Source organism: Rhopalosiphum maidis, chromosome 1 (genome assembly GCF_003676215.2).
Source record: "Rhopalosiphum maidis isolate BTI-1 chromosome 1, ASM367621v3, whole genome shotgun sequence".
Lineage (NCBI taxonomy): Eukaryota > Metazoa > Arthropoda > Insecta > Hemiptera > Aphididae > Rhopalosiphum > Rhopalosiphum maidis.
In genome coordinates, this window is record NC_040877.1 from 68,151,998 (window position 1) to 68,212,945 (window position 60,948).

A 60,948-nucleotide genomic window follows, 5' to 3' on the forward strand; every position below is an offset into this window, starting at 1 on the left:
GGAAAAACAAAGATCAATATTTTTCAGATATTGGTATTTTGATAAGATGTGTTAAAGATGATTTAACAACTGTTGTAAGTTTTTTTATATACTTTTGTCTAATATATTTTAAGTGTATAGTTAAAAACTATTTTTCCTTTTAAAATAAATAATTATAGACAAATAATTTACATTATTTGACAAATGGTACTGCAAAATTAATGATCCCAATTAAGAAGAGAGTATTTTATGCACCCATAATTTTAATAATGAAGTGTCTAACTAACAGTTCTGATGAATTTATATTTAGACACATTATTAAAGGACATGAAGATGATTTGTATTTCATCAGGTAAGTTTGTCAATATATATATTTAAGATGTTAACATTTTTTTTTTCTTGAAAAATAAAACATAAAAACCTTTTTTCTAAGATCTGTAATGGAAATGATGCGTTCCTTGCATGAAAGTAACATACATTGTCAAGAAGATGCTAAGGAATATGTTGGTATCCTGTTCAGACCTAGATTTTATGAATTACCCGAATGGAAAACTAACAAAGAAGTTTGCGATCATATGCTCAGGTTTGAGATTTTATTGTCGTAAATGTTGTAATCAAATGCTATAATTTTCAAATTATTCCAGGAATTATGTTTTGATCCATTTGAATACTGATTTTGATAAATTCAAACTTTTAGTTTTTATGTTGCAAAAGTTATTTTCAGTGGCACAAAATAAATGTTTAATTGAAGGTGCTGATGGAATCATGATGCAGGAATTAATGCTTGGTGGTCATCTTTATCTAAAAGTAATGAAGATAAATCCATTAAACAGTAGAATTATAAAATCAATATTTTTTTCAGATTCTCAAAGAAAAGTTGCAATTGTGGTTGAATTTGGTCAAAATCAACTTGCTTAAAATTGACCAAGGTGGTCAACCATCTATTGGTGATATGATGACTGCATTAAGAAGATGTGATTTAATTGAGCACTCATTGACAAATTTTTTTGCTACTGGTAATCTCAATAGTCAATCTGGCTTAGGAATGCAGCAAGATAAAGGTACTTTATTTAAAATTTAAATTTATCTAATTATTAATTCATGGTTTATATAATTGGTCATAGTTATTAGTGACACATGTGTCATATGCAGTCCATAAAAAAAAAAAATATATACATACATTCTTACTTTTATTTAATTGAAGCCTGAGGATTAATGGTTAATAAAAGTTTCATTAAGGCAGATGACCAAATATTTGTCTTATAAAAATATTTTTAACATCTCTTAAACAACTTTTGAATGCTTTTGATTGAATTAAATTATTGTTGCTATTTTTCTTATAATTGTCTTTCAAAAAATTTGTTAGCTCTTTGTAATCTTATACCATGTTCTTCCATAAACATTTATTAATTGTTAGAGTTAGTGGTGTTAGTGCATTTATTTGTGTACTTTATTAGGTACTTACTATGATTGGCAGTTAGGTGAATATTATCACAACTTCAGCATACTGAGGATCTCTATTCATCTAAATAAATAGTAGTTTCTGCTTCTAGTTTTTTAATAACTTTTAGTAATAATGTTGCTTGATCTCTCTTAATATTAATTATCAAATAATTACAATCCAGAATACCATAACTACACCAATAACACATACTAAAAATCACAGTCCTTGAACTCAAATTATCAATAGTTGTTTCATCAATAGTGATTCACCCATATTAACCATTATAAAAATTTGAATACTGAACACATACAGATGTATACATAGAAGTTGAAACTACAGTTATTAAAAAATTTTATTTCTTTAACAAAGGACTTACAATTTTGGTTGAAAACATAAGTCGAATGCGTTATATGGCTCATTTCCGCGCAGTCCATCGTGGTGCTATTTTTGAGTCTATGAGAACAACTGAACCTCGAAGGTTGCTACCAGATGCTTGGGGTTTTATATGTCCAGTTCATACTCCTGATGGAACTCCTTGTGGACTTCTTAATCATTTAACAAAATCATGTATAGTAAGCAATAACCATAAAATTAAAATTTATTAATTCATATTTTTAAACTAAATATATTTATTTAGGTCACTAAATCAGTTAGTAGAAAAGTACTGCGTGACATTCCAAAGGTATTAATATCCCTTGGTATGTGTGAAGCATCATACAAACCTCAGGATGTCAATATTGGATTTGTATATAATGTAATTCTTGATGGTCGCATAGTTGGATATGTACCTGAAACATTGACAGCACTTTTTATCAAAAAGCTCCGTACCTTGAAAGTGAAAGGAAAACAAGTAAATACCATTTATATTATAACATATACTGATGTTACTTATATAATGATTGCGCTAAATTTCTTGTTCAAATTCTGTAACCTAGAATAAAATGCTCAACACTAAATATTATTAGTTAATTTAGAAAATATAAATTATAACTAAAATGTTTAGATACCAGAGACTACTGAAATTGTATGGCTTCAAAAGAAAGAAGAAAATATTTTGGGTCAATTTCCAGGTCTTTTTTTGTTTACTGGAAATGCAAGAATGATGAGACCCGTTTTTAATTTAGACTTAGAACAAATAGAGCTGATAGGAACTTTTGAACAAGTTTACTTAGATATAAGTATTTCAGAAGATGAAATCAGACCTAATGTATGTATAGCTCATACAAATTAAAAATTTAATATTTTATTTAATATACCATGTATTATTTTCATAATGTAGATAACATCATATAGAGAAGTTACAAAAACAGATTTTCTTAGTCATTTAGCATGTTTAATTCCTTTACCGGACTACAACCAAAGTCCTCGTAATATGTATCAGTGTCAAGTAATTATAATTATGTATTTTGAAATAAATTATAATAAATAATGGTTATATTAATATTTATTTTTATTTACACATACTTAAATGTAGATGGGGAAACAAACAATGGGAACTGCTTGTCATAATTGGCATTTACAGTCAGAAACAAAATTGTATAGGATACAAACACCAGCATCACCATTGTTCAGACCTGTTCATTATGATGCGTTATCAATGGATGATTTTGCAATGGGTACAAATGCTATTATAGCTGTAATTTCATACACGGTAAAATACAATTATTTATTAGTATTTATAGTTCAACTATGGAAAATTTAACAATGTTTAAATTGTTTTTAGGGTTATGATATGGAAGATGCTATGATTATAAATAAAATGGCATTGGATCGAGGTTTTGCTCATGGTTCTATATTTAAAACAGAATTAATTGAAACCAAAGTATATTAATATTTTTTATGTTTTTTATTAAATCTAAATTAACTGAACTATTTTTCTTAGCCACATACTTATTTCATGCGTGATCCATTTAAAGAAGATCTTTCTAATTATTTGGGCTTAGATGGTCTTCCACATATCGGTTTAAAACTATCTAAAGGAACACCATATTATAGGTAACTAAAATATAATTTGTTTAAATTATTTTATCCAACTAAAATATATTTTGTTGAAGTTATTTTGATGAACAAATTCAAGGATTTATAATAGCTAAGTATTTAAGTAATGAAGAAGTTATTGTTGATTCAGTTCGTCAATGTGGGGATTTTACAACTGGCCGAAAAATACCTAATAAAGCTACAATCACTGTGAGAGTTCAAGTATGTTAATATGATAAATATATATTAAATTCTATAGTATATTGTTTTTTGTTACACTATACTTTTATTATCAGAGAAATCCAACAGTTGGAGATAAATTTGCTAGTCGTGCGGGACAAAAGGGATATTTAGTAAAGGCTGGCCTTCCGAGGACTTGCCATTTACAGAAAGTGGAATGGTTCCTGATATTGTTTTCAATCCTCATGGTTTTCCTTCAAGAATGACTATCGGTGAATACTTTTCTATACTATTGACTTTGAACTTTTCTATAAAATAATTTAAATGTTTATTTTTAGCCATGATGATAGAATGTATGGCAGGAAAATCTGCAGCAGTGCATGGTGTAGTGCATGATGCTACACCTTTTAAGTATAGTGAAGAAGATACTGCAATTGATTTTTTTGGAAAACTCTTAGAAGCAGGTAAAATATCTATGTTTTATTCAGAATATTATATATTTAGTCTTTACTTGCAGAGGGGGCTTGTGTACTATTTACCTACCTACCAAAAACAAAAATTGAAAATATTAAATACTACTTACAGTAATATCTATAGTACTATGAATATTATGTTTTAAAATTTTAAGAAATTAGGAATATGAATATATTATATTTGAATTGGGTTATTACTTATAAGAAAAAAAAGCTATGCAACCTTCGTTGGGTATAGTGACGCTGAGTAGGTGGTTGGTAATTCACACAATTGCAGTATACTCAGTGATGTATTGGAAGGTATACGTCGTATACCCGGATCCCTTTTTTTGAATTTATGCGTATACCTTTAAGAAAATTAGTCTTTTATGGGTATATGCACACCTCCAATTTATCATCAGTTATATAACCAAACAAAAGTTGAAAATAATAATAATGTGCAAATTAATACAATAATATTTTATTATAACATTAAGTACTGTATATTATCTAAAGTTGTTTATTATTTTATTAATATAGTCCATTATTTTACTGTACAATTTTTTTTAAGTTAAATAATAAAAATTTGTATTCTTTATGATATTTATGAATTGAATTAATTAAAAAAATAAAAATATATTTGATACTGAGATACTTGGTACATATAAACAATGGCGTATATAGGAATCAATTTTGGGCTGGAGCCAAGGGGTGATGAATCCCCCCTATATACGCTACTGCATATACATATACACATGAAAGGTAAGTGTTTGTAATAAAGTAATAAAAGATTATTACTAAGTATAATGATTTTTTGAGCGGAGCGAGAAAATTTTTTAAGGTAGGTATAATAAGGTATATTCAACTACTTTTAGGTGCGCATACCCTTAAATTTATTTACCAATACACCACTGAATATACTACAGTGCAGTTTTAAAGTTGAAACATGTCATTACATAAAAGCTGTCTTTAATGCAATTTATGTGCACAATTGTTTCCATGCACATAACTAATTACATTTTTATCAGTAGTTTATTTTAGACATCTTCATCATATGCATACTTTATTATTTATATATATTGTCATTCTATTTTAATTTATCGTAGTGACATAGTATTTTTATAAATTAAGAATAATTAAAAGTTTTACTTATAAATTGAATATGTAAGTTTACTTTTTAACTTTAATAAAATAAAAGGTAAACAATATTTGTTTAGTATAATATATATATGTAACCATTAAATTAAATTATTTTTGAATGCATACAACTTTGTTAAAAGCTTATGAGCTACCACTACACTTAAATGTAAATTAACATTAACAGGACACCACATCCCCGTGTATTTTATCTTGATCTTACAAACATTTATGCCAAATTTTCATTGAGTAGAACCAATTTTATTTGTTAAGCCTAAATATAAGAGTGAAATGACCAAATTAGGTTCAAATTAGAAGGTAAGAGCATTATTAGTGTTTTCTCTTTGAATTATTATGATACTTTATTTTTAAGTTAATTTTGAGCATTTTTAAATACTAATATTTTACATATTTATAACGCGCTTAAAAATTAAAATACTGTAAAAATCCGACGAAAGAACACCTATAGTTTTTTTATCATTAAGTTTGATAATAGATAATTTTATTCTAATATTTTAACTAAATATACAAAATTAGTTCTATTGAAAGAAAATTTGCTATGTTGTACGTTTGTAAGATGGAGACAACACATGTGCATATGGTGTCGTCTTAAGTTATTGATGATATGTTTAATTATTTTAATGATTTTGAATTGAATAACATTTATTACTATAAATTCTTAGGTGGATACAATTATTTTGGAACAGAACAAATGTATAGTGGTGTAGATGGCCGAGCAATGAAGGCATCTATATTTTTTGGTGTTGTACATTATCAGCGATTGAGGCATATGGTGTCAGATAAGTGGCAGGTAATTATTTCAATAGCCATTGTATTATTAAAAGCAAAATTGAAAATAATCTACTAATTTTGTGTCAGGTACGAAGTACTGGCCCAGTTGATGCTGTTACAAAGCAACCTGTTAAAGGCCGTAAAAGAGGTGGTGGTGGTCGTGTTGGTGAAATGGAAAGAGATGCACTAATATCACATGGAACTCCATTTTTAATGCAAGATCGATTCATGGATTGTTCAGATAAATCAACGGTTAGTATTTATAGTTATAAAATGTATCAATACAAGCTTCAGAGATGCTCTTGATAATCATATCTTACCTTATAATAAATCAATTTTCTCTAATTTTAAAAATTATCGAGTAAAATGGTTTAATGTGATACAAATATTTGTGTTTAGTGTGTTGTATATTTGTAAGACAGATACAATACTTGGAGGAGTGGAGTCTTCTAATTATTAATTTTAACACAAACTTTTAAGTCATAATTCATTATAATTTTTAAGCATTACGTGTTAAAACATTTTAAACTTTGAATACTTAAATAATTGGCTTTTATCCATTATCTTTTTAAAATATATTGCACTAAATACTTTATTATTAATAAGTAATTATACTCTATTATACATTTTTAGGCTCTGTTATGTTTGAAATGCCATACAATACTATCTTCATTAATTCACTTTAAAGAAGATAGTTATTCAAGTAAAATGACAAAATGTAGAACATGCGACTCTACTCAAGTACAAGAAATTGGAATACCTAATGTGTTTCGATATTTGTGCTCTGAACTTGCAGCAATAAATATTAAATTACAGTTAAATATTGAAGTATAAATACTGTAAAAAAATAAAAATAATTTCAAAATATTGTTTTTTTTTTAACTATATAATAAATATGCTTGCTTATTGCTGGTATTATGCTTGTTTTTTTGATATTTTAAAATTATTTGTCCATATTTTCCTTTTGTACTCCATTTCATTTCTCTAGAAATGGTGAATTATTTATAAACCTTGATTTTAAAAGCAAATATTGTGTGATCGTATGGTCTCTTGTTTCCACAAAAGCATTTACATTAGCTAATAAGGTCTCCAATTATTATCAGTTTCAAAAGGTGAACATCCAACATCAATTGCCTGGCGGCTGGCAGTCAGCTTACAAATATGATTTTAGTTATTATTATTTTTATTAGTGATGACAATTTATTGATGGTGGACACTTTTATTGGCATATAATATCCTTATCTAAGTCCTTAAGACTTAAGTACATAGATATTTTATATAAAGATACTTATATCTATACTTTAATAAGAAATTTTAAGAGTGACGAATGTATATGTATACTGTGTAATGTGTGTTTAAGGCCAAGAATACTAAAAAGACATAGTTATGATTCTAATTGGTTGTAGCGTTATATGTTATCTTGTGATTTTTTTTTTATTAATTCATCCTAAATTATAAGACTTGTGAACAAATAGGTATTAGGCATACCACATAATTTCTATCAGTTTTTTTTCTTATAAGAATTACCTAATATAACTAATATAGTCAGTGGCGCCGAAGTGTTTAAAAAATATTATGACATCGTACATCCAGGGGACCCTCTGGAGCTTGGGCCCTAATTTTTTTTTCAATTTTTAACCGAAAAAATATTTAAATGTATTTTTAGTAAACCTTGGTGGGCCTCCAGCTATAAAATCTACTGACATATGTCATAGATAAATTAGGTGAACGGGGCCACTGAATATAGTGACAAAACTTAAATTAATCAAAAATAATAAAATAAAATTTCAAAAATATTAGTTTTTATTATCAAGGGAGCTTTTGAGACCTGTTACTGGCCATATGCTTATTTATATTTGGTCCTGTGGAGGAAGATGACTGTCGAGCAAATTTCTGATCTAGGCAAGGAAATTGATGGGAACTGTCGACTAAAGAATCACAAAAACACAAATTTGAAAATTTTTATTTTTATGATGAAGACGAAAAAATGGACTAAAGGTGATTTTATACTATCTACATAGAAGTTATATCTAACAAATTGTATTGTGACTATTTATTCCTGTTTGAAACAAACTTTAAATAATACTTCATTACTTCATTGCCTAGTGTTTCTTCATTTAAAACATATTGTTGCAGTCTGCAAAGTATTTACCAAATAAAATAGGTTTTCCTAGTTTCAGACGGTTTTTATGGGTTAATTCTGTGGACCATAGCATAATATAATTCAAATTATTAATTAATGACTATATAAATTTAGTCATATTCAAATAAAACAATTAAAATACTTTTTGGATAATGAACTAAATAGTGGATAAGAGGAGCAAGATAAGAAAGTCTGCTTATAGCATAGTGTAATTACTCTTTGGTTCTGTGCGTATAGTGCAGTGGTTGAATAGGGTCATTCCCCCCCCCCACCATTATTTTGTCAATTTTTGTATATATAAATATATATGTAATATATACAATTTCTTCCATTTGTGAAAATTTCTGCATTTGCTTTGCTTTTAAAAATTAGAGGCGATTTATACATTTGATAAATAAAGATATTTCCTAAGGTACATAATTAATTAATATCTTACTTCAATATATCTTGATATTTCTTTATCTCTGGATAGTAATTAAAATTGAATCATTTATCACAATTATAAGTAAGTAGCACGGATAAGTATCTATATCCATGGTAAGTAGTGAGTACATTTATCATGACAAAATTATATTTTTATATATCTGTGGTCATGACATATATATATAAATATATATATATTATATAATTATCATGATCATAAGAAAAAATTATATTATTAGAGCAAATACTCTATAGTCTAAATCATATATAGAGTATTCTAACCCTTAATCTATTTACTACTATTATATAGTCTATAATCTGGCGAAATTAATGATGTTATCCTCTTGAATACTATACTTATTTTAATACCAATATCATGACTTCACCCCGGTTATATTTTATCTTAAAATGACTTCATCAAGAAATAAGTTTAAATTAATTTTAATATTTGAACAAAAATACGAAATTTGCCATTGTTTTATAATATAAATCTAATCAATATGAAATTATGAAATATCATAAACTTAATAGTTCATGTCCAAGAAAATTAAGGTTTTAGTTTAAATACATTAATTAAAATAAATGATCAGTGAAGGGGGCGCTTATAAATCTGGACTGTATATATTTGGACCGTATAAATGTGCACCATACAATTCTACGGTCCTAAAATGTATTATGTTGGTTCTTGTATTTTACGAAACGTAGAATTTTTGACTTTATGTTGTATCAGAGTATTGCAGGGGCTAAAGTACTTTGTCCCTTGAATGTCAAATGTGTGTTTTATAACGTGCTTTTAGTTTTGACTGCAGAAATAAGTAATAATAGACATTTAGGAATTTCAACACAATTTAAAATATTTTGAACTTATACTTGTATTTATTTTATAGGTTTTTAGCACTATAGTATCAAATAAATAATATTAATGTGTAAGGTAAGTGGTATATAAAAGAGGGGGTATTTTGGGAGTTACAGCCTCCACAAGTTTTTTTATGCCATAGAAATATGTCAAAGTCAACAGTTAAATTAATAAGCGAGCCTTGAAATTAGATGTATTCTAAGCCCTAGATTAATGTTATTAATTATAATAGTAAGTATTATACTATCCATGATTTATCTTTGTTATGCATTGTTATGCAATACACAAGTTCAATATATTATAGAACTAAGCTTAAAAACCAAAAAAGTTATATATTTTATACAATTTTTGCCTTAATCTATACCATCTATATTAAGTTGATTAATGGTAACACCTATTAGTAACAGTAAGTGGTAGGAAAATCATGTTTAGTCATCAAGCACTTAAATTTGAATAAATACATGTATCTGTAAGTTATACTACTAATATGGAAGTATAGACTTTAATACTTTATATACAAAAATAAAATAAGTTCAACTTCATTTTATGTTAACTTTTAAGTTTAAATGTAGGTGCCAATAATTTGACCTAGTTCTTAAAATAATGTTGAAATATAGTTCACACTTAATGCCAGATTCTATTTTAAATACCATTATCAAATATTAGTAAATTTAATTAATACTATTTGTCAATGAATAATAGTATTTTAAGGCCAATGTCATATTTTATCTACTAGTATTTTCAATTAGTTATAAAGCTTTATCAGTATTCTTCAAACCTTGACCTTCAACATAAATTTTACAAGGCATAATTCTAAAACATTTAATATTTCACTATAACACTGTACAACGAATAAATTTAAACAAGAAATAACTTAATTTAAAGTGTACGTGTACAATACATTACTAGGTATAATAAATGGGAACAAATAATAACAAAAAAAATAACAACGTGATTTTACTCATAATTTAATCTATTATAGTATTGTCACAAATACTGACATTACGCGGTAGCTTTTTTCAAATAAGCAATAACATTGTTTCTTTCATCTACTTTCTTAATGCCGGCAAACACCATTTTAGTGCCAGGTATATATTTCTTTGGGTTTTCTAAGTATTCGAATAATGTTTGTTCATTCCATGTGATACCTATAAGGAAAACAAATATGTATAAATTAATCAAAGTTATAAAACGGTTTAACAAAGCCTTATTAATTGTATTATTAACATTCCAAAAAAAGTTCAATTGAACTTTAAGACTTATTTATTAAAGTGACTTTGAATTTTCATTTAACTTCTTTATGAAAGTTCTATTTTACATGGAAAGTAGCAGGGGCATTTCATAAAATATTCAATAGTCTTTAAACAATTATAAATAATTTATTAATGATATCTTATAAGAAATGAAAAAATTGAATGATAAAAATGAAAAAGTTGAAAGTGTACCACAAATAATAAAAAAACCAAAATCAAGTTTTTACAAATAAAAACTATTAGTAATAGTAATAGTAGTATGTAAAAAATACATCAAATAGTTAGAAATTTATTGAAAAAATATTTACCTTTTTGTTTATTGGCATCAGTATAGGAATAACCTGCAGCTTGGCCGGTTTTACGACCGAACAAACCATGCAAGTTAGGTCCAACTTTGTGTTTGCCGCCCGCTTCGACAGTGTGGCATTGAGAGCATTTGGTTTGGAATACCTTGAAATTATATTAATATTTAATCTTGTAATACATTTAAATAAAGTACAAAATATTTACTTTTGCTCCTTTTTCTACGTCACCCATTTCTTTTAGTTATTTGAAAATTTGATAAATCTGCAAAAATTTAAAAAATCAAAACGTGACTCAGAAATAAACCTCAAAAAAAAAAAAAAAATTAAAAAGTAATAAATTTATGCAAATAAAAAAATTTATGGCAAAATAAAATAAATTTTTTTATGAAAAAAAATCATATTAAACTTAAAATATATTCAAAAAAATTGGGATAAGTACTTACGTGATGAGCGGAAAGGCGGGTACGCACGACCTGTCAATACAAAACTGTATGTGAAAAGAACGAGGAATTCGTATTGGTTAGGGAATAGGAACTGACCCAGTCAGTGCCCTACGATTGCCGTTCGCCCTGATTGCCAATAATGTTGTAAGCCAATTGGGTGGGGACGCCGGAAGGTCATGCTTTTTATTATCCATGATTGTAAAATTGATTAGTTTAAAAATTGTTTACTCCATGACATCGACCAAGGTGACATTACCAGATACCGTTTAACCTATCATTCTGTTTATCAATTATTTACATATGAATATATAGGCCTACAATTAATTATCTACCATGACCAGCAGCTAACAGCAATGTTTACTGTTGAATAATATATCTACTGTTCTTATTTTTCAGCTGATTAGAAAATTAGTTAAATTATAAGACATTACTACACTAGTACACTTACTACACCTTAAATTTCTCGAGTTTACGATATTTAACTTTCGACCATTCAAAATTAATTTATTATATATTGCTGAGAAATTAAAATACTACAAAAATTTATAAAAATGATTGGATTGCTGAAAAATGTCAATCCAATATCACGAAGTACTTATTCAAAAATTGTAAGTATTTGCTTTCAATTTAAATTAGAAACTAGTTAGGTTCCTGTTAATTACTATAAATTTATGGTTATACATTAATCTTTAAGAAAAAGATTAATTTGCTATTTCTTATTGCATTTTTACAAATTATGAATGAATGAATGGTTTAATTTCAATATCTTTACAATACATTACATAAATATTAATTTTTGTAGTAGTCTATTAAGCGAATCATCTCTAGAATCATCAAATTAAATTCTATATATCGTCACTTTATACATCTGTGTATAATTGTTGAAATTCTAAAAGCCACGTTATCTTTATATTTAAAACAATTTATTAGAAGCCAAACTATAGAAATTATGTAAAGCTTACAGTTTTATAGAAATATATTTGCTGTATTATCAATTTTTTATTATTACATGACTCATAAGCAAAATACATATTTTTAATTAAAATTAAGAATAATATATGCATAATTTTTTTTAAAAAGTAAGATGAATTAATATGAATTTAAGAATTTAAAACAATCTTGTACCTTATGGTTTATGAACAAAATTAATTTGTAGGTTCTTCTAAAAGGTTTTCTTTTATGCAAGCCACTGATACTCATAATTTATTATTGTGTAATTAAAAAGTAATGTATATTTTTAATTATGTTAATAACTGTATTTTATAATTATATATCTTATATCTATCTATAATTTAGTTATAATGGTTTTTAAATTCTTTAATATAAATTATATAAATTATTTATTTTATATATTTATTAAAATATATTTCCATTAAACTGTTGTTTTAAAGTTAAAACTAAATAGTTTTTATTATCTATATATCTGCTCAAAGTTTAGTTATTAGTAATAAATTATTACTATTATAGTAGTATTACATAATATGTTGCAATGTTTCAGTAAATATTAATTTCTCAAACTAATCAAACAATTTAATGTTTTAAGGAAATAAAAATAATAAATTTAATATTTTTAAAGGTACATTTTTAATTTTTATGTTTCTACATATATATTGACATGATTAACTGTTGAAAATTTGTAAATATCTATGTAGGAAAAACTTAATAATACAAAAATAAACTATGAAGAAACCTAATATAACTTACAGTTGTTTTTCATCAATGAAATGACATTATGTTTGTATTCAAGTAACATAAGTTAATCAAATTTATCTGTGTATTTATTTTTTAGAATAATTGGAGCCGTCCATTAATTTACACTAGAAACTTACATCAATCCCAGTACTATTCATCAAAACAGAGTTCAGCGGTAAGCATATTTTTCCAAAACAATTCCTAATAATAAAATTATTTTAATTTTTTTATTTTATCTTTATTTATTTCTTGAGAAGATAATGGGCCCCATTGAACATGTTTGAGTGGGGGCCCATGAGTTCACAATTTGAAAAATAAATAAATAAATACTTAATATAAAATCAAAAGATTACAATTTGCAATAAACGTTTCTAGCATAATTAAAATTATTTAATAAACATACTTTTTTTTATTTTATTTAAAAATGTTCTATGTCTAGTATTTCTAAGTATTATTTTCCTTTGTCAATTATCATAATATAATAATTATAAAAATATAATTTTTTACAATTTTTTTAATTGATAAAAATCTCTAGGGAACTAATGCATATTCAGTTATTGATCATGAATACGATGCTGTTGTGGTTGGTGCAGGAGGAGCTGGTCTCCGTGCCGCTTTTGGCTTAGTTCAAGAAGGATTTAAAACAGCAGTTATTACTAAACTTTTTCCTACAAGATCTCATACAGTTGCTGCCCAAGGAGGAATTAATGCTGCTTTAGGGAATATGGAAGATGATGATTGGCGCTGGCATATGTATGTAAATTATATTTTTTTTTATCAAATATTTAAATTAATGTAAATAATTTATTATTTATTTTAGTGGTATTTAAAGTTTTGTAAAACACAGACTCTCAATAAATTTTTTTAGATACTGCAGACCCTGTTTACCAAATTTTGTTAAAAATATCTCTTGTTATATGTATAGACCAGAAATACTGATACAGGTGATAGAGTGATCACTTTAGGGCCTGTGCACCATAGCTTAAGAACCACTAATTTATTGTATTTAAGAGCAAAGTATAACCATAACTAATTTTATTGGAAATTAAATTAAATTTTAGCCTTATTCATGTTTAAAAAAATTTGTTGGGTTTTAATACTAACATTTTTAGTAGAATATTCTGTTTTGGATTAAAATATAAAAATCAAAAGTAGATAGAGGTTTCAATAATAAGCATACAGATGTAAAAACATATAACTTTTAACTAGAGCCTAAAGGAATATATTAATTAGGAAAAATATATTAACATGAAATGTATAAATAAGTATTTTAGCCATTAAACAATTTGTAACTAAAATATGTATATGTGATTCTAAATGATTTTATTTATGAAATATATGTTGTTAAAATTAATTTTATTTATATTTTAGGTTTGATACTGTTAAAGGTTCAGATTGGTTAGGAGATCAGGATGCTATACATTATTTAACTAGAGAGGCACCTGCAGCTGTAATTGAGTTAGAAAATTATGGTAAAGCAATTTGAAGTTTGATATTAAATTAAATAATCAATTAGTATTACTAAATTACTTTTATTACTAAACAAATAATTATTATCTAGGATTTTTTTTAAATTTTAAATATATTTAAAAAATTTAAAAACTGTATAGGTATGCCTTTTAGTCGTACCGATGAAGGCAAAATATATCAACGTGCATTTGGTGGTCAGAGCTTACAATTTGGAAAAGGTGGCCAAGCTCATCGTACTTGTTGTGTAGCTGACAGAACAGGTCACTCCCTTTTACATACTTTGTATGGATATTCATTAAAATTTAATTGCAATTATTTCGTCGAATATTTTGCTTTGGATTTAATTATGGATAAAGGACAATGTGTCGGAGTTATTGCCTTATGTTTGGAAGATGGCACTATTCATCGCTTTAGATCAAAGAATACAGTTCGTATTTATTTTTATTTTTTTAAATTATATTTTACTTTACTTATATAATTTTAAATTGTATTCTTAATAAGGTTTTAGCTACTGGTGGTTATGCTAGAGCCTACTTTTCATGTACAGCTGCCCATACTTGTACAGGTGATGGTCAAGCTTTAGCATCAAGAGCTGGCATTCCAATGCAAGATATGGAATTTGTACAATTTCACCCAACTGGTATCTATGGTGCTGGCTGTTTAATGACAGAAGGTTGTCGTGGTGAAGGAGGATATTTAATTAATGGTTTAGGTGAAAGATTTATGGAAAAATATGCACCCAATGCTAAAGAACTCGCATCCAGAGATGTTGTATCTAGGTCAATGACTATTGAAATCATGGAAGGAAGGTTAGATACTTATTTTTTTTAATATATAAAAACAAAAAAAATTCATAGTTAAACACAATTAGATAAAAAACAAGAAATACCCTTAGGTATTTATAAAATATAATTTTATATAATAATTTGTAGTACCCCCAGTGGATGTTGACATTTACATTTTACATAATAAGATTTGAAAGTATGTGCTTATAGTGTTGTATGCAAAGCTGGGCAAGTTAAGTTATTTTTTTCAACTAGTTATATTACTTTAATACAAAAACAAACTAAGTTAAAATAGAAATTGATTTCTGAAATTTACCAAATTTCTAACTTAGTTAGAAGTTAGTTTAGTGAAAATATTAACTTAAGTTACTAGAAGTTAATTTTTTTTTTTAGTTTAAAACATAAATTAGATTTTTCAAATTCATTGTATTACATAAATTAGTTATAATGTAGGTAGGTAATAAACAGTTCAATATTGGAGATGAATGAAAAATTAAATTGAACAACTGATATATATCAAATTTTCAAGTAGGTAGGTACGTTATAACTTTATAAGTAATAACTTTTATTTCTTGGAATATCATAACTCATTAGAATATAGAAATTTTAACAAAATAATGAATATACAAACAGTATAACATAACAGATTTGTCTATACCTACTCTTTATTGACGCAATAAAAAATACAAAACTTCATACATAATTTAAGCAATATACAGCCTATATTTCCTACATTGGCTATAATAATATAGTATATAGTTTTATTATAAAAATAAATATTTTTGTCATAAAATTGAAAATTGAAAATACCTCAATAATAATCATATTAATACATTATTATCTGAAAAAAACTACTAGAATAATTAGTTACTTATTGGTTTTAACGAGTTTGATTAGATTATTTTAAACATTCAATTCAACAAGTTAAGTTACAAAGTTAATATGCATTAAATTTAACTAGTTAAGTTAGAAAGTTATTTAAAAAGTAACTTTAATTTTTTAATTAGCTAGTGCCCAGCTTTGGTTCTATATTTAAAAATAACAATTAAAAGTAATATTATAGTATCATTGGTATTTTAATTACATTAATTCAGTGATTGAGACAACATATTTAGTAATAAAAGTCAAATTGGTGGTAATCAATAATTATTAACTCTGATAGTTGGATTGGCTAAAAAACTATAAATAAGAAAAATTAACTAAGAAAATTATATGCACTGATACTTTTAAAATCCCAATTATTCAAAAACCATTCAGAATAATGAAACAAATATTGATAAAACTTAATTCCTTTTAAAAAATAAAATAAAAATAATAAAAAAGTCCTACAATTTAGAAATATTTATTGTGCTATTTCATTATTTGTTGGGGGAAGACTAGGGTAATTTAATTTTCAATATTATTAATACTGAGAAAAAAGGCTGAATCTAATTGTTAACTAATCAAGAAATTATTGTTTTAGAGGATGTGGTCCAGAAAAAGATCATGTTTATCTTCAACTGTATCATTTGCCGGCTGAACAACTTCATGCTAGATTACCAGGTATTTCAGAAACCGCCATGATATTTGCAGGAGTTGATGTTACTAAAGAGCCTATACCTGTGTTGCCAACTGTTCATTATAACATGGGTGGAATACCAACAAACTACAGAGGACAGGTTAGTAAATAAACACTAAAAATTTAAAGTAGTATTGTTAGCATTACATTACAGTAAATTTACCTATTTTCAAACTAAAGAGTTAAAAATATTGTCTAAGGCAGACTATTATTTTATATTCTGAATAATTTTAATAAGAATATTTCTTACCTTAAAATTTGATGATAAGTCAATGTACTCTAGTATTAAAGCTAACAAGACAAAATAGGATTTCCTGAAAGCACATTTAATACATTCTCTGTAGAGCAGTGAGAGAGAAAACCAATAATGCGCTGAATACTGATATCATAATATAATTATTTATTTTAAGTTATTTATATTTAATAAGGTTATAAAAACATTTTGAGTTCCAATACTAAAATAGCTATTGTGGACCCTATGTGTTAATGGGAATAATTTAGTCATTTAGAAGATTAGTGTTTTTATTTATAGTATTTAGTTCTTTTAATCTTTAATTATGTCATAAAATTTATTCATTTTAAATTATTTAATATAGGTAATCAATCCTGAAAATGGAGAAGATAAAGTAGTACCTGGATTGTATGCTTGCGGAGAAGCTGCATGTACATCTGTTCATGGAGCTAATCGTCTTGGTGCTAATTCATTACTCGAGTTAGTGGTATTTGGACGTTCATGTGCTTTAGATATTGCTAAATGTAACAAACCTGGAGATAAAATACCGCAAATTAGTGATGTAAAGTCTTAATAATATTTAATTTAAGATATATTATTTAAATAAATACAATAATTAACACATTTGTATTATAGAATGCTGGCGAAGAATCTATTTCCAACATTGATAAATTACGTTTTAAAAATGGAACAATTCCTACAGCAGACTTACGTTTAGATATGCAAAAAACTATGCAACTTTATGCAGCTGTTTTTAGAACTGGATCTACACTTGATGAAGGCCGCACAAAAATGCAATCCATATATTCAAAGCTTAAGGATATTAAGGTATGATTATTTGTTAATACAATTTTACTTTACTTTAAAATTTAAATAAATTTAAATAGTTTAGTAATATTAATATATCCCAATAAGATACATTTCTCTTTTAATCAATGACATACAGTTCACAAAAGTATTATCATCCATTCCTTTTTTTAATATGTAAAAATTATACACTTCCCATAATTATCACCAATAATATAATATAAATAGTTTTACCTCATTTGAAAGATATTTAAAGTAAAAGTATACTTATATAGATTTTATATAAATCTTTACATTTTCAAAAATAGAATTCAGAGTGGTTTTTAATAATCAATTTAATTATAGTTGTTAAATTTTCAGTAAATAACTTAAAGTAATATTTAAATGTTAAAACTTTTTAAAAGGGTAGAAGTAATAAATTATTATACTAATCATAACATAAAACTAAAAATGGTTAATTACTATATTGTATTCATATGCTTACAGTTTTAAATTTTGTTTATCAGCCAAATTTATTATAAAATGATCACAACATTTTTGTTGTATGATTTTACCAACTAAGATAAAGCTACATATAATCAGTAAACAAACATTTATTTTTAAATTCTTTTAAAAAGTAGAAATCCGTTAGTACATTTTTAATTTATTCAATGGCTTTTTTAAAGCATAGATAATGATATATTATTTTTATTAAGATTTAACAATATATATATATATATATCATATAATTTATAAATAAACATTATTTATGTTATGGTCAAAGTAATGATTGTGAAGGGATATAGTTGGATGAGAAATATCCTCAGTGCCCAAAATTAGCTAACTATGTAAGAAATGTATGTATGTTAAAAAACTTATTTTATACTAGAATTTCTAAGATTGGTGGTCTAATATTTTAAAAATATAACATTGTAAACTTAGGTATATAATTTCAATAAAAAATCCATGGGAACTGGAACTCTTAGTTTTATGATTGTTAACCTAACCTTAGTTTTATATGGTTGATGATTATGTAATTCATTTACATAATCATCAACCATATATCTTTACTAATACTGTAATTTCTCATAATAAAATGTTTAAACTGTGTCATCTAAAATAAATAGATATACTCATTGATCAAATTTTAATATCATTATCAAAATCGAAAAAATAATACTTTTTATATAGATAAATGATCGATCAATGGTTTGGAATTCTGATTTAGTGGAATCATTAGAATTACAAAACTTAATGATAACCGCACAGCAAACAATTGTTTCTGCTGCTGAACGTAAAGAGTCCAGAGGGGCACATGCACGAGATGATTTCAAAGTATGATATTATTATTATTATTATTACTATTATATTTCCTATATTTCAAATTAATTTTTTCCCTAGGATCGTGTTGATGAATTTGATTACAAAAAACCATTAGAAGGACAAACCAAAGTACCTATTGAAAAACACTGGAGAAAGCATACACTTGCACACATCAATCCAGACTCTGGAGAGGTTTGTAATGTTAAATTTTTTTTTTTTTTTAATTGTTTATTTAATAATATTTTTTTTTTTAGATAAATTTAACTTATAGACCTGTGATTGATCATACTTTGGATGATAAAGAAGTGAAATCGGTGCCACCAATGATTAGATCTTATTAAGATTTATTAAATCATTAATCAACTACTACTCGTAACTCTAGTCTGCCCACTCAATCAAATCACATAACAGCTCAAATCTTGTTTGCATTTAAAAATATGTATGAAAAAAAAATCTTAAATAAGGTATATCAGTAAATACTATCATACTGATTTATTAGTACAAGTTATTTTACGAGCAAAATTCAAAGGCAGTATTAATAGTTAATATTATAGTAAAAATAAATTACATGAATCTATTGTTATTATTTTATTTTGTTCATTACCTGTAAATAATTATTTCATGCTCTGTCTTTTAATATTGGTAATATATATATTTTTCAACAACCAAGAATAAAATGTTATAATTTGTTGCAAATGTTTATCCTTCATTTTGACTTGTTTTAAACTATTAATTGAATGAATACATTAAATGTTTATCAACCATATTGGCATAGTATGTTATTAATATAATTCATTTTTAAATATATTTAGACACATAGGTATAAGGTATAACTTATAAATAAATGAATTATGTGTTCTTAATACTTATATAAGTGTTACTAGTTACATAATATTATTCAACTATTTCTTATGCTAGAAAACTCAGTTACTTAAACAAAGCTAAAGATTTTACTTATTTATTATTGTTATAATTATTCTAGTACTCTTGTAAAGTGAATAGATGTATAATTAATATTAATTATAATAGATCTATGCTTTTTTGGATTATGATAAAATAAACTGATGACAGTTCAATTATAATAATTAACTAATATTTATTATAATACTAGTAGTTATTTCACACTTAGATGTTATATAAGTTATTATAAATATTAGAAAAATTGTTTGTGTTAGTAATTAATATTAGTACTTGTATACTAATATACAGTACTTATTATATGTCTATAATATTTCCTAAAAAATGCACGTTTTAAACCAGTCTTATAGGAAATAATAATTTTTAAACAGTATCACAGCATACGACATAAACAACTTATTTAAATTGATTTTTAATATGTACTAAAATTTAAAAATATTTAATAATGCATATCTGTACGATATGGTTAAATAAATCAAAAATAAAATGCTAATACAATACCTACTTCTATATAATTAGTAGACATTTACATAATATATATATATAACAAATAATAAGCAATAATCTATAAAAAAATCTATAAATTTGTTTTAAAACTTATTATTTTAAATCTTTATCCTAGTTAAGTTTTACAACATACCTAACTGTACCCTATCTCCCCTTAAATCTGCTTCTATGACGTAAACAGAGTGATAAATTAAGAGTACATCTCAAATTTTACAATTTTAAAATTCTCGACATAACATGATGCTTCTAAATTAAAATTAAATAAAAACCCCACACGAGGCATTCTAGATAATATTTTACCTAGTCTTATACATTTTATAATAAGTCGTTACTCTGATATTAAATAACAGAGTAAAATCGATAATTCTATACTTATTCTAACGTAAAATTTGATAAGTTGTGTTAGTAAAACGGGAATATGTGCACCAAATATTGTCTTAAATGTTTTATTAATTTAATAAATGAATACACGTAATATAGTGAAAACCAAAAAAAAATATATTTATTGCCTTATTGGTTATAAAACGTAAATTATTGTTTAAAATTGTTAATATTTTAATTTAAAATATAAAACCCTACAATTTATAATATTAATATACTTTATATTTATACAATAAGTAAAATAAAAAAAAATATTAAAATTATGCAGTGTGACAATATATACATGCAGTCATACAGATATACACGGGCATAGCTAGAATTTCAATCAGGGGGGGAAGGGCAGTGGCATAGCCAATTTTAAATCATTACAACTCAATTTATAAGGTGTAAGAAATATAATTTAGTTAGAAATGCAAGGGGTGGGCACTTGCCCCCCTTGCTACGCCAATGCAAATATATTATATAGATACCTAATAAATTAATAACTAATAAGATGAGTAATATTACCTACCTAGGTAGGTACCTACATAAAATACATTAAATAATTATAATTTTGAGTCGTTAGTCATTATATTAATCAATAAAAAATATTATTACTTACACAAAATTAGGTTTATTTCTTCTTACAATCCAATTTCTGATATCACGGATAAAATAAAAATTATAAATTAAAAATTCATCCATAGAAATAGAGTACGAGTATGGAATTATACCTAAGTTGCAGTACGCATCTAACTACAATAATGTAAATACTTTAATACGAATTTAGGTATAATTAGGTACATAATTACCTAATTATGAATTATGATGTACCTATAGATATGATTACATAAATCTGTATTGAATACACTGATAAACAACTTCAATTGTAGTATAAAAAACATCAATAGTCAACAGGAAATAGATTTATTGCATCTAAATATTGTTGATAAAATAATTATAAAATACATTATACATGACATATGTAGTCATGTAGATAATAAATTACAAAAATATTGTCAATATACTACCTTGTTCATTTATATAACAGTTTATTTTTAAGGTAATTTTATTTTCGAATAACAAGAAAATAAGACATTTTTTTGAGAAAAAATTATTATTTTAGGTATGAAGAATTAATGTCGTTCTTTAAAAAAAACTTATTGGGATCGTGATTATGAGTTTATGACATAGTTTGTGAAAAATTGAACTTTATACTTTTATAAAACAAAATATACGTGGTCATGGATTTTTGGTATTTTTAATTTTTATAAGAAAACTTTACAAGAAACTCTATACTACTACTACTACTACTTACATATATTAATTGTGAGAAACCATAATGACAAAGGTAAGCAAGTTAGTATCATTCTGCAGTGTGTTAAGAGGGTTACTATTATGGGTGTGTTAATACGAATTCAATAACATAAAATTGCATAAGAAAAACGATTCTGAACGGAGACGGTCTGTCAGCTAATATCATAAGGTATATTCATGAAATATTTTTCTGATAAAGCTATTAAAGTAATTTATTTTATTGATTTTTTTCCGAAAATATTGCATTTATTATATTTTTAGTGTTTAATTTTTATAATAATTTATATTTATACCATATTATAATTATATCAACAGTAAATTAAAATTTAATAATATCTTTCTGTAAATGCTGTGAAAGAAATAGTATAGATATAATATCTTAAAAGAAATCAAAAATATCATTGCGTATAGTAGAATTCATAATAATATAATGTACGCAAAAGTTTTAAGTCCCCGCGAATGTTTATGATATACTTTAGTACAACAAAATAAGTAGCATCGTTAAAATACGGATTTAACAATATTTATGTTTATACATATTTTTTTAGTTCCAGTAAGAACTACTTATGAAGAATATTATATTGCATTTACAATTTTCGACTAAAAACCACTAAAAAAAGTAGGATTGAAGAATTTTAACTACACAAAAAGGTGATAATTTACGAAAAAAATTAATTGTAAATGTAATACATTTATTGCGCTCCGTCGAGAATCTAAAATAAACACGTCATTTAGTTGTAAAGCTGATACATTCGTCATTCCCGGAAGTTATATTTTCTTGGAAAATAGTTTGTTTTATATTCTAATAAATTACATTTCCAGAAATACTATTGGAAATGATGTTTGTTTTTAAAAAAAATACGTTTCCGACCACTTTTTCCAACTTCGTATGCGCCCCAATTTATGTGGTTATGCAACACTGATAGCATCTTAGATCATAATATACTGTAGGATAATATATACTTATTAGTTATTATACAGTAGCCTAGCTGGAGCTCAATCTAGCCCTCCCCCCCATTAAATGGCTATTTAAAGATTGTTATACACCACAAAATATCGTGAGGTATTAGGCTATAACCAAGATAAAACTATCACCAATAAAAAATTCCAAGCTCAGTTACGCCGCACTGTTAGTTATAGGCGTACGCACGGGGGCAGCAGAAGCAGCATATGCTGCCTCTAAACTTTCTTTGGGGCTACTGGGGACGGCAAATATTAAATAATGGGCCTCGGTAAAATTATATTTCCACAAATGATTTTTTTTTTTTTTAATAACTGTAGGCGTAGATTAGTATTATATAAGTTTGTATAAAAAGTTTATGAATATTAATTAAAGGTTTTATTGTTTTATTTACAACTTTAATTATGTACCATATTATTACTATTTGTTATTACTTTAATTATTATTATTTTTAAATATATATTTTATATTTTCATTAATATTTGTTTATTTTATCATTTTATAAATAATAAATATTAACTGTAGGCTTGTGGAAAAAAATATACCTTTAGTGGCTTAGTACCTTACTGTACAACTTTTTATTCAAAAAAAAAATAATAAAACAAATAACCAATACAGTTTTAATTTTGATATCTAATAGTAAAAAAAGTAAAACTATGAGCCGGTTTTAATGATGAATTTGAAGAATGGTCTGAATTAATCTCTTGCTGCCCCTGAAACCAAAGGTTGCGTACGCCTATACTGTTATTATATGATCATACATATTATCAATAAAATTATAATAGGTAATTAATTATCTTCTGATTAGCTATAAATCTATATAATATCATGATTGGTAAAATACAATAATATTCAGGACCAGATTTAAGGGAGGAAGTAAACCGACTAACCGAGAAACCAGGAAGTCTTGATCGGAGAGTGCCAAAATACCAAATAATAATGATATAATAAAGAGGAGCTGAATTATGAAAGGGCGCTAATTTTATACTTTACCCCGAGTAAAAAATATGCTAAACCCAGCTTTGATAATATTATATAATTATTTAGGTTATAATATAACATTGAAATATTTAAAAGAAACATTTTATGGGTAAATTTCAAACCTGTTAAAATGCAACAATATGACAATAAGATATATGTACGTATCAACATCTAAACGTATTTCACATTTTAGGTTCAAAACAAAACGATGAGTGATAACATTTTTACACGTAGATTAAAACGTTTAGATTTACAACTTTAGGGGTAGTTTCTAATATAAAAATTGGCTCAATTTGATACTTATTAGAGGGTCAAAAATAAAAATATTCAGTAAAAATAAAAAATACAACAGAAATTTTTACGCAAAACTAGTTTTTGACAAAATCACTTTAGTTTTTTTAGTGTAACAAAAAAAATTACGTACAATTTCCACCAAATATTTATATAAATATTATCTATAAAAAATATAATTTCTTTTGGATATTTTATGTTTAAATTTTTCGATGAAATTAGATTTTAAACAAAGAATAAATATTTTAATTATTTTGTAATAATTAAAAAAAATATATTCATGGGTACTTAAAAATTTTAACGTTCATTATTGTATTTTAAACACACTATAATTAGAATAATATTTCCTAATGTATTGTTTAAAAAAAAAAAAAAAATTGAAATTACCTACTGTATTCTTTTTATAAGTTATTATTTTGAATAGTTAAAAAACATATATGACTATAATAGCTGGTTAACGATATAGAGTTAATCACTGTTTAAATAATAAATATAGTCTTTTATTCTCATGTGTATTAATGTATTGAATTGACATTGTTTAATCAATTGCTTAGTTATTTGTGTTCTAGTGTTCTTCATCAAAATCAATTTAACTTAGCTAATATTTTAGGATTAAGGGAACACTTTTCTCTGTAATATATTAATATATGATTAAAGCCAAGAAGATCCGGTGTATTGTTTAAAAACAGTTCAACTACTCAATAAATTATCCACGTGATTTACATTTTACATAAATAGATAGAAAATAATAACTAAGTATTTCATACGGTTCAGTATACAAATGTATACAATACTCGTATATACAGTATTATTGACTTTTGGTAATGGTAGATTATATATATGCAGTAAATGTGTTCCAAAATGTTTGAAATTAGAAATACTATGAGAATATTTCGATCTATTTTATTTAAATTTTGAAAGTATCAATAGACAATTATATCATGCATATTATATATTATACATTCTAATGAAAAAATTAGAATAAAAGCTTGAATTCGCCGTTCGATGGTCTGGGGGTGGCAACCAATCATACAAGTTAAACATAAGAAAGATATAATACAATTAGTATTTAGCTGTTATCATTTTTTAAATTCACACACGTAATTATTAAAAAAATTCACCTATTTTAATATATTTTATAATAATATACAAACTTAACTTATATTAGTTATTCGTAACGAATTCAAAAACATACGCGATACATTGATCTCTGATATTATTGTGATATTACTGAAATATAAATACTTTTCGTACAATTAAAAATAATAAGAATTAATACACATAGTAATAAAGAATAATACTAAAAAAATACCAACTCATCTTTTTATAACAGCTACCTTCACTAAAAATTGAATTAAATTAATTTAAATTGATAAATTAAATCAATTCTCTGATTATACAATAATATTATTTAAATAATAAAATTTTAAATAGTATACAAAAACCCTTTTCACATTTTAATATTCACTATATCATCTTTGGTGAACACTTAGTCCTAATATAGAATTGAATTATTATACTCTGTGAACTGTAGTATCTATGCAAGTGCCAAGTATAAGGTATAACTATAGTCCAGTTATGTACTCACGAGTCACGGATGATAAGTAGTTAACGTACTGCGTTTACTGCGGTCAAATATACAAGGATTCAGTCAATCACGAATTTTGAATATATTTGGAATCATATAGTTTATATAGTTATGGTTAATCATAAAAGAATATTTATAATTAAACTTGCTGTTAATACGAACTATTTATGGCAAATGCTTTCATACATACCTGACACACTCAGAGCCGGCGCTAAAATTTGCGGGCCCCTAACAAAATTGTTTGTGATGCCCCTAATTCCAAAAATAGATCTTTTATCTATAATTATAGTTTGAGTGTGAACGTATATGTAGATTGTATATACCTACTGCAGTATAGTCTATGTGCAATTGCCACACTATCGGCACTATCATTACAATAAGTTCAAAAAACTCGCACATCAAATTCGAATTATACCATTTTCTATCGATTGTCCGACAAATTTAGTGTAAACACATTTTAGCTTTGCTTATTTTAATTTACGACGTGATATTAACTCATTATACCAGAACCTTATTATAAGTTATGTATTTACCATATTTATATTGTATAATGTCATATTAGCGTATTACATACCAATCAAGTATTATTTACTCGTAGAAAACATCGAACTATAATATAGTAATGGCTTGGAATTAAAGTTCAAAAATATTATAAGCTTGCAATGTAGCTAAAATTCTAAGCATAAAATGGATTAATATTATTATTAAGTATAATAAGTATTTATATTATAAATATGCAAATATTTACGCACTAAGTTAAACTAAGTAAGTTTAGTTTATAAACTATAGTTTTACTAAGTAGTTGATATCCTTAGTATTAGAAACTGCCAAATAGGTCGTAATAGTATAGATCACGCAAATTCTTATGTTCATTTTACAAATATTCCATCCTTTTTCATGATATACATAATTAATAAAAATAGTTAAATATAATCGTCGTGTCAAACTAATAAATAATTAGGCGAACGCGCATCTAAACAATACAGGGTACGTTATTATAATTATCATTGCGTTGAGCTCATTTTTTTTTATCTATACACACTTATTTTAGTCGTTTTAAGATAGTTTTGTTGTGTATACACGCGCAGATTATCGTCTTGTCTGAAGAAATTTGCTTTGTACGACTTACCAGACGGATACAATTTATTATTTTTTACACACTTAACAATGTGTGTGTATGTATGTGTGTGTGTGTGCTGTGTAGGTATGCGCGCGTCATATATAGGTACCTCTTTCTCCGCGGTAAATAACGATCGTATGACGTATCTATAGGTATGTGTAATCGAGAGCGCGCGCGTTTATACGCTCGTATAGATCTATATTTATACAATAAATATACCATGCATGCATGTTTGTAGCATGTACACTACATATATGGTGTATGACACTAAATATGTGGTGCGGTGCGGTGCGACATTTTAGTGAGTGTGCGGCTCGATTTTAACATTTAACGGAATGCTGTATATGATATATTATAAAGTATATAATATTATCATTTATATTTATGGTGCTGCCTCTCCATTAATAAAATAACGGAAACGCACGTCCATCCGCAGTTCGTTTTGTTTCGTTTGCAGTATAGGTAGACAGGTATACCGAATGTCGAATACTCTGTATCGCGGTTGAATTATTACTTATTAGTGCAGTACGAATAAAAACGTAGGAAACTAGTAATCTTCATAGTATAATATAGTATATAGTTTATTATACTAGTATAATGTGCATATGTGTAATAAAATGTATATCCATAGTACGTTCGTACGTGAAACGAGAAGTAAATGAGCTAAGCGTATCAGTGTACTGCACTACTGCATAGTATTATATTTATGTACATAATAATAATATAACATAACGGTAGTCGGTAGATTGCGATATATTATAATGGTATAACGTGTACTGCAGGTGACAGGTGTAGATGCGCGCACGTTTGCGATACGTATTTACACACAACATTGTATTATGTATCTCTCTACTTTATTATAAGAACATTATAATATACATTATACATGGTATAGTGTAATATATTTGACGACTTCTAAATTATCAAGGCAATAGCCGAAAACGAATTTCTCGGGCGGGAGAGAAGGTTTTAGAGTACAACATTATTCTTGATGCAATGATAGAAAAAATTGTTCTAGGTATTTTTTACTTTAACCCAACCGTACTTCGCTCAAGGCCGGATCACATAGGTGGAAAAGGAACTTTTGCTCCAGGGCGGCATCTCTCACATATTCATGTATCCAGTAGGTACCTATGCGTGTATGAAATAAATACATGGTGTTGTTTTGTTACTCTTATAACTCTTTATTGGTTAGAGATGCCCAATATACGAATAATTGCTGTAGGGCGGCTCTGACACTCGATCCGGCGCTGTCACCCCTAAAAATAAATCGTAAACGCATATCGTATATTACTACAGTGTACTCGCCGACGATTGTTGTCTACAACAATAATTTGTACACTAGTGTATAGGAGGTATACACGCGCCCGAGCGTCGGTGGTTTAGGACAGCGTATATTCATACAGCAAACGATATACGTACAGAGAGATGAGACACCTTTTAATAATCTATTTTCGTTATTCGTGTAGGTCGTCGTCGCATCCGTATAACAAGACGTCTAGACGAAGTCGTCTGTAGGGCGTATTCCGCGGGTCGATTCGCGCAACGGCGGCATAGCGTATATAATGTGTACGCGCGCCGGTCTGCGTGTATTACGTATATACATACATACATACATACATACATACATATACGTATATATATATACGCACGACGACGACACGGTCGCGGGACGCGCGGCGGCGGCGGCGGCGTTTATGCTTTTGGGAGAGCGGTGGTTGCGGTTGCGGCGGCGTCGACAGCCGTCCGCCGGATGCTGTGGAATGCGACGGTGGAGTGCGTCCACAGAGGCCGGTTAACTTGCGCGCGCGCCTGTGTGTGCGCGCGCGGGCACTTGTGTGTGTGTGTGTGTGTGTGTGTACGAATATAATATTATGTGTGCGCGCTCGCGGTGGTACTCGGCGCGGCGGTAGTTGCAACGATGTCTGCCCGCGCTCGCCGCCGTTCGTTTTGCCGGATCTGCGAATGAATGGCATTCCGACATTGACGGTGCGGCGAGTGGACGGCGAGTGTACACGCATACATATAATAATAATAATAATAATAATAATAATATATTAAATAGGCCTCGTCGTCGTGGCCGGCCGAGAGGGAAACGCGTGGCGGCGCGTAGACTGAAAATACTATATACGCGCGTAAGCGTGTAGCGGCGGTGAGTTTTAATCGATCTGAAACTCAAGCCGCCCGACAACGCCTATTATTTTATTTTACTTACGCCAACTCGGCGTGCGCGACACTACCACCAGTCACCGATAACGCCACCGCCGCACAGACCGTGTAATATCACATATCGTATGTTGTTGTTATAACTTAAAAGAAATTGTTTTAATGCACCACGGTACGATATTTGGTATACACGTATGTTTGGGCAGTACTCGCTTTTCGAAGGGGGGGGGGAGTGTTGGCTAGAAGGGACTTGGCCGCTAAACATACATATTTAGCCTTCCTAGATTTTTAAAAGTCTTTAAGGCCAGGAAATTTTTCCATAAATTGTACTATTTATTATGATATTTTATCGAATTGCTTGCATTCGTTTTTTGCCGAGGCTTATAATATGGTAGTAGTATAACAACTCAAAATTATGTGTTATGGCTTTGGGTTATAGGCACACGTGAATTTCTATCATGGTTAATTAATTAAAATTAATTCAATTTAAAATATGAAAGTTCAAAATTTTCGAAATAAATTTGAGTTAGAGATGAATTCAGTTTTCGTAAAAATTGAAGTTCGACCGTCCCTTCATAAGAATTTCTAATTTCAAATTAAAAATATTGAAAACACAGGCTTATATTTTTTAGACATAATTAATTTTAATAAGCATTTAAAGTTCAAACTTTGACAAATTTTATCAAAATAACAACAATTATTTAAACAACAATTATTATTGAATCATAATATAGTGTTTTATATATTTAACTTGTGTAATATTCTATTTCATATAATCAATTTTATCTAATGAGAAAAATTATAATCAGTCACTCTGTGTATTTTAACATTCCACAATTTAATAAATTAATAAGAAGACTATAAATACATATTACAATAAATTACACTCCATGTTATATAATTTTAACATACATAATATTAATGTATTGAGGTAAACTGAAAATAAACAACTCATAGACGATTGATCTGACGCCAAAGAGAAAACGTTATAATATACCTACACAAGTATACAACCATTCGTATTCGTTAACCACATAAATACATGATGTATAGGTATGGGCTGTGTCCTAATACATAAAGTTCAACTATAATAAATAAAAAAATAAAACAAGCTGTATCACTTAAAGCTTCTTCCATTAAGTTGTTCGTTATTTTCATTTAGCATATGTATTTAACATAATATGATATAAACTTTTATTGTTTCTGCAGATATATCTTAAAATAAATCAAAAAAATACATTAAGTCTTTGGTTACTGAACGTCTGGACCTATATAAATTATATTTTGGAATAAATAAACGTTTAGTTTTTCTCATTTATACCTACCATAAAGGAGCATACCGACTAATACATGAAAATATCATTAAAAAAATTTACAAGTATATTTTCTTTACGTGGGGCTGTTGTCTTTCATCGTACTGAATCCCAATAATCCATTACCCAATTATATCATTGTACTGTTTTAGTCTAAATAGTTTAATACCTCTAGAGATTTTATAAAAGCGGCACTATTCATTATACATTTGATCTGGATATATAAATGAATAATACAAAGCGACTTTAAACATTAAAAAATTATATATTCATATTTATACACTTTAAGCAGTTTAAGTTTTAACTAAAAATTGTCTAAACAACGTGATTATTATATCAAGGTTTACCTTAGATTTTAAAAATGTATTTATTGACTCGTTAATATGCTTTATTATACCTCATAATGTGAATACGCAATTAATTTAAATATTAAATCTTATTTTGACGCGCTGCCTATAGAAAACGGGTGATGCGTTTCGTTTAACCGGAAATAATGAGGATAACTCGCAAATATATCCTACTCATTTCATACACTGGAATGTTGTTGCTTTACAGTTCGTACACCAATACTTACAAACACTATATAAAACGGAAATATAGTTTGATCGAAAATCATAGTAAACGAGTATAGAGAAACTGATCGAATGATCTATGACATAAAGATATTACCATTTAACACATTGATCAATATTATAGTTACCTGTTACTGAGTACCGTATTTATTACATGCTTACATCATAGGTGTGCACCATGTTGTAAGCAACTATCGTAGTATCGTGGTATAAAATTAGCCATCATGGCTGTTGACTGTTGTGATAAACGCAACCATGGTCCATTTATGTACTTTATTACTAAGATTTAATTATTACGAATTGGCTTTTTAATTCTCGTTATAAACAAAATAATCTTCATAAATATAAATATAACGATAACATGAAATTAATATATCTGCAATACAGAACCTACATTAATAAACACTAAACGTTAATTTCAAACTTTGTTACACTACAAAAATATTATTTTGGTTCCATGAACTGCAGTTATATGTGTACAGGACCTATACATTAAAATTATACAATACTTATACATACAATTACATCCATAGTTTTTGCCTTTTTAGGTATAGGTATTGGATACATAAATAAGTAGAACATAATTTTTATGTACGAATAATCGAAATAATTAAAATTATACAAAACAACGTATTGTTATTGTCATTCAAAAAAGTAAAATTTAAAATAATATATAATGATGAAAAAAATATTTTAACTGGAAATTATGTAAGAAAAATAGATTTTGAATTAATGAGCGTTATTTGATAAAAGAATCACCCAGTATATGAAATAATGGTAGGGTGACAACATCCCGATTTGACGTACTGAAGTCCAAAATAAACTCAGTTAGTGTCATGAGAAGGAGGAGCCCCGCCGCACGCCAGGTCAGCTTGCCATTCCGGATACAGTGCCCCTTAAGGCTGAGGAGCCTAATTCAACTGCAACATAGTGGTTGTGGGAAATGCATTAGATAGCAATACAATCACCGGACTTAGAAGGAGGTTGCTGCGGAAAGATATGGAAGCCAGTCCAACTCGCAGAAAGATACGTCTGATATGAGTTCTTGGATGACCCGGTGCTGGTGGTCCACAATATTAAATAATTTACTGTATTAAAAGGATGATTGATGTCATTTGGAAAACAGAAGTTTGTAATCTCCATAAATATTCTTCAAGTAATATAAAAAATCTCAAGAATTTGAAAATTATTTTATTTTTTTCATAAGTGTTAAATGTATATTATTCAATGTAATGTTACTCAGTGGGGGATTTTCAACGTTTTTTTCTAGGGAGGAGGAATCTTGAAAAATAATATGTTAAGTATATTTTACAATAGGTATTATTATAAATTGTATATAATAATTGAATAATATATATATATATATATATATATATATAATATTATATAATCATCTGGAAGACATAGCCGCAATTTGAGTTTTAAATTTGGGGGCTATTATAATTTTCATGATGTACAGTGTGTATACTTCTGAGATATATAAAGGTGGCAAGGGATATGAACAAACCATTTTGGGGGGAAGGCTATGATTGATTTTGAAGGAGCTTAGCTGCTTAGCCCTTCAAGCCCCCTCAAATTGCGATTATGCGGGGGGGGGGTGTCCAAACCCCCCGTAACTCCACCTGCACTGATGTTACTAATGTAGGTATTCGTACTTATATACAACATATCCACATATCATTTAAATATTGTGCTCGCGCGAATCTTATTTAAATATAAATATTTAAAGCCTATAATGGTCTGCCTTATTATTTTTATAGGAAAGAAATCTCAAAAAAAAAATAGTGAATACGTGCATAATATATATGTTGTATCATGTACTGATTTACGGTACCTATATATAGTTCAAGCACTTAACGGCAGCTATAGACTATAATACCTATACTTTGATACAAATATGGCTTTTTTTCTAAAATCATTCAATCATGTCTAATAATTTAGACCCATGGCAACTACAGTCAATTTAATTGCAATGGAATATATGTGTTTCGTATAAAAATCTTTTTGATGTGTGGACACTGTCCATCCATTAGACATCCAACCCCCATACATGCTAGGTAATGGCTGTGGGGCTGTGGCTATTATATATTATGGTGTTGCGTATAATGTTTGGTCCGCAGTCACTGAATAGTGCTGCTGTCCAGCACCGTCCAGCGGTACTATAGCTCTCGCGGATGGGTGACCATCCGGGTTCTTACTTCTTAGCGACGAAACTATGTCCCACATATTATGAAAACACATGTTTCAAAAACTTACTCTACCGTACTCTATCGTAACAAAAAATTTCCACAAGTAATAACTATAGTCGAAGAAGCTTAATTAATAAAAATAAATAAATAAATACATTTATCATAATTTTTTTTTCCGTCAAAATATAATATTACAATCTGTACAAAAAAAAAATATAAAATAATAAACAAATAGATTTATAAAGAAAAGCATTATAAAATAAATAACTAATAATTAAGCGCAAGGCGGTTATCCGGTGAAAGGACCCTCAAGATTTCAAATTTAACAGGTCAATTACTGTGTTCTATTAGATGCACTATAATACAGCAGGAGAGAGTTCCCTGGGTTTTTCATGTTTTATTATATAAGATTTTCATCACGTAATACTGTATATACAATGTACTATGGTTACTTTTATTATAACCATTATAATTTTTCTTTTAAATTCTTTTTAAAGTTTTTAAGACTTAGACAATGTTTAATTATTAATTACTATAATAATTAATTACAAGGGTCAAGGTTATTTCATTCAAATAAATTTTGTTGTAATAGGTACTTTTAGTTTTTACGTTCAAGGAATAAATAGTTCAAGATTTTTACGTTCAAGGTTACCTCATTCAGTATAAATCCAATTTAACGTTACACAATAATGTTTAAGAAATTGTTTTATAAAATTTTTTTCTCAAAAATATAATCATGTATTCATTTATTAGACAATTTTAATTATTGTAATATAGTTTTTTTATAAGTATTTATAAACAACTATTTATATATACAAAGCCAAATATATAAATGTATCCTAGCTAATATTTTATACATTTTAAAATTATAATAGACAATTGTGTTATTTTAAGGCCTTAACGGTATAGACTGTATAAAGTATATTTAAGTTAAAACCCTAATTGAATATATATGTAAATATTATAATAATATTATATAATATACATTTAAAACTAACACACCTAAAAAGTACCTTTTTAGTAATGTTTTCATATATACAATTTTAAAATAAGTAAAAGGTAAAAACAATAATATTAGTGATATATTATTCACGTTATAATATATTATTATTCAGGTATATTATTATATATTTATTCCCTATTTATTTTTTAATTATGTTAAACCTATTGAAGTATTGATTACCTAGCTACAACCTACTCAATAGAATAATTTGAATATTGTGAGGTAAAAACCAGTAAGTGCTTATATAATACGTTATATTATTATTACTTATTACTTATTAGTTATTAATAATAACAATTATTTCAAATAAAGGAAGTGATAAAAGTCAGTAATAATTGTTAATCACTTCTCATTTTATATAACCAATTATTATTATATAATTATTTAATTACATTTAGAAAATCAATCAATATTATTTAAACTTTATCAAATACAAAAATAACACCAGTTGTCTTTCGTCTAAATCTTATTATTTTTATTATTTTATTATTATTAGTTAATAGTTTGGCCAAAATGCTTTCAACACTTAATACGCATTAAGCCTAACTAAAATTTACGAAAGAAGTTTTTAAAGAAAACAAAGAAGCCAAAACCATTAATTTTCTAAATATAGCTGACCTCATCAGTAAAATAGAAAATAATTTAATTCATTATACAATATACTATTAATTTTTCAGAAATCTTACTCAAATCATTTTCTATATTCTATATAGTAGCTCTAGCTCGTATCCATTATGATATAAAATGTACTATGTAGTGCGATTTATATTATTTATTTTCATATAATATTGTCAAAATAATTTAATAATAATAACCAATTTTAAATTACTTAAAATACTTAAAATAAATCTTATTAAGTTGAATACAAAATATCTATTTTTTACACTGTAATATGTAATTTGAGACTACTCGTGTTGTATGAAAACGTTTAGTTATAAGTCATTGATAATATATTATAAAATGAGACTATAGATATAGTATGTATAATTTACAAATAAGAAGAGCGTAACATAGACATTGGTTACTACTTACCAACTTACCTATACTAATATGGGTAGTGAATACGTTTATTTTTATTTTAAGTGGACTAGTAGCCAGTAGCGGTTGGTCAGTACTCAACAGATAAAATTGGCAATATAACACGGGCGTAAACGCGTGATCAAAAGTAGTGGAGACTGGAAGGTTTATATTATGTCCTAACAAAAATATACAATAATATAGTAAACAGTAATACATTACTTTAATTATTTATTAGACATTATTAAGGATTTTCTCCCCACATCTCAGTTTTCATAAAACAAAACTAATAATTAAAACAACTACCTTTATTTACAATTTTTCACGTAGTGTATAATTTACTGCAAAACATAAATATGCATTTTATACGTAGGTACAATCATATAACTTAATAATGTTAATATAGTTATAACATGTAAAACTTATACTTTATAGCTTTTATGTTGACTAACATATACTAGAGTCCAGGAGGCAGGAGGTAGATACAAAATTCAACAGCAGAGTTTTATGTTTATAGATATTTTGGAAGTTCCATCACCATAAATCACATCCCCAAACAATATTTTGTTAAATTTTCTACATTTTCAAGTACCTATTCTAAGCAACTAAATAAGACATATTTAAAACATTAAAATATTTTAAGATATAATGTATCTAAATTTTCAATTTAATAATAAAGTTAAAGAAATCAGTAAATTGCATCTTAAACTAGTAGACTAGTAGAACAGAAATTATAAACTAGATAAATTGAAATTACAAAATGATAAAATCTAATTGTATTTATATTTATAATCTATGATATTAAACTATTAAATATTTTAGTCGTGTATAAATTAATTCATTAAAATCATTATACTAACAAAATATTTTATTAATACTATTTTATCTACTATTATTCAAATAGTATTAATACATTTAATATTTAAAAAAATATTAACACAAACCATAAAAACTGCCATCAATAAAACAAAATTTCATTGCATTAAAGGTACACCCTTCAATCATTAACTTTTATTTTAGCCCCTCACACCTTGCTTCATAGTTTTGAAAGGAAAAAAGGTATCATTCATCAATTTATCATTACATCGCATAATTAAGGAAAGGGACAATTTATTTATATCATTGGATTTTTTTAACCGGACATTATTAAGTTACATCTATTACAATAAAAATAACTGTCGGATTTTATCATTTTAATTAAGTAATTAAATACAAATAAAAAATGTAAGTTTATTGTTATTTATGTACCTTTTTATTGTTTGAATAGTTTTGTTATTTATCTGTATTAAATTTTAAATGAATAGAGATGTTTTATATTTTTTGTCTGATGTGACGCTTTGGAGTAGCGAATTTGGAAAAAAAATCGTTTTGAAGGAGGATTCTACGGTAGGAAGTAATAATTATATTTAATAATATTTAATAATAATAGGAAAAAATAAAAAAAAAAACCGCGGGAAAATTTGATTATATGCAACACTACACATCATTAGTAAGTATAGAATTTGGATATAGTCGATATAGACGTATGGGGAGGGGGGTACATCTATCAGATAAACATTAATTACGTTTACTTCACTGTATGTTTGCTTGATACATTTTCATCTTCCTATAACTTAATCATTAATCATATTTGTATTACAAGAAGCCAGTAGCACTAACCAAAGTATATGATGTAAACTATAATAATACACTATACAGTATACACGATCGTTCTGGGACATGATACCTATAATAGATGTATATTATATATATATATATATGTATATATGCTAGATGCACATGCACTGTAGTGAAACAACGATAATAATTAGTCTAGGGTACGGATTTATATTTATCTAAATTTCAAATTATGTATAATATATTATACATGTAATGAGTATTGAGTATTAATATAATGAGTCATTACTTTCCAACGCGTAATCGGATTATTCATTGGTACGATTATTTATTGGTATAAATATTCAATATTATTATAGATATAGAATCCAGAAATTTAAATTATTTATTCATCATTATAATCTTTATGAAATCTTCCAAAAAAGTTATAATATGTAAAATTCTTTTGATTTTTTTATAGTATAAGCATTAGTACTATAAGCATTAGTAAATATATACAATTAAAAAAATATGTAAATTATCATCAAAATACTGGTAAAAAAATTCAGTTTAAAGTCAGATAAACTTAAAATATTTCATTTAAAATTAATTTGTATAAAATAACAGATTAAAATTTACATCTGTTAAAAATTTAGAACAATAAAGCAATCAGAGAGTATATTTTAAAATAAATAGTACCATTGATTATATAATCAATAATAGTACCTAACTACAATTGAAAAATACACATACGTATAATTTATCGTTAACTATTAAAATATTTATATGTTTTTAAAGCAATTTATCGTGATTTGAGAATAGGCGATAGTATTGAGTAATGTAAGTACAGTAGACGCCGCTTATAAGACACACGGATATAAGGTTCAGTCACTTATTAGACTCAAAATCGTCTGGAACGGTCCGGACGTATCAAAATACATTAAAAAAAAATCGGATATATAAATCAAATTTCGTAAAATAAATAGTAGAAAATAAACTTTTTTGGTTATAAATTATAAATAAATTGGTATTGAAAAATTAAATAATATTCGTGTTGATTATTTTTAGTTTCTGTTGGTACCTTATAACAGTATAATATTTTTTATCGCGGATAAAAGTTCATATTTATCGCAGCGATTATCGTTATTATATTTTCGGAAAATTAAAACAAAATAAAAAACAAACTAAAATTACAATTTTTTTCAAAAATAATTTTTCAAAATAAATAATAAATACATTATACATACATCTTTTATAATTTTTATAATATTTTTATATGTAATATTTACCTATTATAATTTTATAGTTTTTTTTATCATGATTATTAAATTTATTCAATAATAAGTATGTAATATGTAGTATGTGTTAAAATATTAAAATTAAATCAAACTATGTAACAAAATAAAATTTATAAATACGTAATTAATTTTTTTTTCCACTTCGCCTATAAGATTCATTCGGTTATTAGACTCACTTTCTGCTGGTACCAAAGTGAGTCTTATAAGCGACGTCTACTGTATTTGTGCTTTTATTTTATACAATTATTTGAACATATTTTTATTTGTTAAAGAATGAGTTATTTTTAAAGAATAAATCTTTCATAATATTATACATTTGTATTTTATATTGAAGTACTATAGATTTCAATTCTACGTAGTCGTAGTGTAATAAATATATATTATATTTATGTATTGTATTTTATTAACACATTTACACATATACAAGCTCTCACATCAAATCCTCACACTAAATATTTTTGCAGGCCCTATACAAAACTTCCAATAATAAAATTAACCATAAATTATTAAATCAAGAATAATAAGCATTTTGAGAATAATAATGACTTTTTTATTACAATATTGTAGAGCCATATTCAGCCGATTCAGGTGATTCGGTGGATAACACACAATGTATCTTTGCACAAATGCATGCATGATACTGATCAAATTTAATCTGGGGGATAGGTATATAAATTTAATCATTCTAACCGAAAATAGTTACATACTATTACACACTTACAAATACAATAATCTGCACAATAATTTCTAGGTACCTGCCTAATCATTAATAGTCAACGCGCAGTCTAAAATATTAAAATGACAATATATATACATTATTTAATAAAGATTTGTCATTTGTACATAACAATTTCAAAAATTATAAATTAATTTCAATGGGTCTCTAAAATATTCAGGTCCTTGTACTCTAGATCCAACAACCCCCCCTTGTGGGGCCCAGCACATATATGCCTTTTGATAATAATTAATTTATTAGTGATCAATATAAATTGGATTATGTAGATTTTTTTTCAAAAATAGTGTTGATATCATTTAGTTTATTATCATTAACGAAATAATATTAAAAATAATAAACTGTGTATTATGTAGAATATTGTAGGTGGTTATCTGTTTTAGATTCTAAGACTAAATTACTATATAGAGAAAAATAATCTCATAATCACGTTGTGTCCGTCCATCAGGACTTTTGTTGTCAATGTTGTCATAATGTCATGTCATGGTAATTGGTAACAATAATATATCATTGTTTATTCTATTAATCTATTATATTTACGATATTTTTGGCCTAGAGCGTATCGATGTATCATTGTCAGTAATATATTGTTTTGTTGACATTAGATTAATTAAATCTTCCATTATTATTTCTTAAATTGTCGATAGATACAATAATACTTTTATATATTTTGTCAAGCAGCTGGTATATTAATATGTTATACTATTTATCACGTACAATTATTAAATTATTTATGTGTTACTATTTCTCTAATATTTAATTTGAACATATTATTAACTTGTATCAAGCAATCTATATCTAATATAAATTATATTGGTCATAGTTTATATAACATATATATCATAATAGAAATACTAGACTCAAATTACGTACATAAATAGAAGTTGAGAAGTTGGCATGATTCATTGACTGTAGCAGAAGTTTGTGCTTTTCAATTTTCATAATACTTTTAAAGTTTTCAAATAAATTGTGATTATAGAATGATTTATAATTACATTTAAAGCTTATATAATCTTAAATAATTAACTGTTTTTATAAAAAATATCAAATTAATATTTGTACCAGTTGATAGTTTTTACTGTTAATTATAAAATAGGTAAAGTATAACAACGGCTAACGGGTAATTGTTAATACAATAAAAATACAGCAATTAGTCTCTTTATAACATAGTTTTTTGAAAATTAAATATAATATTATATAGTATAAAGAATAATGAGTAATGCTACTATTGCCACTCTTATAATATGAGTATTACAACTTTTATAGCCTATAGGCTATATATATATAGGTTTGTATAGGTATTTATTGATACACTTACAATTTACATGATAAAAAAGTTTAACCATATAATGTTCTTTGTAAATTAATTTATCAAACAATAAATTTGTTTTAAAAATTTGTAAATTTATTCAAAATTCAAAATGTTATTTCTTCTCTCCTCTCTGACTTAATAACTCTCCAAGCGTTTTTTCCGCCATACTAACACCTCCTCCCACTCTTCACGATTTTGTACTTTTTTTCAATTTGATATCCCTAATTTCTTTATCTCCTGCTTTATTTCATCTATCCACCATTTCTTTGGATGTTCTCTTGGTGTCTTCCCTATGGGTTTTCAATCAACCATCGCTTTTAGGTACTCTGAATTTGACCTTCTCAACACGCGTCCAAACTATTTAATTCTTTGTGCTTTCATCTCGGAACTTCTGTCAATTCTCGGATATCTTTGTTTCTTTTTCGATTAATAATTTAGATATTTAAAAATTATAAAGTGAAAATCGTAAACAAACATCATATCTACTAATTTCAGTCTTGTATATAGTGAGTCTAGTATTCAAAAACATTTGCGATATCTTTATTCTTTAGTGAATAGTGACTGATATGTATATTATAATATTTGACACATATAAGCAATTCTTCAAAAAAACATTGGATATTATCTATAAATTTTAAGTAATTAAAATACTAGATAAGTGAACCAAATTTGAGGTTAGATCTTATTATTAACACGTATATAGTGTTTTTTAGACTATTTTGTATTTTTATTGATAAAACTTATAATTTTATATGATTTGTTAATGATCATTTTCAAAGTAGACACCCAAGTCTTAAATAGAACTTACTCTATCAAGAATAGTTATTAATTTGATACTGAAATATTATTGGACTTTTATTACGTGTAAAATAGTTAATAGGTAACATAATTCATAATTATAATTTAATTTACCTACATGCAGTATAAACTTTTATTAAGCAGTGATAGTTTTAAGAACGGCTACCATATAGTTAAACAATATTAAGACTTAAAAAAAAGTGAACCAATGAATTTAAATTCGTCATTGACAAGTTTGATACATAATCTATTGTAATACTGTGTGAGCACGTAGATTTAGTTTGAATTAAAAAAATTTACTAATGCTTTTTAGCAAATTTATTTTAAAAATATTAGCATAAGTCAATAATTGTAATAATACATTGTGTTATGTACATAAAGTGTATAAGTAAAACGTGGGTTTTCCAATTCTATAGACTATGATAAATTTTTTTAGGGGATTGGTTGTGTAAACATTCATCTGCGTCACCAAAAATCAAAGCCACTAATTGGTAAATTATTATGTACCAAAGTATACAAACATAATATATAACCATAAATATGAATGTATGATACAGAACAGCTGCGCAATATTATACACTATTATGTATTATTTTTTATATATATTACGATACTTATATATAGTGACAGTTTATAAAGATAATTATCAATAATGATATCATCAACAGTTTTTGTAAACAATTGTACAAAATAATAAAATAATACTACAAACTAAAATTTGTTTACAAATTAATTCTATTTTTAGTTTTAGTTATAAAAAATAATATTGTATTATTAATTATTATAAGTAATAACTTAAACCTGATAAGTGATAAGTGATAAACTGTCGCATTCTTCTAATTGATTAATAGACAATTTTCAATTCATTGCATTATATTTAAATCAGTCTACTGTCCATCCGTAGATCATTCTAACAACTTTTACTCGTGTAGTCCAACTTAACCTTAGACTGTGACATTTTTCTTAAAATAATTAAATTTTAATATTTGAAGACTTGAAGTACTGTTGGGCTCTGGATTTATAAAGGTTAAATCATAATAAGACTTAACATTTAGTATATTACTATATTTACTTCATTAATAGATATTGCTGGTGGTACTGTCTGTACTACTGTACTAGTAATTATTAATTATTAAATTACTTATTAGTCGTAACTAATTACAGCAATTAGTACGACCACCGACTCGTTTGAGTACAAATACGAAATCGAGTATTCGAGGTGCCTATAAACAAATGTAAAAATGCTAACTAATAACTATGAATAATTTTGATAATGTCATCAATCATTCCATAAAATAGAAATAATATTCACCTAGTCTTTTTTAAATAACTTATTCCGTGTTCATTCATGATGATATGTTTATCTTAAAAATATTGCACATAAATCTATATGTATACTAATGAAAAAAAAATAACTGTATCCTACTAAGATCATGTCACAACTAGTCAAAGGATTAAGGTTACAGAATCATTTCTTATACAAGACTAATCCATGAACTAGGACGATCGCGGGAAAATAAACTAGGCATGAGTCTAGATCTCTACAAACAATTACGAAATCTCCCGAAACCATCCGTTACGTTAAAGAAATATACTAGTATATTGTAACAGACTACCACAAATTATTTAAAATATATACTAAAAAATACTACTATCAGTAAATTATGATATATACAATATACTAATGTATATTATTATTATATAAAACACATGTTTAATTAACCCTATAGACTATAACTACTTACTTTTAGTTTTCATCTAAAACACAGACGATTCATCATTATACATATATGAAATTTGTACAGATTTTAAATAAACATAATAAACAATTCTTCAATAAATAAATGAAAATATTTTTTAACTGATTATATTAACACTCATATGAGATTTCTTAAAAAATTGTATTACACTCTTATGTGTATTACCCACATAAGTTATTTTATTATTTAATACTCATGCATGATAATATAATCAAAGATGCATATTATGTAGCTAATAGCTATAGTTTATTCAACAAAGTTAATTTTTATTTTATATTAATAAAATAATTAATTGCAATAAGAGTAAGTATAAAGTGTCACATATTTTTATATAGAACATTAATGTATAAAGTAACGCATTTTTAGAAAGGTAAAAAAATTGTTGTACATATAGGAATGGTAGTACATGATTAGAAATCAAATCTATGGATCAATCGCAATAATACATTTTATTTTAAAGAGTAATAACGACTTATTTAGTTTCCTTAATAACTTAATATTAGTAGTTTTTTTTATGTGTATTACTTCTTATAACCATAAAGAAAAGCTATCGACGACCGACAAACATTTTTGAGAAAATGCAAACGGTATGGTTTTAACCGGTCTCCGTTCATAATTTAATGCGATTACTGATCAACTATACTACTACTTTCAAAATTAATATCGCAACACACTAGCATCTTGCGTCAGTCTCTCTATTCAGTATTTTTACTTGTTTTATGTAACAATCCAATTTTAACAAGGATACACGTGAGAGTAAAAATTATCCCAGGGATTGATAATTTTTTAATCCGCTACTTAATTTAGCATATGTGATTTTATACATGTAAAAATAAATAAATATTATATAATGAAGATGTGAGATTAAATTTAAATTGTTATATTATACCTTTTAAGGTGCTAATTAAAACAGACAACATTGTAAATGAAAAAAAATGATTGAAAATAAAAAGTATATCACTATATATTACAACATTGTTTATATTATATATCATATAAAATATACAACGTAGGTACAAATAATTATACAATGAAAGAAAATAAGAGACATAAAATAGGTTTTGCTAATCAAATAGGTAAGCGTTATTGTTAATTAATACTTGTTTCATGCTTGTTGTTTAGTAGGTAATCAAAATGTTAATATTCTGAATATTTAGCTAAATTAAGTAATACACAGTCATAGTTTAAATCGATTTTGTTTACTTCCAAGTCTTAACAGCGCTTATCACAACGGAAAAAACAGTGAGTTTTATTAAACGTGACTTTCGTTTAGAATTTTTAAGACGTAATATGTACCTACAGTAAATTCTATAGGTTAGGTATATGGTGTTTTGATAATAAATGGTAAATTTCGATGTACGATTATACATGCAGTCATTAAAATTGTATGTTACAAAAATGGTAGGGATAATATTTCATACACGAATTTTATGTGTAAGCCCGTAATTTTTTTATTATTAAATTTGAATATCCATGTACACAAAATTAGGAATCTAATTGGATACATCATTTTCGTCTTACTTATTACTATGTACCTATATCTAAAACCTGTAGTATTATTTCAGACAGAATTACCTACATGACGTACACACTGACAGGGTTGTTGACAATCTATGAAAAGCAATATCTAGGTATTTCAAAAAATTCATCAACAAACAATAGCAACGACGATACCTATCGACTACGATGGCGGAATATGTATTGAAGGCAATAATATTGTATAAATGGTTACGCGCGGTAGATAAGACAGTGTGAAGTGAGTAGGACGAGCAAGTACTAGGTATACATCATAATATGTGATACTAAAATATCGTACGTAGAATATCGATATGTGCAAATTATTAATAACTTACGCACTTAGCATTTATCAGAACATATTTAGTAGTTTAATTTTTAGTTTAGTGCAGTGGTATAACTGGGTAAAAAAACTAGGGGCCAAAATAATTGTACAGTAGTTTTAGGACTCATCTCAGGGGCGTATTTAGGCATTTTTTTTGGGAGGGGCTGAGGTATTTGTTAATATTGAACTTCTACAATTTACATATGATAGGACATAATAAGCAGACTTAATAAATATTTCCTGGATTTCGGGAGGGGGCTGTAGCCCCCATAAATATGCCCCTGCTGATCCTATTAAAAAAGGGGCTATAACTTTTTTGAAAAAATAATGTGATGATAATCCTGTACCTAATCATTAATTATAAAATAATATGATTGGGTTATTTTTGTAACTCAGATAATGCTATAATGTTAACAATACGTCAACATATTATTATACAATGTAGGGGAAACGTGAAATAAATTTACTTTATGCCATAATTTGAAAAAAAAAATAATTTTTATGTAGTACATTCTTTCTTTGTTTTAGAAAATTTTAGGGGGGGCTAGAAAACAAATCTTTGCCCCCTCAAAAATATTAAGGAGTTGAGGTAGTGCCTCCCAAAAATTACGCCACCGATAAAGCATATAATAATATATACTATATTACTATATAGTTAACTGCGTAGTATGTAGGTTATAGGCTTACTAATGGGTCGGCGACTCGGCGTGCAGGCGACGGGGTGCTGGACGACGAGACGGGTGTACGCGCGCGTATTCTGCAGCAGTGCAGAGGCAGACTATGTTATAATAAATAATAATAATAATAATAATATGAGTATACGGTGATATAGGTCGATCGGGAGAGAGAAGGGTAGAGAGACCCTTTTAAAACCATAAACAAGGGCGTAAGGCGCGTAAACGTACGCGTATATGTGTGTTCGTATCATATTTAGTATTTACAATATATCGCGGCGGCCTTACGGTCATCACGTGGTGTATAGAGTAGTGGATGTGACGGTGACGAGGGTGGAAAAAAGTCGATAGTTTCCCCGCAACCCTTCAGCGTCGGGGACGACGAGCGGTGGTAAGGGTGAGGCCGCGCGCGCGCGCGCACACACGGCGCGCGCACACACACACACAGATTAACACTGAGTCGCCCGACCGTCCAACCTCGTGCACGCGTTGAATGGAGTTGTCTGGCCCACCGTTATGCCAACCTAGTTTTACACGTATATAGTCTGCGTTATCGATTTTACGAGGGCGTCAAAACAACGCAACGTGATTCCAACGTGGAATTCTACCCCGCGCATTTACGTGCGCATATACGCGCGTGTAAATACGCGTAGGTACGTCCTCATAATATCGTGTGTGCGTATATATATATGGGTACCTACGTCCGACGTCCGCCCACACACCCACCCGGTTACTGACGCACACATTATAATACCTATTGCATATATTTACACGACATTGTGCGTACTGCGTATATGTCATAACTCGTAATATATAGCGTGTTATGTACATAGAAAAAAAAAAAAAAAAGATAATTATTGTAATATGCGTATATATTGTGATGTGCGACATACCTACGCACGACGCACATGCGACGCGCGTAGTTACGGTATACAATAATAATATAGACTAATATCGTATAGCCGTATAGGTAGTATTATCTTGGACGATAGGTGTGTGTGTGTGTATCATAATGAGTACGCACTACAGTAGTTGTACTGCGCGACGACGATGTACGGCATATTATTGTCGTAATAATATTATTATTAAATCGTATTAAACAATGACTTACTAATTGCAATATAATATAATAATTATTATTGTTTATAAAAAGCATATTTTGTTTAGAGATTGAGAGAGCGCAGGAACGGCAACATATTACAGACGATACTGTAGCGGACCGTATTTGCTGTTGTTGTTGTTGTTGTTGTTGATGTTATACTTGAAATTATCGTCGTCGAGTTAGAAATAATTACGATTTTATTGAACCGGAGCGTATACGTACATAATAATATTGTAATAAAACGTAGGTACACGACGACGAGTGGTCGCGGGAAAATTCGAGGTAAAGGTTATTGGGGTTTGCAGGAGGGGGAGGTTATTAAGAGTACGGAGACGTATTAAAAATGAAAGACGGTCAAGCAAAACAGCCGCTATAGCATACATAATAATATTATGATGCAGTGCGGTGTACTAATTCGTCCGTATATACCTTATACCTATATACATTATACACATATATATATATATATGGTAGTAACGCGGATATAATATCGCTATTGATTATGTATAAATATATAATTAATCCATAATAATATACATCGTACTGATATATACGCGTGTGTTGTTGTACCGTCGGTTGTGTCGCGGAAGAACAACACGACGATGATAATGATAATGATAGTAGTAATAATAATAATAATAATAATAATAACAATATTATTATTATAACGATCGATATTATTTATTTATTTTTTTTGTATTTTTTCGTGAAAGAGAGAACAGTGCAGCTGACTGCGCAGTAGACCGACAGAGCGAAAAACACACGACGCAGCCACGCCGCTATGGGAAAAATGTTGTTTTCGTTGTAATGTTGTTGTTGTTTGCACGGTTCAACGGTCAACATGACCCGCGCGCTGAGAAGGCGGGGATGGGAGCGCATGCGCGCCACTTGTTTACATCTATAGGAATACGCGCTGATTAATCGTCACACAGACACACACATATACGCACACACCGAATAACAACACACAGTGGTGGCGCTTACGTATCCACATGACTTTTCCGCGGAAAATGTTTTCCATTAACAATAACAACACGGTGAATACAGTAGTAGTTACAGTGGCAATAACCGCGTCCTCGAAATCGTCTATTCCGTCGGTGTGTTTCTCGCGCGTCGTTGTTATTGTTGTTATTGTTGTTGTTGTTGTTGTTGTTGTTGTTATTATCGTCGACGTGCCGCCGCCGTCGCAGTGGTCAGTGACGGAAAGGGTTTTCGCCGATTTCCAATGCGCCCCGTCGGCCGCCGCTGTCGCCGCAGCAGCAGCAGCATGTTCCGAATTATCGTGCTAAACGCCACTGCCGCCGTCGCACCGTGTTTTGCCCGCAGTGTTCGTTGTTGTTGAAACGATATCGTCTCGTACGCGCGTGCTGTCGTATCGTTTTCCTCTCATTTATCGTCGTTTTCGACGCCCTCGTGCGCCGCGCGCCGTGTATGGATACATTATTATTATAATTACAATTATTAAATTATTATTATTTTTTTTTACGATACAAAAACACGACCGGTACAGATTAATAATTCATACCGACATACCTAGTGTAACATTATATTTGTATATTTGTTCGTACGCGATACGCGAACCGTACGCACCTTGTACAATATACGATATCGCGGTGTGATTTTAGCTATTGCGACGCACGTTTTCGTGGCCGTTTAAGAGACGGCGTGTGCGCGAAAATCGTAATAATATTATTATTATTATTATTATTATTATTATTATTATTATTATTGTAGTGCTATGTGTGGCCACGTCGGTTCTAGTCAGTTCGTGTACGGTACAATATCATAGTTCGGAACGCGAACCCAGTTTCCGAGTCCGCACACGCGAAAGGAAATACCAGACGAGAAGTAGGTATGTTACTTATTGCGTGTTATTTTTATTGCGAGCAATTGTGTAAAAGAATGAAAAAAAAAAAAAAAACTGACGGATAATAACGTAAACAGTGCATGCCCTTGACATAACTGCCCGTTCTTGAATGGATAGGTATTATAGGTGTAGTGTGGTGTACCAACACCTATGCCTATTATTCCCATACCACTACTAGGCACATGCCTATAATAACAATAACAATGTCGTGTTATAGACGGGATTTTTGTATGTTGTTATTATTGTTGTTGTTGTTGTTGTTGTCTTGTCGATGTCGTTAGACACTATTTCGTCTCTCGATACGTAACCGTCCGAAAATCTGGTCTTTTTTTTATCATGTTTTTCGCTTCTCCATTGGTATAGAAGTACATTTTGTAAAGAAATCAATTCAGTTTTTTGATAATGTTATACCTGTGTTATTGGAATCATATGACTTCCTGGTGGTTAAAAAATATTGTTTTGAACCTGTAAGGCTGTTGCCGTTTGTCATTTTATGCTTTTATCGGTTGCGGTGATACACTTCTCGTCAATTAATAATCGATACTCAACACTACTTGGCTGATGATAACACATTTGCCAAATCTATTGCAATGACTTTTCACCTGTAGGATTACAATTTTATATTTGTTTTTAATGTGAAATTTAGGTGTCTATAATCCAATTAATGTAGCATTATCGTGAATTATATGCATTTGACAATGTTGACCTCTACAGCATTTATGAAGCAAATTAAAATATTTTTGCTTATCATTTTTATTGTAGTTAATAAAAAACATTAACAATTGTACCTACTGTACAACTTGAAAATCTAACAAACATAGGTATACATTTTAGTTCTAAATTAATTAGTATTTTTTTCTGCTATTTTTGTACATGTGTAGGTATTCTACCATGGAATAACCTTGATCACAAAACCCATGCTTTTTTTGTATTGATTATTAAAAAGTAAATGTTTTATTTTGAAACTGATTAAAACGCTAGTTCTTGATTGGAAATCATCTTAAATCTATTGTAAAACTTATTAAGTATAATGTTTAAAATAAAACATAGGTTGTATAGGTTATTTGTTTTATTACGATTTGTTTTGTTGTAAAAAAATAAAATTCATTACTTAAGAGATAAAATTGATATCAATTGTTTTATTTAGAATTCTGATAATTGTTTAGATGTTAATGAAATAATAACAATTAAATAATGCATTTGTTTATTTGTTTTGTTTATTAGAAGATATTTTAAAATATCTAATAATTTTTCAACTGATTTATCAATATGAGTAATAACTACCTATGAACAATTTACGTTTTGTTTATTCAATACAAATTATATATAACACAGTTTTTCTAACACGCTAATTAAATGTTGTGCAAATGTTATCTTTTCATAGTTATATTACTTTCATACATTACATTCAATGAGCAGTGAGCACACACCAACCCTTTTTTTTTTTTTGAATCATCCACATTATATTATACATGACCTTTATTAGAGAAATGTGAAGTAAATTATTAGAACCATTTATTAGATTTTATTAAATATTACGTTTTAGTTTATTTATTTGTCTATATTAGCACTTGATGGTATTATGGTGTTGAACTGTATAAATGTATTTTTAAGGCAATTACTTTTCTTCGTATGGTAGTTACTTATAGTTAATATATTAATGATTTTTCATAATAGTTAAAATACTTAAAACTATTAAAAGAAGTTACTAATATACTTTCAAACAGTTAGTTAAAAGTAACTTTTATAATTTAATAATCATTAAAGTAATCATATTTTTCATTGATAACATAAGCTTATTGATTTAATTTCTTATTATTATTATTTCTAAACTCGGTGTTAACAATTTATACAAGAATACAGGTACTTAGGTTTATTATAGTATTTTATTTTTACACAAATAAGTACAGAATTCTTCTTCATGTTTGTAATCTTTCATTGTCGTTATACTCAGACTTAAACCTAATGAATTATCATTATTATCAAATAATTATCGGACTATCAGCTTCTGACTTATAATTCAATAAAACTATTTCATATTTTTGTTTTTGTGTACCTACTTCTATTGATATTATGTATAATTAAAAATAAATAATTATATTCAATGAAATATTCATTTATTATTAAATAGTGCATATAAGTGTAATACTTGATATTAGTTATCATTTTAAAATTGTGTAGATTAAACTGATAAAAATAAAAACCAAAAACATTTATTATTATTACAAAAAAATATTCTTGAATACAAATATGTACTAACTAAATCAATATTGTTCATTTTTAATAAAGTTAATAGTAAATGTATGTGTATGATTTTATTATTATGTTCATAAATTGTATTATTACTTTAATGAATTCTTAAAAAGTACCTTTTTTTGAGTGAATAATATAGATAGTATGTTTAAATATTTAATGTACAGTATTAATTAAGAATTCATTATTATTTTTGGTTCCATGATAAAATGTTGCTACTTACAAAGTTACACAAACATTTTGATATTTTGGAATATTTCAAATAAATTAATTTTAGTAAATTTTTATCTATAGTTTTTAACCCACCATGAGTTCACTCACAAACACATCCTAAAAAAACTTCAAAGTTATTCAAACATACAATATAGTTTCCGCAACCATCACTACATAATTGACCAAATAAACAGTAGATACAACAAATACGATCACTTCATTGCTAAAAGTAAAAAACAATACTATACTATCATTACTACAGCTCTCCATATCGCCAAGGTATTTAATCAGGTATGGCATGATTTTTTTTAAATAAAGAAAATCTTACGTTCTGCTTTTATCTTGCTCTTTAAATACTACCTCAATGGTTGTCAATTCTCTCTCTGCTATTTTTTTTTTATACAAGTTGGAGTTCTTTAAGGCACATTAACCGTATTTCTTATTTTCAATATTTGTTGTAGCGTATCAACCCACGTATTCTTATACATTTGTTGCTGAATAGCCTGATGATAAAATAATGTCTCAGTTCATAACAATTTACTTATATTTAATCATCTTCAATATTATCTTTCTTATATTGATACCTGGTACGTGTAAAAGGTAAAAATGAACTAAAGCAATTTTAATCACATCACTTATGCTTTAAAACAAAATTTGTTCTCTAATTAAATTCTCTATTAATTTCAATCTACAAAATACCTCAGCGTTCATTTCAATAAAAATTTGATCTGACCCTCCATAATCATTTAATATAATATAATAATACCAAACTTAAACTAAATTTCTATAATTTTTGTATCTTTAAATATTTTATACTCAATATCAAAACTTCAACTCCACTATAAACCACTAAAAAAACTAATTTAGATGTTCAGTGAAAAATAATCAAACCTATACAGAATACGAATAAATCAAAACAAAATTGTTTGCACAAAAAAAAAGCCTCCTAATTCTAATACAGTTTTAGAAGCTATTATAAAGTTCTATAAATATTACCACAACCCATTCTCTGATCGTCCAAGTATTGTAGTAAAAACTTAGCCAATGCCAGGTTAGGTGACCAAAAAACTAAAAAATAAATTAGGAGTAACAATTTTCTGGTCGCTTGGCTTCATCCTATAATCACATTCTTAGAGGGTCATCAGTGAGAAACTTCTAGATTTCAAGCTAAACTAAATTCTATACTCACTTAAGCTTTTATACATTTTTAATTCAAATAAAATATAATTATGATGTGTTAAATTCATTTATAGGACTCATGGCGGATTAAAGAAATTCTTTGGATTTGTTATTTTTTTTTTTTTTTTTGGGTAGTTGTAAACTGAACATATTACTTATTATTCTATACAATTGACTTTAAAATAAAATTAGTATAGATAACTTGTAGGTACCTATTTAATTATATTTGTAATTATGGTTTATGTGTAATATGTATTATATATATATATATACATATTTATATTTATCTATTGGCTTATAGTTTGTAACTTGAAAAATAATTGCTGTTTTTAATATCTTATTTTTTCGTGAATTTCCCATTTCTAACATTTATTGTCTTTATTGTTGTTTGTTTTGTTAATGATAAGAACTTCATAACATCCCAAAATAGTAAATACTAATAATGCACCTCGATAGGAACCTGTCTTTTATTTTTATTTATTATAATTTCAAATTTATTTTCATTCAATTTAAATATTAAATTAATCTAAATTAAATATATTAATATTTTTCTTTAACCTAGCACCTAGTTTTTATTTTTTTTCCTACACTAGTATATTTTAATAACTTAATGATGTGTTTTATGGTATACATTTTTTTTAAGTATTATTACTTGTATTATATTTTATTAATTTAAATTGTATAATAAATAATGTTGTATCTAACAGTTTATGTTTTACTTTTATTTTTAGAAATTACTTAAAATGAGTTTATTGCTGGCCCAACTTACTGACTCACCTAAGCCTAGAAATGCTATGGCTGGTGTTGTTAAAATAGGATATTTGAAAAAAAATAAGAGTATGAGAAAAAAATTTTTTGTACTACGAGAAGAAACTGCAGGTGGTGGACCTGCGCGTCTTGAATATTATGAAACTGAAAAAAAATGGAGAAACAATGCATTACCTAAAAAGTATAATTTGACTATTAAACTATATAATATTTTATTAACCATAATTGTAAATGATTTTGTTATATATTTTATTATAGAGTAATTGTATTAAAGTCATGTTTCAATATCGACAAACGTGTAGATGCACGTACTAAAAAGACAATATTATGTTTGTACACTAAAGAAAGTTCTTTTTATATACTATTTGATTGTGATAAAGAACTTGATGAGTGGTTGGACCTAATGTTGGTTTTACAACGTGTTTCTAAAGATTTTGGACCGGGTGATTCACTTAAAGAACCTTTCGGTACTTAATTATATAGATTTTTATTGTTTCATAATGTATTAACATGTTATAATTACATTTTTTATTGCAGAGCATATTTGGCACATTTCTATATTAAAAAAAGAGTTGGGAATGAATGCAAATTTAATAGGTATGACTGGACTTTGTTTATGTGACAAAAAAGTGAGTATAATGAAATATCCAACCAAATCAAAAGAACAAAAAACTATGGATATAATGGTAATTATAAATATATTAATATTTAACATATATTTTTATTATTATCAAGTCATTAATAAAATAAAAAAAATTTATTTTATTACAGTTGTCAAGTATTCGTCGATGTGGAGCTTTGGGTACTTTTTTTTATATGGAAGTAGGACAAAGTTCTCCATTTGGTTCTGGTCATATATGGATGGATACGTGGAACAATGATGTAGCAGCTAGTGTTCATGAAACTATAATGGGTGCATCAAGTCGAAATCATGACACTAGATTTAGAATGAGATCATCATCATTTAATGAAGGATCACGATTAATAAACTGTCCATCAAGACAACGTTCTAGTTTCTATGGTATGTTTTTTACAAAGTTGAATAAAGTATCTGTTATTAACTACTCGGAAATAACATTTTAGATGAGAATCACCCTGGGCTTCGGTATAAAAATAATAGTCAAAGTTCCTCAACTTTAAATAATGGCAATGTTGATTTAGCTCGCACAGGTAATTTAATTTAAGGTATCAATAACTTAAATGTCTATGTCGAGACTATTTAAATACATAAACTTTTTGTGTAAACGAATTTATGTACTATTATATGTTTTTTGTTTTTATATAATATCAAATTTTAAATGCAACTATTGTTTTTTACTCTGATTTTGTGTATTTCTGACAATCGATGAGATATCATATCAATTACTTATAAAAAATTAAAAGTACGGTTTTAATTTTTTTCTATCCAATAAGAAAATGCATTAATAATTTTATTTTTTATACTTTTGTATTTTATAATGTAGACGAGGAAAAATAATGGCCGGTCCTATGATGATATTGTAAATTCAATTATCAAAAGTCACAATATTAATATATTCCTAAGATTTACAAACAAGAACGTTTTTTTATCCACCCAACCACCTGGTACCCCTATCGTAATTAAATACAGAAGCCAATCTCCTTTTAAAAATACATATTTGGCGCCATTGATTGTAAATAGTTATCATATTATATTACTTGAATAATCATACAAAGAATTTTTATTTGCAGTTATTTTTATATTTTAAGCTTTATCAAAAACATTGATTTATTTATAAACTATATTAGTATTCAGGTGATTTACAATTTTCACCTATGTTTTATTATCATATTCTAAACATTGTATTTTTCTAATGTTTTGACTCTTATTGAACTATTTATAGTTTTTTTAAATACAATATTTTAAGTTCAAATTAAGTCGGTAGATCATATATTAGACCACTAGACCCATTATTTATTGATAAATCACACATTGGACCAGTCCCTAATATTTTTAGTTATTTTTTAGAGAATTAATAATATATATATATATAATATTGAGTATTTTTCTTGGGAATTCGAAACTTTTACGTATATTTAATAGAAAACTTAACTTTTTTAAATATTTTAAATAATTTTATACCATCAACCTGTATTGACTCATATGTTAATAACAAAAATAGAAATAGATATTTTTATAATTATTAAATATTAATAACATAGTAAATGTTTAATGTTTTTGGCAAGAATTAATCCAACCTAGAATAGTATTACGTATAATTAAATTAATTATTTTAATAGAATTACAAATATATTATGAAATATACTTAGTAATATTAGTTGTCAGTTCATCTTTGTTCAAAATCATATTCTGTATTCATTAATTTATCATGGAATTCAAGTTTAACACATACATGGCAGTGACTTATTCTTCTATAACGATACCTAATAAGCCTAATACAGCAAGCGGTTACCATTTATTCCCTTTTTAATTTTTAATCTATTAAGATGGTTTTATTATTAATTTATAATTTATTTAAATTAATATTAAATTTGGTTTAAACCTAGTAAATTTTTTGCAATTTTTTTACATAAATTAAATTAATTATTTAAATTACTTATTTTCAGGATCAGTTAGAGAGCGTTGTGATAGTATGCCGTTGCGACCACGTACTATTAGTGAAAACACAACTTCATCAACACGTTCTTTCAATGGAATTTTATCCCCTAAACAAACTTTCCATAAAGGTTGTAATTGTGTTTCTGCCTCTTCATCGTTATCAGCGTATGTTACTTATTATTGACTTATATTAAAAAAAATATATAAACAATAATTTATTTAGGTTTAACGATTCTAACTTGAGTACCTGGGATTCATCACTTTCAAAATCTATGGATACCACTGATGGAATTTCTTCCTTTTACACGAGTCTTAATGACCATCGGTCTGCCATACTTGAAGAAAAACAAGAAGATTTTATTCCATATACTCCATTAGACAAAGGTATTTTTGTGGTTTTAATTTATTATTTACAATACATTTCATTTTATAACAATTCTGTTTTTTTTCTTGTAGAAGAAGATTCTTCGAGACAAACAAGTGACAGTAATGTTAATAATAATATTAACTTGATTAACAACAATATTATTGGTAACAAATCCAGTTCCTCTTCCCAGGTTAGTTTTTTTTATTAAACGAAAATATTAATAATGATAACTGTTATTCATCATAACATTTATTTCTTAAATTATAATATCAAAACATTTTTTTTTTATGTATATACATAAATTCTCATTAATCTTATATTGATTTTTACTTATTTTATATTATTATTATACTATATACTAATTTTAAATAGAAACATATTTAAAATTATATTAAAATTAGATAATTAATTTTTAAATGGATTATATAGTATTATATTTATTACTATTTTAATTTTAATATAAATAGGCGGGTTCTTGTTGTGACTCAAACAGTCCATATGGTTCACCCATCAATGTAGATGATACATATACTCCATTAAACCCTTCTGGTTAGTAAATATATTATTTGCATAATTTTTTTATGTTACTTTCAATAATTTATAATCATTATTCATTAGGTACGTCTGGAACCAGTCCTCCACCGGATGGATACCTTCCAATGAAACCAGGATACACTTTTTCTAATAACTGTGTAAATATTATGCCATTGGAAGGACACAGTAATTCTAAACAAGGTAATTTATATGTCAATTTTTTTTGTAATAAATTATATTTCTTCATAATTGCTTATTTTAAAACAATTAAAAATATTAAAATTCATCATATTGAAATACGTTAGACACAAAATGTAAAAATATATTAATAGAAATATTTAAAATTTTATAAAAACAATTCTTCAAAATCACAAGAGTTGACCTTAAAAATAAACTTAGATGGTGTAAAGGAGTACTTTGTGTATGTGAATTAGATTACCATAATATTATTCAAGCTGGTCGGAAATTTGTGTTTCTAACATATTTTAGATATCATACAATTCTTTTGCAATCCCTTCCATTCATTCAATATACATTCCTGATAAGCTTGCTTATGTATTTATTGGATAAAAAATTTATTATAGTGAATTCCTACTAAATCAATTTAAAGCATTCCATTTCTATTTTATAAAAATAAGTGTCAACATTTTGTAAAGATAAATATTGTGCAAGTTAATGTTTCAATAATAATATAAATATAAATATTAAAATGTTCAATATGATGTGTGACTGGAGTGTCTTAAGTAATTATATTTTATAATAAAAATAAATAATACAGTATTATAGATAATTATTTAATTTGTAGCTTCAATATGATTTGTATACAATTTATAGAGGGGAAATGCAAAGTTCATGGTCATTGTTACTTTAATGATGGTTATTACATAATTATTTTGATTAACCATAAGTTAATTCAGTATTATACTTGACTCTTGTTGTTAAATATAACTTTTTTATTTTTAATGATTGATTATTTAAATATATGTTAAATTTTTACTATACATATTTTTAAGTAAATATAATTAATAATTTTTCATATATTACAATAGAATCTACTGAGATGCCTCAAATGGAATTTGAATCGCCTGAAGGTTATGTCCCTATGGCTCCTGTGAGTAGAATGTCTGACTATGTATCCATGGATTGTAAACAAGGGTCTATTGAATCTGGAACACCGTCTACAGACACTCGCTTTTCTGACATACATTTAGATAAAGTTTGTGCATACCTTACTCCATCTGAGGACGAAGGACCTATTGAAAGGCCTACTCGAGCTTATTCTGTTGGTTCCAGACCAGATGGCTTAAGGGAAAAAATTGACAAGTATATATTGACAATAAAAAAATATATAATAATATAAACAAAAATAACTGATAATTTTTTTTTTTTAGAATTAATGCTGATAGAACAAGAGCTCGTGCATTTTCAGTAGGCAGCCGTGGTCGATTACCCCCAACTGGATTGCCCCGGAATGGTTATCAATCTGGTTCGACCAGTATGTCTGAACAAAGTGACAATGGTGATCGTGTAGAAATTGATTTTAGTTGTAATTCAAAATCTCGTCGTCATTATTCAGCAACTTGTCGAACTTTATCGATTCAGCCACCAGCAGATGTATCACCAAGATCATCACCTAAACTTTGTCCTTCTCCTGATCCATCATGTATCCATAGACCAACTGGTCGTTCTCCTCCAAAATCTATAGTGTCTTCTGTAGATATTAAAAGAACACTATCTGGAGCTGTTCATGGTATTTCTAGATCACCTCCAACATCTTCACATACATATTTGTCACCTACATTGGAAAGAGTTTCAGAGGTACCTAGTATTGAAGTTGTTGATAGTTACATACCAATGAAACCAACCCAAGGATTAAATCCCTGTGAAAAGTATGTTAATACTATTGTCTCTTCATAACTATTTACAGTAAATTTATAGTAAATAATTAATTTAATTTAATTATGTACTTATTGTTATATTAAAGCAATGTTATTTTTATCATTGTTGTAGCTTTTAGTTAAATTATATAATATGTGTAGTATATATATTGTCTATTGTGGATGTTGTTAAATATTATTTACGTTTTTGTATTATGTTCTGTAGCACAAGTATGGCGGTAGACGACTCAATTAAAAGAAATTATGTAAATGTATGGGAAGCAGCAAGTAGTACGTTTCCAATCATGAAAATGATTGGAGGTTTGAATTGGAAAAAAAACAAAAAGCGTAATACAGCTCCTGCTTTAGAACAACTTATACCCATGGCTGATGAAGGCATTGATGAAATAGATGGTTATACTACTATAAGACCTGGTGTTCATGCAATACCGGTACGAGAACAAATTGGTCAGTCATCTGATGCAGTGTTAGATGCCATTTGTGATGGACTTGCGGATCTAGTATTTTCAGATCCACCTCCTATTGTCACATATAATTCTCAGAACCACTCTAAGTCAGATAATTCTGTTTCTTCGCTAGATGGGTAATTGTAAAATTTGTGTTGTAATATAAAAAATAATATTTTAATTTAAACTCATATTTTGTATACACTGGTAAAAAAGAGGTTTATCTCAGTGGCAAACAAAAATGTATATAATTTTTTTTTATGTATAATTTTACTGTGTTGTTCTTTGTATTTGAATTAAATAAATATTAATATTTAGGTAAAAGTATATGTTAATATATTTGGCATCTAAAGTATAACATTTTAGAAGAATTGTATCCAGGGGTAATTTTTCTAATGATATTTCAACTTTATTGGAGAATTTTTATTGTATTTAATGTATTTTATTTTTAGTGAATATGTTACCAATTTAAACCAGTATGAACTGAGACATAATTATAATTTTTGCCTTTTACGCTTTAAATTTTTAATAAAAAAAAAAAATTGATGAAATATCAATTGTTTATTGTTATTTAAAAATACTAAGTTATTAATTTTTATTTGATATGTAAAATAGCTAATTTAATCATATTTTAATACATTATGTTAAATTAAAATAGTTAAACATAGTGAAAACTAAGCTAAGATATTATGTTCATTACATGGGGAAAATTCAATATTAAAGAACTCATAAGACTTCTGTGTATAGGGAAACAATAGAAATGATAGGCCAATGATAAAGTGAATGAAAATGGATGTTACAATGGTCTCCCTTTAGAAAATGTATAGATTTAAAAGGAAGTAGCAGTTGACAGAGAAACATCATCTTAATAACTTATCTCACTTATGTGTTAGATGAAGGATTGAGTTAAACTACAGTTACATAGTTGATATAGAAATAATGATTACCAATTTGTATAAATATTTATATTACTTTAAGTTCTAATTAAATTAAATTATAGTTAAACTTAAATAAGTATGTATTTATACAAATATAAATAAATAAATGTAAATATATGCACGCTTGCGTGTATGTATGGCCATTTATTTTTATTTGCAAAAATAAAAATCTCCTTATGACCAGACGTCAATGTATGCAAATAAGACTGAAGAACCACTCTAGGATATACCTAGCTAAGTACTGTATTTAATTTTAGGTTCTCTATAGGATTTCTTTAATTTACAAATTGCCTCGTTTGAGCTGATTTTTAATTTGTTAGATAACAAGAAAATAAAAATATTTAATAATTGATAATGATAATAAATTCAATTGGTGTATGTCTATGTTGTGTGTGTGTATGTGTATTATGTTAATTAAAATATATTAAATTAATTGATAAATAATAACACTGTTTATGGTGTTTTTGGTTGACCTTTAAAAGAATTTGTACCCTACATCACTATTATTTAGAAAATATTATATTAAACTGTATTATTCTGCATTCTTAATGTTACTTAATAGTTGATTGTCTTTATTATGGATTTATGATAAATAAATATGTCATGTTTTGTGTCACATTATAGATAAATTTTAAATATACTTCAAAAAGTAAAATAAAATAATTGTATAGACCACGAGAAAAATTATATTATTTCATTGTTGTTTTTTTTTTTTAAAAAGAAAGTTAGAGAAGTTTTTTTTTTTCATTATTTATTTTAGTGATACTCTTTATGAAAATAAAGATATTATGTATAAACTAATTAAAGAAAAATGGAGAATCATTTTCTCAAAAAAAATTTTTTTATTCAAATAATTTTTCTCACCGCCTGTATTTATTATACACTGAGTACTGCCACTATTGTAAGAAGACAAAATTGTCTGTCTATCTAACTATTAAAATTAAGTTCATGTTTTATAACTTTTGTTCATATCTTAAAATATAAATATTATATATTGTATAATATTATGATTCTATTAAAGTGTGTTTAGTCTTAAAATATTTAGGTGAAGATATTATTAGTAAATATTAAATAATATTTATTGTTTACTTTTTGTCTTTATTCATTTATAGAGAAATTTTGTTGTAGAAAGTATTAGTTTAAGGGAATTTAGTAGGCTATTGTTTGTTCTTTATTTAAACATTTTTTTTTTCGGTTTTAGCCTGTAGGAGTTATTGCCAGTTATCATGTTCATGAACAACTGTTTTTTTTTTATTATTTT

The 60,948-nt window shown here is 26.9% G+C and overlaps 4 protein-coding genes across 8 annotated transcripts in view; 3 read left to right on the forward strand and 1 right to left on the reverse strand.

Moving 5' to 3' along the window:
• Positions 1–6,888, forward strand: part of LOC113560176 (DNA-directed RNA polymerase I subunit RPA2) — a 7,833-nt gene extending 945 nt beyond the window's left edge. The window contains 19 exon segments of the mRNA XM_026965934.2: positions 1–74; positions 159–331; positions 413–562; positions 624–786; positions 842–1,040; positions 1,793–1,995; positions 2,061–2,273; positions 2,427–2,630; positions 2,703–2,810; positions 2,898–3,074; positions 3,147–3,245; positions 3,306–3,418; positions 3,478–3,622; positions 3,697–3,745; positions 3,748–3,852; positions 3,919–4,044; positions 5,853–5,980; positions 6,049–6,213; positions 6,595–6,888. The exon segment at positions 1–74 is cut by the window's left edge and continues 166 nt beyond it. Coding sequence (XP_026821735.1) covers positions 1–74; positions 159–331; positions 413–562; positions 624–786; positions 842–1,040; positions 1,793–1,995; positions 2,061–2,273; positions 2,427–2,630; positions 2,703–2,810; positions 2,898–3,074; positions 3,147–3,245; positions 3,306–3,418; positions 3,478–3,622; positions 3,697–3,745; positions 3,748–3,852; positions 3,919–4,044; positions 5,853–5,980; positions 6,049–6,213; positions 6,595–6,795 — 2,795 coding nt within the window. The 3' untranslated portion in view covers positions 6,796–6,888.
• A 3,439-nt stretch (positions 6,889–10,327) lies between these two features.
• LOC113550288 (cytochrome c-like) lies at positions 10,328–11,655 on the reverse strand. The gene is made up of 4 exons (XM_026952012.1): positions 11,385–11,655; positions 11,147–11,203; positions 10,945–11,086; positions 10,328–10,531 (listed from the first exon to the last, which is right to left on the reverse strand). Exons 2-4 carry the CDS (start codon positions 11,171–11,173, stop codon positions 10,386–10,388), a joined length of 315 nt encoding a protein of 104 aa, XP_026807813.1. The 5' UTR covers positions 11,174–11,203; positions 11,385–11,655; the 3' UTR covers positions 10,328–10,385.
• A 93-nt stretch (positions 11,656–11,748) lies between these two features.
• On the forward strand, positions 11,749–19,816 carry LOC113550287 (succinate dehydrogenase [ubiquinone] flavoprotein subunit, mitochondrial). Its single transcript, XM_026952011.1, has 12 exons — positions 11,749–11,992; positions 13,174–13,251; positions 13,612–13,829; positions 14,448–14,548; positions 14,687–14,973; positions 15,048–15,355; positions 16,794–16,989; positions 17,486–17,683; positions 17,758–17,949; positions 19,099–19,242; positions 19,309–19,422; positions 19,485–19,816. The coding sequence occupies exons 1-12, from the start codon at positions 11,936–11,938 to the stop codon at positions 19,569–19,571; spliced, it is 1,980 nt and encodes a 659-aa protein (XP_026807812.1). The 5' UTR covers positions 11,749–11,935; the 3' UTR covers positions 19,572–19,816.
• Positions 19,817–47,562: 27,746 nt separating this feature from the next.
• On the forward strand, positions 47,563–60,303 carry LOC113547937 (insulin receptor substrate 1). 5 transcript variants are annotated; one of them, XM_026948532.1, is made up of 15 exons: positions 47,563–48,326; positions 48,381–48,498; positions 52,890–53,107; positions 53,185–53,393; positions 53,464–53,612; positions 53,698–53,947; positions 54,010–54,096; positions 55,513–55,669; positions 55,728–55,888; positions 55,961–56,061; positions 56,339–56,420; positions 56,490–56,606; positions 57,455–57,728; positions 57,797–58,294; positions 58,509–58,890. In XM_026948532.1, exons 3-15 carry the CDS (start codon positions 52,902–52,904, stop codon positions 58,888–58,890), a joined length of 2,673 nt encoding a protein of 890 aa, XP_026804333.1. In that variant the 5' UTR covers positions 47,563–48,326; positions 48,381–48,498; positions 52,890–52,901. The 5 variants fall into 5 exon arrangements, with proteins under 5 accessions (XP_026804333.1, XP_026804336.1, XP_026804332.1 ...); XM_026948535.1 differs by having other exon boundaries at positions 48,381–48,494; XM_026948531.1 differs by having other exon boundaries at positions 47,563–48,498.
• Positions 60,304–60,948: the final 645 nt, after the last annotated feature.

Excerpts from the sequence above, each read along its gene's own strand:
- LOC113550288 (XM_026952012.1), bottom strand. The coding sequence starts at position 11,173 with ATGGGTGACGTAGAAAAAGGAGCAAAA. Across the intron at positions 11,087-11,146 it reads ACGTAGAAAAAGGAGCAAAA|GTATTCCAAACCAAATGCTC; the intron begins GTAAATATTTTG and ends TATAATTTCAAG. Across the intron at positions 10,532-10,944 it reads TGATGCCAATAAACAAAAAG|GTATCACATGGAATGAACAA; the intron begins GTAAATATTTTT and ends TTTTCCTTATAG.
- LOC113550287 (XM_026952011.1), top strand. The coding sequence starts at position 11,936 with ATGATTGGATTGCTGAAAAATGTCAATCCAATATCACGAAGTACTTAT. Across the intron at positions 13,252-13,611 it reads CATCAAAACAGAGTTCAGCG|GGAACTAATGCATATTCAGT; the intron begins GTAAGCATATTT and ends AAAAATCTCTAG. Across the intron at positions 17,684-17,757 it reads AAATACCGCAAATTAGTGAT|AATGCTGGCGAAGAATCTAT; the intron begins GTAAAGTCTTAA and ends TTTGTATTATAG.
- LOC113547937 (XM_026948531.1), top strand. The coding sequence starts at position 52,902 with ATGAGTTTATTGCTGGCCCAACTTACTGACTCACCTAAGCCTAGAAAT. Across the intron at positions 55,670-55,727 it reads GCCTCTTCATCGTTATCAGC|GTTTAACGATTCTAACTTGA; the intron begins GTATGTTACTTA and ends TAATTTATTTAG. Across the intron at positions 56,607-57,454 it reads ACACAGTAATTCTAAACAAG|AATCTACTGAGATGCCTCAA; the intron begins GTAATTTATATG and ends ATATTACAATAG.